We start from the raw sequence: 70,275 nt of genomic DNA, 5'->3' as shown, positions 1-70,275 counted from the left end.
ACACAACAAGGATAACAACCCTTTATTTCTCCTGCCCCTGTAACATGGAGACTGGGAATCCAACACCAGCCACAAGTGATCATTTCGGCAAGCAACCCAACCTATTTCCAACATACTGTAAATCCACATGCAGACTCCTACACGAAACCTTGCAAGAAAATCTTCCTGAGGGGTTCTGAAGCACCTGCTGCTGGAGGGAAGGAGGGAGCTGTGGGTTGGGATTGAGGGGCACAGGGAATAGGAGGGGCCTGTGGGTTGGGATTGAGGGGCACTGGGAATAGGAGGGGCCTGTGGGTTGGGACTAAGGGGCACTGGGAACGGGGGGGGCCTGTGGGTTGGGATTGAGGGGCACTGGGAATAGGAGGGGCCTGTGGGTTGGGATTGAGGGGCACTGGGAATAGGAGGGGCCTGTGGGTTGGGATTGAGGGGCACTGGGAATAGGAGGGGGCTGTGGGTTGGGACAGAGGAGAAGGGTGAAGAGGAGCAGGCTCTGGTTGGGAGTGAGGAGCAGTGAGCATAGGAGGGACTGAGGGTTGGGACTGAGGGGCACTGGGAAAAGAGGGGACATGGGTTTGGGCTGAAGAGCATCTTCATTTCCGGATCCAGCAGGACAGGGGAAGGCAGCAGGTGATTCTAATCGCTTAGGGATATTCTGTGTGTGTGTGTGTGCAGGGGAGGAACATGCTATATGCCCAGAGGCCTTTATTCCTCCAGGCTGCAAGGACGGAGGGGCTGTCAGGAAGTTGCCCCTTCAAACCCACACAGAAAAAGGCCCTTCTGAGGAAAGGCAAAATCCTGCAGAGAAAAAGTAACATCAAAGAGGACATGAGAAAGACAGTTTAAGATCTTCATGAGTAGTTTATCACCTGACCATGGATTTGAACTGTGGATCCCCAGATTAAAAGTCTGATACTTTACCAACTAAGCTAGTCAGGCTCATGAAGCACAGGAGCAACTTGGTGCAGAGGAGAAACTAGTCAAGAAAACAAGAGCAAGAAACAATAGGGGAAACCTGCTGCTCTCTCTGGCCCGGTCAACACTACGAGTTTATATCAAAACGTCTGTTAGTCTATAAGGTGCCACAAGACTCTTTGCTGTTTCTACCAACTGAGCTAGCCAGGCTCACATAGGAAAAGTGCAAGTTGGTGCAGAGGTGAAGCTAGCCAAGAAAATTCTTGGGTGAGTTCCCAAAGCCTGAAGGGTCAAAAATATTGTCACGGGTGGTTCAGGGTATATGTCCCCCCCCCCCCCGCAAAAAAAGCAAACGGAAAAAAATTGTTTCTCGCCTTTCTTCAATGTCACCGTATGTCTACTGGATGCTGCTGGCAGACACGGTGCAGCAGCGCTACACAGCAGCATCCCCTTTCTTTCCCTTCCTGAGGGCAGATGGTATGTGAGGACTGATATCTGTCATCGTCGTCCCGTGAGTGCTCCTGGTTGGCCTTAGTGAGGTCGGCCAGGGGTGCCTGGGCAAAAATGGGAATGACTCCCAGGTCATTCTCTTCTTTAAGCTTTGTCTAATGGAGATTCAGTCCTGCCTGGAATATCATAGCAGGTGGAGGCTGCCCTCCCCTTCCTGCCTTTGAATTCTACTTGCAGAGGCAATAAAGTCAGTGTTGTTTCAAATTCATGTACTCTTTATTACTTCATCACACAAATGGGGGGATAACTGCCACAGTAGCCCAGGAGAGATGGGGGAGGAGGGAAGCAATGGGTGGGGTTGTTGCAGGGGCACCCCCTAGAATGGCATGCAGCTCATCATTTCTGCTGGATGTCTGGGGCTCTGACCTGGAGCCACCATTTGCCTGTCTGGGTCTTTAATTGGCTTGCCTGATAGTCTAGACAGGACTGACTTTCCATTAGACAAAACTTAAAGAAGGGAATGACCTGGGGAGTCACTCCCATTTTTGTCCATGCACCCCCAGCTGATCTCACTGAGGCTGGCCAAGAGCACCCATGACAGCAGCTGATAGTACAGTATAACTTATAACTGTCATTGTCAATTAGCAAAGCAGCAGACAGTACAGTATGGCTAACAACCATCTTTGCTAACTTGCAAAAGGTAAGGGGATGCTGCTGTGTAGCACTGCAGTACCGTGTCTGTCAGCACCATCCAGTAGGCATACAGTGACAGTGAAAAAAAGGCTGAACGGGCTCCATGGTTGCCATGCTATGGCGTCTGCCCAGGCAATCCAGGGAAAAGGGCGCGAAATGATTATCTGCCGTTGATTTCATGGAGGGAGGATTGAGTGACGACATTTACTCAGAATCACCCACGACACTGTTTTTGCCCCATCATGCACTGGTATCTCAACCCAGAATTCCAATGGGTGGGGGAGACTGCAGGAATTATGGGATAGCTATGGGATAGCTACCCACAGTGCAACGCTCTGGAAATCGATACTAGCCTCAGTACATGGGCGCACACCGCCAAATTAATGTGCTTAGTGTGGCCGCATTCACTTGACTGTTTCCAAAAACCGGTTTCTGTAAAATCGGAATAATCCCATCGTGTAGACATACCCTGACACAGCTTTAGAACCCTCTACCCACTATACGGCCAAGAGACAGCAACTCTCAGATCCTGTGTGGATTGTCTGATGGGCTTGGGGCCAAGAGCAAACTGCGTACCCCCTGCCAGAGCAGGAGAAGTAAAAATAGGGGCTTCCCAAAAAAAGGGAAGGGAAGAAGAGAGAAGCAAGTGCAAAAGGAAAAGAACATGCAGACACAGAACCCTACCTAAATTCTGAAATAGATTACAAGAAAAAAAGAGAGAGAGAGCAGCATAAAGAAAATTTAAAAAACTTTCAGTAAGAACTGAATTAGAAACCTTTAAAACACCAGTTTTCACACTACCTTTACTTTTCTTCCAAATTCTACTAAAAGAAATTAAGACTTGCCACTAAACAACAGCTTTAAACAAGCTCAGATAACAGAAAAGAAAACCAAAACATTTATTTTTAAATTTGTTTTATAAGGACTAACCACTCAGTCTGTGTTCTCTTCTTCTCAACTTCCTAAAAGGAAAGCAAGAACAGTCATCAATAGCAGACAGCAGGTGCATTAAAGCAACACTGTCCACTCACTTCATGCTCAGAAAAGAACACTTTAACTTCTCATCGTGGTTAGCAAGGTCAGACACTTTCAACCACAATTCTCTAGTTACAAACTATAGAAATGATCCCTGAAAGTATAGTCTTAATAAAGCTGTGCTCGGCTACACACCCAGGCTAATGTGCACAAGCTTTCTTCCCATGGTGAATGTTTTCATACAGCGGGTTTCACCCCCAGCGAACTAAAGGACACAAGTCTAAAGCCAGGTCCCCATGTCATAAGCACAATCGAGGCAGCTTTAGCGCACTGGCCATTAGAAGATGTTTATGTCTCTATTTACAGAAACACGCCTCCTGATCAGGGGCGGCTCTACGTTTTTGGCCGCCCCAAGCAGTCATGCGCGGGAGGCGCCCCGGAGCCGCGGGAGCAGCGGACCTCCCGCGGGCATGACTGCAGAGGGACCGCTGGTCCCGCGTGGCTCGGCTGGACCTCCCGCGGCTGCGGACGGTTGGCTGGTCCAGCGGCTCCGCTTGAGCTGCCGCAGTCATGCCTGCGGGAGGTCCAGCTGAGCTGCGGGACGAGCGCCCCCTCCGCAGTCATGCCTGCGGCAGGTCCGGTCGTCCCGGGGCTCCGGTGGACCTCCCGCAGGCCCAGCCTGCCGCCCACCCCCGGCCGCAGGGGACGCCCCCTAGATTTTGCCGCCCTAGGCACCAGCTTGTTTTGCTGGTGCCTAGAGCCGCCCCTGCTCCTGATTAGCATGCGGAGCTCCTACCGACCAATCAAACCCTCCTGCTGTTACTGCCCGAACCGGCCCCGCCTCTCACAGGCTCTGCTCTGCCACGTGCCGCTGCCGCGCCCGTTTCCCGCAGGCGGAGCCCGGCCCGGCGCAGCTCTGCCCGCCCGGGGTTGCCGCTGGTTCTCTCCGGTTCCCGGCGCTAGAGACTTCGCGAGTCACGTGACCGGGGGCAGGCGCCGCCTCTGGCTGCTTCGAGACTGGAGCATCCCGGGAGGGGGGAACCAGATGGGTCATTAGTGCCCAGCAGCAGCAGCCCCCGCCCCCTCCACCTCCTCTCGCTCCCCCAGCGCCTCCTGCCCGCTGACAGGGGGGGAGGGAGAGGAGCTGAATGCGAGAGTGGGGCACTGGGGAAAGGGGGGGGGGCAGGGCCTGGGAGGAGCCCGAGGGGGGCAGCCCCCCAGCATAGTGGAAACTCGGCGCCCCTACATCGTACTAGTGCAACCGCAACCGTTTACATGCTGCAAAGCGGAGGCCGAGCAGCGGGATTTGGTTCAATTGCTGCTCTCAGCACAATTCCCCAGCGCCCTGCACAGTGTATCCAGGAGACAGCAAGTCTCGAGTTTTGCAAGTCTATCGCCACGATTCCCCCCTTGAAACAGCAGCACCCAGAATTCATAGCGATCTAAATATCCATAACTGTTAGTGAGCCCAGCCAAATAGTCTGGAGTGGAAGCTAGAGAGAGCTGGCATCGGAGTCAGGTGCTGGACACGTTCGTCTCCCTGGAGAGTGATCGGTAACCATCTGTAGAGGTGTAACAGGCATTTAACTAGTCTCTTTCTCCTGAAAAGCGGGACAAGGCAAAGGCTTAAAGCTGCCTGTAGGAGAATTTTCAAAGCCATACAAGTGATCTGGGCACTCAATTCCCACTGATTTCTAAACTGGTTTTCAAAATCCCCCACCACAAACAAATTAAAAAAAGGCTGATGAACAAACCCCTCACAACAACGCCTAGAAAAACGAAGTATTCTATAGATTGAGAAACAAAACCAGCTGTTATAAACTTCCCAAAGCATAATTTAAAAAGTCATATTTCAAAGCTTTTTCATTCATTCATTTAATACAAACCCCGCCCCCAGTCTATGCTGTCTCCCTCCCGCTTCTCCAGCGGGAAGAAGCAGCGGGCATCAGCGCCAGACAGCAGCTGCATTCAAGCAATCCCGCCTATTCGGTGCCGGATTGGAAGAAAACATGGTAAAAATCGTCCTCCAACAATCCCTTTGGCAAGCACGTCTCTAGCTAAGCGCCAGCCATTTCTCCTGCAAAGACACCCTCCCTGCTGCCAATCCCCGGCTACCCTGATTAACGTCGTAATGACTCGTTTTTTAAAACAAGCGGTCACGAAAGAAAATGGATCAAACAGCCTTTTTGTCAACAGGTGGGCACGTTCTTCACAGAAGTGGGGGGAGCACACTTTGTAGTTTGTACAGGTCGAGTTTATTGCCCGCCCTAGAGGCTCCCAGCACCCCTCAATTCCCTCCCACAAGAAGGGATGTGCCTATGTGCACATCCCTCTCCCATCCCACTCTTTTTAGGGGCTCCCTGAAATTCCCCCAACCTCAGACCTTACCAGAGAATCTCTGCACCCTTATTCTCCCCATACCAAGTTCCCCACACTTCTTCCCACACCAAAGGCTCTGTTCACACGCCCATTCCCACCAGGGGCGGCTCTAGGCACCAGCAAAACAAGCTGGTGCCTAGGGCGGCAAAATCTAGGGGGCGGCAAAAGGCTGGGGCCCCAGCTCATCCTGCCGCTGTGAGCTGAGGAGCGACCCGTCCCCTGCAGTGGGGGGGGGGGCAGCAGGCCGGGCCGGCGGACCTGCCGCAGTCATGCCTGCGGGAGGTCCACCGGAGCCCCGGGACGACTGGACCTGCCGCAGGCATGACTGCAGAGGGGGCGCTCGTCCCGCGGCTCGGCTGGACCTCCCGCAGACCAGGACTCGCATTGACCAGATTTATGCTTAGCTTTTGTGTCTTTAGCATGTTGCTTCTCAGATTCTTTCTTGGCCTGACTTGTTACACTTTGACACTTAACAGGCCAGAGTTTGTGCACCTTCCTATTATCCTCACTAGGATCTGATTTCCAAATTTTGAGGAATGACTTTTTGCCTCTAACAGCCTCCATTACTCCTGGCGCTCACGTCCGTGAACCCGAATACTCTCTCAGTCCTCAAAGAGAGACCTGGAGAAGGAGACTTGCTGAAGCAAAGCCACAGGGGTCTGTGAGGTTTCCCTGGCTCCTCACCCCTGTCCTGCCTGGCTGATGTCAACATCTCTCTGTGAGGTCACCACCTCCCCACCACCTTTGACCAATAGTCTGAGGTCCTGCAAAAAGCCTTTGTGATGTCACTGCCACACCCCTCCCTTGCTGGGCCAATGTCCTGCCCCAGGCCAGGCACTTTGGAGGTTTGAGCTACTCCCTCAAGAACAAATGGATATAAATTGGCAGTCGGGAAGTTTAGGCCTGAAATTAGACGAAGGTTTCTAACCATCAGGGGAGTGAAATTCTGGAACAGCCTACCGAGGGAAACAGTGGGGGCGAAGGACCTCTCTGGCTTTAAGATTAAGCTTGATAAGTTTATGGAGGGAATGGTTTGATAGGAGAACGTGATTTAGTCAATAGGTCAATAACGTGCAACCACTGGTAATTAGTACCAAGGGTCAATGTTGGGATATTGAAAGTCTTTTTCCAGAGTGTCTGGCTGGAGAGTCTTGCCCGCATGCTCGGGGTTCAGCTGATCGCCATATTTGGGGTCGGGAAGGAATTTTCCTCCAGGGTGTTGGTGTCATTAAGCATAACCCTAGGTAACTCAGGAGGGTAGAAAACCACAGTGTTAATGAAGCCTTTCTGTACTAGGCCTGAATTGAACCAAAGTTATTTTATGCTTGTCTAAGATTCCCTTCATGTTAAATTCTAGTCGAACTCACAAGTCAGAATTAAGAATGGAATGTGTAACTGCTTCTTATCAGTGCAACACTGGCACCAGGAGATAATAAAAGGGGGCCACTCATCTCTGGTTTAGAAGGAGGAGGGGAGGGGAGGCAAAGCAATAAATCCAGAAGTAAACCAACCTAACAGCCTTGAAAAGTTACTAACAAGATGAATTGTTTGCTGTCAAGGATGATTTAATTGCTAACTATACAATATGTCTACTATATAGGAGGGGAGTAAAGGAGGGAGGAGAATAGTGGGCGGTAACAAAAATGTCTAACTAAAATCATGTATAAGAAGGAAAACACAGCTTGCACCTGTGTGCAGGATTTGAGATTGCAATGTCTCCCTTGCACCTTATTTGGGCTCAAATAAACTTTTTCTGCATTCTCCACCTTGGTGTGTCTATTGGAGCGAGGTACACCGGGCAACGAACCACTGTTTGCTGCCTCAGGCCTTTTGGGCCGGCAACAAGGGTAGATTGGCAGAGACCCTGGAGGTTTTTCGCCTTCCTCCGCAGCATGGGGCAGGGGTCGCTTGCTGGAGGTTTATTTGCTACTTGAAGTCTTTAAATCAGGATTTGGGGACTTCAACAGCTGAGTCAAGGGAGAGAATTATTTCAGGAGTGGGTGGGTCAGCTTTTGTGGCCTGCATCTTGCGGGAGGTCAGACTAGATGATCATAATGGTCCCTTCTGATCTTAAGTTCTATGATTCTATGATTCCCTGTGGATCACCCCATTCAAGGAGCGTTCGTTCTAGGCAGCAAGCTGGTAGTTTTGGATCATCTGCAAATTTTGTCAACTCACTGTTTAGCAGGTTGTTTATGAATATGTTGACTAGTACTGGTCCCAATACAGACACCACTAGTTACCTGTTTCCATCCTGAAAACTGACCATTTATTCCTACCCTTTGTTTCTTGTCTTTTAACCATTTATTGATCCATGTGAGGACCTTCCGGAGGTGAAAGTAAGCCGGTATGTTCCAGTGTGGGGTACCGGCAAGAGCTGATACGCTGTGGCGGCCGGAGCCCCTGGCCCTTTAAATCACCTCCCGAGCCCCCCTGCCGGAGCCCCAGGGAGCAAATCACTGCCGTGGATGCTGCTCTCTCTCGCTCTGCCAACACAGAGCAGGGGCGGCAGAAGCTTCCTTACAGTGGGGGGGGCACCGTTGTCTGAACTGTGGCACCCCCATGACACCCCTTCCCTAAGGACCCCCACTCACACCACCTCTCCCCCTGAGGCCACACCCACAGAACGCCTCTTCCCCAAGACTGCACCCTCCCCCCCATCATTTGTCCTAACAGCCAGTAAAGAGTGGTGGGGACATGGCCCTATAACCCCCCTGTTCCAGCACCCCTGACACCGAGCTAAGCAGGCAGCAGTGTGTGTGTGTGTGCGTGTGACAGAGAGTGCTGTGCTGAGCTGAGCCAGTGAGAGAAGGGGGCTGATGTCGGGGCTGTCCCCTGCCTCAGGACTGGTCGCTTCCAGCAGCTGTCTGAACTTAGAGACAGTGTGTGACACACTCACTCTTCCGCAACGCACACACTGTCTCCCCCCCCCCACACACACACATGCTCTCTACCCTATCACACACATTGCAGTTGAAAAGCAGCTGGCAATCTAGTAGGATGCCCATTGAACAATGGGATAGAAACCTGCATCAAGTGATGCTGTACCAGCCCGTGAGGCATTGCAAACCCTTCCCAAAGCACCCTGCAGCCAGTTGCACAGTGGGATAGCTACCCACAGTGCACTGCTCTCTGTGGCAATCCAAGAGATGCTAGCATGGATGTGCTCTGGTGACACAGGGGAATAGGGTGGACATGCAACAGCTGCTCAATTAAAACACTTTAACTTAAGCCACATTATTCTTTCATGTAGACATAACTTAAGAGTGAGACAAGACCCAGCTCCATTGAAACTAAAGAACCACAACTTCCTGCGTAGCTGGCAGGATTTGAACCTGCGCAGGGAGACCCCCATGGATTTCTAGTGCATCGCCTTAACCACTCCGCCACAACTACTTGCTTGGTATGGGGCTTTCACTGCACTCTAGTTCTGTTCTCACTGAGTGATCAAGTCCAGTTGTTTCCTCAGACCAGCTTCCACAACACACACACTGCTGTGCCCTTGTGTAAGTGTGTCCATGGCTGAATTGCAAGAATTCCTTCTCCTTTCCCTTCTGGCTGGAGCACGAGGAGAGTGTGTTTGTAGTTAATGATGTTGCTGTAGATTTTTGTCCATATCCTGCCTCGATCATTCAGACAGTCCCTTTCCCATCATATCCCCAGTACATCAGTGATTGCGATAGCAGGGGGCAGGTTTTTTCTGGGGCACTGAGCTTTGCCAGGGGGTTGATGGCTCCTTTCTTTCCTCACCCTGGAGTAAACTCGCTTTTTATTCCATCCTTGATGTTTCAAGGAATAACAAGAGATGATCAAAGAAAGAGGTGGACAGGGCAGGTCTCAGGGGAGGGGCAGAGAGGTGTGGGCGATGGATAGGGTAGGTCTCAGGGGAGGGGCAGAGAGGGGGGGGCAGCAGGCAGACCTTGGGGTATGGGGTGGAGAGGCGCGAGGAGGCCTTGCGGGAGGAGAGGAGCGAGCGACCAGCAGGCCTCAGCCAAAGAGCAGGGGTGGGAAGTGGCCAAATGGGAGTGAGGGTGGAGCACAGGGGGGGCCTCGGAGGGAGGAGAACGAGGGAAGGGGGTGGAGGGGGGGCCGCCCACAGGATTCAGGGGGCCTGGGGCAAAACAATTTCAGGGGCCCCTTCCATAAAAAAAGTTGCAATACTATAGAATCCTGTATTCTCCTGGGGGCCCTGGGGCAAATTGACCACCCCACCCCACCCCACCCCACCCCCCTCTGGGCAGCCCTGCCTTCAGCCTCTCCCTGTAAGTCCCCTGCTTGCTAGACTCTCTCCAATTTGTTTCTGTAGTGTGTGTGTGTGTATATGTGGGGAACTGGACGCAATGCTCCAGATGTGGCCTCCCCAGTGCTGACTAGAGGGGAATAATCACTTCCCTCCATCTGCTGGCAATGCTCCTACTAATCCAGCCCAATATGACCAGTTACCCATATTGAATGCAGACACAGCAATATCTGATACATTGGTTCCTGTCCATTCAGGAGGTTATTTCCCACCTATTCATAAATAATGAAGCTGCTCTAAGCGGAGGGGAGAGAGCTGTCCCGTCTGTGCAGTTAACCCATCTCCCCGAGAGGTGGTAACTATGTCAGCGGGGGGAAGTTATGTTGGTGGGTGTGCAAGCTGTGGTGTCTACATGTGTATATAAAGTTTAATCAAACCCCATTTTTTAAACCCCTGTGGTCTGGGAACAGAAAAGGAACTCTCTGAGGCAGAGCCCGTCCTTCAAAATCCTTAAGATCACAGACTTGCCTATGCAAATGTGAGGGGGGTATAGCTCAGTGGTAGAGTGTTTGACTGCAGATCAAGTGGTCCTTGGCTCAAATCCAAGAGCCCCCTTACAAGCCTGTTTCTTCAATAAAAATAAATAATTCCATTTCTAGTATGCTCAGGAGCTCTACTATATAGGGATTCCTGAAATGAATGGACACACTTACTGTTTTCCTGTGCAAATGCATAAACACCTAGCAAACATGTCCCCAGCAGAAATCACTTTCAATCCTCTAAGTGTCTAGTTTATGTTTTCATCAATGAAACAAAGGCCCATGAAGACACATTTGCAGGTCCTTGGCCTCCATGGGCTACAATGTGCAGAAGGACAAGAACCACATCCACGTGGGAGGCATGGACTAGTCTGTATTACATTTGGTAAGTAAGTTGCCATTGGGACTGAAAACTAGTCATGTCAGTGAAGCCCTTTCACTCCGCGCTGCCTCTGCCCGGGGGCCCACCTCCCCCAGCCCAGATCCCAGGCGGGATTCGAATCCCAACGGCCGCAGCGCGCGCCCGGGGACTGGGGGAGGGGGGCAGCGAAGCCTCGGGGCGAGGGAACCGGGGCCTCCCCCACGCGCCGAGTCTCTGTCCCGCGCTCTCTCCGCCAATCAGGGAGCGGGGAGGGGCGCGGCGAAGAGACGAGCTACGGCCCCTCCTCCAATAGAGGCCGCGTGTGTGAGAGGAAGAACTACGCTTCCCAGAGTGCACCGGGAGGGGGCGCGTTGCCTGAGCAACCGGCGCGTCACTTCCGCTCTGAGACGAGCCAGGAACTACAACTCCCAGCCTGCCCCGGGGCGCCTCCGTCCTCTCCAGCCCAGGTGAGGGCGGGTCCCTGGGTCAACCTGACACCTCCCCCCCCAACTCAACTCCTCATCCCCGCCCCGGCCCCGCCCCCGCCGTCTCCTAACACGAACTCGCGTGTCCCGGGGTCCAGGCCCAGCCCTGCCCCCCCCCGTATTAAACTGCCCCGCAGCTGGTCGGGGTGGAGCTGGGGCGGGAGCGCGGGGGGTGTCGAAGTCTGTCTGGCTCTGTCCGGGGACTGGATCCCTGTGTCCGCCCCGCGGGGATGTTCCCGGCGCCCCTTGTAACCTCCCCACCCTCCCGGCAGGGACAGCGTCACCCCCGGAGAGACCTGAATGAGTCCTTCCCAGCCCCCCGCTGTGCCCGCCCCCAAAGCCCTGCCCGGTCACTGCCCACCCCCGTGTGGGGGCACCAGCACTGTGCCGGGTCGGGATGGGAAATTGTCCAAGATGGACCAGGAGAGACGTGTGTGTCCCTGCTGCCCCCTGCTGGTGGGGCTGAGCCCTGCTCTGTATGTGTGTGTATGTGTGTGTGTGACACTGTTTGTATCCAGTAGGAAATGGCTTTGCAGCAAGTGACACTGACACACACACACACACACACACACACACAGACTCACAAAGGGACTCACACAATCCCAAGAACACTCACACACAACACACCCAGAGGGACATGCTAGCCCAACCCCCAAAGAGAGAAACAATCACACCCCCAGCCGCACTCACAATCACCCCCCCACACCACAATATTCACAATCGTGCTCAGAGACACAACTGCACACAATTCACTCCCACTGCTCACAACACAAGGACCTCCTGCCCCACACAGCATGTGCCAAGGCCTGTGGAACTCACTGCCACTGGACAGCTACCCATGAGAATGATCCCCTCATGCTGGATCATCTGCTTGGCCCCCCACTCCCTTTCAGGGCGCGCTGTGTGGCATGGCTGGGGATTGTGCAATGGCCCAGCACCAGGCAACGCAGAACAGACACCACACACCCTGCCCCACCTCACCTGAGCTGCTCTCCAGGTGCATTGGAGCCCAGCACCCCACACCTTGGCATTCCTGCCCCACAGGGGATGAGCTGCAGCCTCTGCCACACTTCACAGAGGGGAAAAGAGTCAGGCCAGCCAGCCCTTGTAAGATGGGGAAATCACCACCGGGGTCGACGGTATGGGGGCTGTGACATACAGAGAAACGGTTGTCGCGCCGGCAGAAGGCAACAGAGCATGCGCATGCACACACAATTGCAAACATACACGAACACATGCATTAATCCAGCCACACACACACACACAATTGCTAATATACACAAACACCCGCACAAATCCAGCCAACACCAACACAAGCCTGGGAGCCAGGGGAGCATTTTCCTTTTTTATTTCTGTATTTCCAATGACATTTGTTTGTGATTTCATTTTGCTTTGTATAACTGTGTTTTCTCCTGGATTTGATATTTAACAAAAAAAAGAATACGGCCTCAGGGCACCAGATGGAGGAGCAGGCGGGGCTAGGACTGCTAAGAGAGCGAGAGTAGCAGGTTTTCTGTATAGTTTCCTGCCCTCATTTTTCTTGTCTAGTTTCTCTTCTGTTTGAAATTTGCTTTTTGTAGACTGTGAGCCTAGCTAGCTCAGTTGGCAGCACATCAGCCTTATAATTTGAGGGTCCAGGGTTCAAGTCCCTGGTGAAGCAAAGAAACACTTTCCCCCTGTGACATCCCTGAAGAGTTTTAGAAGGACTCTCCTTGACTTTAGTTTTTCCTTTTCAGGACATGGCCTTTCCCAGGAAGGGCCCTTTACTGCCTGGGACTGAAGGTGCTACTGCCTCACCTGTCCACTGGCCTCACAGTCTGGAGGAAGAAAGGCCTCTGGGCCTGCAGCAAAGTGCTGGGTGCTGACTTCTTGAGCAAATGCAGGGCTGGCCAGAGAGGCATGTTCCCACTGAGTCCTCCCTGCCAGAAAAAATTGTCCCCACAGACAGGGGCGGCTCCAGGCCCCAGCACACCAAGCACATGCTTCGGACAGCAAGCCGCAGGGGGTGCTCTGCCGGTCGCCATGAGGGTGGCAGGCAGGCTGCTTTCGGCGGCATGCCTGCGAAGGGTCGGCTGGTCCTGCGACTTCGGCAGACCTCCCGCAGGCAAGCCGCCAAAGGCAACCTGCCTGCCATGCTTGGGGCGGCAAAATGCCGAGAGCCGCCCCTGCCCACAGAGTCCTCCCTGCTGGAAGTCTACAGTAATTAACAGGTGCTGTGCTGGTCCCATGATGTAAGGGCCAGCACTCGGGACTTTGAATCCTGCAATCTGAGTTGAAGTCTCAGTGGAATCTGAGAACAATTCCTGTGCCATAAACCCTGCTGGGTCTTCCAAGGCTCTGTCTTGCTTTCTCAAAGGCCATGAAAGCCACTACAAAAGGGTTTTTCCTCCTGCTGATAATAGCTCACCTTAACTGATCACTCTCGTTATAGTGTGTATGGCAACACCCAATTTTTCATGTTCTCTCTGTGTGTGGGATCCTCACTGTGCAGCAGGAGGCGGAGGGAAGCTGGTTGTCAGGGGTCAGGGCTGCACCCTGCCATGCTGAGCCGGTGTCTGTGCTAAGCTCGGCATCAATCAGGTGATTCTGGGAAGTTCGGGGTCCCCGGGCTCCCACAGGAGGGTGAAGCAGGTCACCCCTGGAGCAGGTTAAAGCTGCAGGGTGACAGTGGGGTTGCTGCCCCTGTGAACAGCTGCTGTAGCACCGCCTGGGCAGGACAGGGAGAGCCAGATATACCCCCCCCCCCGAGCCTGTATCGAGGGATGGGAGCACTCACACCCTGGGGACCCACCCACCAGAGATCTGCTGTGGGGGAGAGTGGCACCCACACACCCAGGATGTTGTAGGGGGGGGGACAAGGGCATCCACACTCCGGGATCCTCTGCAGAGGGACGTACACCCACACATCCAGGATTCTGTATGGGGGGCAGAGGTACCCGGACACCTGGGAAGGGGGATGGGGGGCACCAAAACATCCGGGATCTTACCTGGCAGGACAGCGGCGCCTGCAGCTCGACATGAGACGGGGGCGGGGGGAGCAGGAGCATTTCCCAGTTCCAGGCTGTCCCCGTCTGGCCAAGGCACAGAGCTCACAAGCAGAGTTTAAAGCTCCAGCTGCCAGGCTGCAAAACAAGCCGGGCTCTGTGGCTGGTGCCTGTGATCCCAGCTCCTGAGAAGGCTGAGGCTGGTGGATCACTTGAGCTCAGGAGTTCTGGGCTGTAGGAGGCTGTGCCGATCAGGTGTCCGCACTAAGTTCAGCATCAATATAGTGATCCCGGGGAAGCTTGGGGTCCCCAGGTTGCCTAAGGAGGGGTGAACCGGCCCAGGTCTGAAACAGAGCAGGTCAAAACTCCTGTGCTGATCAGTAGTGGGGTTGTGCCTGTGAGTAGCCCCTGCAGTGTAGCCTGGGCAAGACAGTGAGACACGGTCTCTTTTTATACAGACACCCCCCGCAGAGCCTGGCTGGGGGGATGGGAGCACCCACATGCTGGGGATTCTGACTTGGGGGGAGGGACCCCCCCTGCACACGGATCTTGAAAAGAGGAACAGCGACACCCACACACCACAGAGGCTGTATGGGGGCAGGGGAACCACACACGGGAGCTAGTTCATGGGGTGGGGGACACACCCATATGCTCCATTGCACCATTCTTAATGAGAAGAACGGGGGCATCCGCACAACACGGATCCTTAACGAGCTGGGGAGACACCCACACACTCCACTATTAACCAGGAGGGACAGGGGCACCAGACACCCCCGGTAGTGTGGAGAACACCCACATCAAATGGATCCCTCATGGGGGGTAAGACAGAGGGTATTATAATGGGGCCCAGCGCACCCACACACCGGGGATTGTTAAGGGTTGAAGGGACAGGGAAACCCACACACACTGAGATCACGTCCTTGGAGGAACGGAAACCCTCCACAGAAGGACCTGGTCTGTTCCATGATGGCAGCCCAGCCTGGGTGAGTCAAAGTCTCCTTTTATACAGGCACATCCCAGAGATCCTGACTAGGGGGAGAGAGACACCCACCCCCAGAGATCCTTAATGGTCTAGGGTGCACCCACACACCAGGGATTTTTATGGGTGGGAAGAATGGAGACAGCCAGACACACTGAGATCACTTCCTCCCAGGAGCCGGGCCAGACAGGGAGACACAGTCCCCCTTTACATATCTGCCATACAACCTTCCTCCCACTCCCTCCACACAATGTTCTTATCTGGAGGTGAAGCCAGGGAAACCACATGGAGGATTCTTATCTGGGGAACTGGGGAGACCCACTTACCACCAGAGATTCTTAAGGGCAGGAGGAACAGGGACTCCCACTTCTGTAGCATGGGGGTGGGTTGCCTGCTGGGATCATCTGGGCATATTTCACCTCGTCAGCTCCCTGCCATTGCCTTGGGGGCCCCTTGTTCGCTGCCTCTGGCACCCAGTTTAGCCTCCGTCCTGAGGGCTGAAACGCTTTGATCTATCTAAGGTCTGTGGGATCAATACGTGTCATGGTGTAATTCTGTGTTATTCAGGGGTCAGACTAGCTGAGCTAATGGCCCCTTCTGCCCTTAAACACCCTGAAAACATTTACCTGGTTCCTCCTTGCGCCTGACAGACACCACGGTGAGGGGCCCGATAGAAGATCCCGCACACAGCGCTCTGGCTCTTACTTTACTTGGGGACATCAGCGCTTTCCTAGCAAAGCTGCTGCTAAAGCGCTGGATTTGGGGAACGGTTCGGCTCCGATTCAGAGATCTGCCTGCGGGGTGTGAACCTGCCACGAGGAGTGGGAAACGCTACCAGCAACGGGAGGCGTTGGCTGAGCTCCATGCTGCCCCCGTGTAGCCAAAGATTAGAAATGAGCAGCGGAGTTTAAAGCTGGCGCTGGGAGGGACCTGAACACGCGGGGCATGAAGGCTCCTGCGTGTAACGCTTGTTGGGTGGGCAGCTGAGTGTAGCTGATTGCTGGAGTTCAGGGCTGCACCCCGGGGTGCTGAGCAGGTGTCTGTGCTCAGGTTGGCCTCGCTATGATGGTTCCTCGGAAGTTTGGGGTCACCAGTCTCCCTAAAGAGAGAGGAGCCAGGTCAGCCCACGAAAGGAGGCGGGCAAAACTCTGGTACCAATAGACAGTGGGACTGCCCCTGTGAAGAGCCACTGCAGCCCCGCCAGGGAGAGCCGGTCTCTATTTATGCAGCCCCCCCCCACTCACCCATTCCTCAGGACAAGGGTTGTGCTCAAAGATATGTGCCCCGTGTTTTTACCTCTGTGTGAAGTGTGCAGTGCAAATAACCCTCAGCGCAAAAGGTAAGTTCAAGGCTCCACTTCCACCGGCTCAGGCAAGATGGTGCAGAGGGGCCCCTGGGTGGCTGTGGGCCTGGGGAGGATGGCTTTTGATTTTTCGGCCTGACCGCTACGGGCAGCCAGGCCAAAAGTCAGATGGCCGGCTCTCCCGGACACCCAAATGGACCCGACGCCGGATCATGCTCCCCAGCCCAAGCCACAGAGGAAGGCTTAATCCTCGGCACCCCAACCTAGAGGAGAGGCTTCACACTCCGCCGGCGCAGGGTGACCTTTGGGACTTCCCTGGACACCATCCTCCCACCGCCCACAGCCAGACCCCCCAAGCCCACACTCGAGACCACACCTCCGACAGGAAGGAGCAGGAGGACCACTCCGCCCAGGGACACCACCACTCAAAGTCAGCTTCACTTGCTTCCTCTTCTACCCCTTTCCTCCCAAGTTATGCGCGCCTCACGGGAGCCGGCCCTGGGAAGACGCAGGCACGGCACTCTGACTGGCGCAAGCCAAACGCCCACACCGAGAGTTTAGCACGGGCTCTTGAGTCACTGGAGGAACCCCATGCAGACGCACTGACGGAGCTAAGCTTTACGGCCAAGGGCCCTACCTGTGCAGAAAGCCAACTTGCTTGTGAAAAAGACGCCTCTTTAGGCTCCCCTTCCAAACTTCCAAATGCCTCCAAATGGGAAAACACACACACTGAAACACCCAAACAGTCCTAAGGCTGGGGCCAGGTGAAAAAGAAAAGCAAGGAAAAGATTTCTAAATGGCCACCCTGCAAGAGTCATACAGCTCCGCAAGTGAAACCCGTGGGAGGGACATTACACAGAAAAGGGGAATGGAAAGCTGCCCAAATTGAGATGCTGTGGAAAGCTACAGCCCCATCGCTACTCCTACTCTGCACACTTCTTGCAACAGCTGATGAACGGCCAGGTGCTTTTCGCATCCAAGCCCACACCAGGGAAAGACCTTGAGAAGCTTCCCGTGGCTTGCCTGGTTCAGCTGGTCAGAGTGTGGCACTCGTGGAGGCAAGATTGTGCAGAGGAGCCCCTGGGTGGCTGTGGGCCTGGGGAGGATGGCTTTTGATTTTTCGGCCTGACCACTACGGGCAGCCAGGCCAAAAGTCAGATGGCCGGCTCTCCCGTCCACCACGCTCATCAGGAGCCCTTAGTCGACAGGCTCGGAGAATGCGGGCAGCGCCCCCCACTACCTCCCGCATGCAAAGCGAGCGCTCTGCCGCTTGAGCTAATTCCCCGCAGCTGGCCTGACTCTCAGGCACCGGGCAAAAAAAGGCAAGGGCTCTGTGGCCTTAAGCTGGACACAGCCTGAAATGGGGGGGAGGGGGGCTTGCTACCCAGAGCTGGGGAAGGGGGTCCGAGTCCCAGCCACGCTCCTCGGCACAAACACCAACGCTCCCTCCCTGGAGTGTGTCTGGGCTGAGAGTTAGCCCCTGAAACAAGCACCAAGCTTCAGAAGACAACACAGGGATAGATCACTTGACGATGGCCTGCTCTGGCCATTGACTCTGAAGCGCCTGGCATTGGTTACTGTCAGAAGACGTGATAGTGGCCTAGATGGACCATCGGTCTCACCCAGGAGGGCCGTTCTTATCTTCACCACTTTCCTCTAACCCAAGCAAAGCCAGAAGCAGGCCCAGCTCAGCAACTCTAGCAGACTCCCTGGCCTCTGGCCCAGCATACAGCAAAACGACCCTGCCTCCGCCAGGATAGACAGCCACCGACTCCCTCTTCCAGACCAACGCAGCCATTCCCCGCTTTGGCTGTCTCCAAGCTGTCTGCGTGCTCTGCTCTGCTCCACGGCTGCCATGCTGCCTGAGATCAGGAGGCTGCGAGGTCTCACGGTCTCAGCTGAGCTGGTATCGCGTGCCACCCCGCCCATCTCCTCATTCCCTTCATGGACCCCTGGGATGTGAGTAATTCTGTATTTGAGTGGCTCTCCCTCCCGGCCAATGAGCTTGGCGTAGACTAGCAGGGAGGGAGGAGGAAAGGGATTGTGCTCCAGTGAGAGCTCAGAAAGAAAGGTGCAGGTCCCCCACTAGAGCCCAGCCCAGCAGAGCAAAGCAGAGCAGAGCAGGCTGGAGAATGTGTGTATGGGTCTGACTACTTCTCCCATGCTCTTCCATTTGAGCTAACTTCCCCCAGCTGTCGCCAGCCTCCCAGTCAGCGCAAGGGGGAGAAGGGCCGGGGTGGAAGAGCTTTGTGGTCCGCAAGGGCTGGCCTTTTGGGAGGCCAAGCGGGGAGAGGGATGGAGGCCACTGGAGAAGCTGAGCTGGCTGACTGTCCATGGCTTCTAAAAGAAGGGCAAGAGAAGGTCCCCGCGGCTGCCTTGCCGCTGGAGAATGCGGGCATTGATCCCACTGCCTCTCGCATGCGAAGCGAGCGCTCTACCACTTGAGCTAATTCCCCTACCTTGGCAAGTGAAGTCTCGATCCATCCATTCGATAACGGAGGCCACATCATTCCCCGCGCCAGCCGGTGACTCCTTCCAAAAGGGTCAGGCAAGAGAGGGCACCCCGTAGGCTGGCTAGCTCAGCTGGTTAGAGTGTGGTGCTAATAACGCCAAGGTCATGGGTTCAAGCCCTATGCTGGCCACTTGGGGTGCAGGAGGGAGAGGGTGGCTTCTGGTCTTTTGGCTGACTGCTAGGGGTGGCAGAGGCCAAAACCAGGTGGGCCGGGAGCAGGCAAGAGCCCTGCTGGGCGCGGGCGCAGGCGCCGGGCAGGAGGAGGCTCCGGACACCTCCTTGGGCTCTCCTCCCCGGGCTCCTTGCTCCACCTGCTGCCTGAAAGGAACTTGGGCCCGGGGAGGAGACTGGTGAGCCCAGCCGGCTGCCTTCCAGGCTCATAGGAGGCCAGGCTTGAGCTGCCCGGCCCGCGAAGCCAAAATCGCAGGCCTGCCGGCTCACCCCCATTTCCACACAGGGTTGACCTGATGGCCCGAATTCTTGCCGGCTGCCAGCTCCACCCAAATGGACCCGACGCCGGATCATGCTCCCCAGCCCAAGCCACAGAGGAAGGCTTAATCCTCGGCACCCCAACCTAGAGGAGAGGCTTCACACTCCGCCGGCGCAGGGTGACCTTTGGGACTTCCCTGGACACCATCCTCCCACCGCCCACAGCCAGACCCCCCAAGCCCACACTCGAGCCCACACCTCCGACAGGAAGGAGCAGGAGGACCACTCCGCCCAGGGACACCACCACTCAAAGTCAGCTTCACTTGCTTCCTCTTCTACCCCTTTCCTCCCAAGTTATGCGCGCCTCACGGGAGCCGGCCCTGGGAAGACGCAGGCACGGCACTCTGACTGGCGCAAGCCAAACGCCCACACCGAGAGTTTAGCACGGGCTCTTGAGGCACTGGAGGAACCCCATGCAGACGCACTGACGGAGCTAAGCTTTACGGCCAAGGGCCCTACCTGTGCAGAAAGCCAACTTGCTTGTGAAAAAGACGCCTCTTTAGGCTCCCCTTCCAAACTTCCAAATGCCTCCAAATGGGAAAACACACACACTGAAATACCCAAACAGTCCTAAGGCTGGGGCCAGGTGAAAAAGAAAAGCAAGGAAAAGATTTCTAAATGGCCACCCTGCCAGAGTCGTACAGCTCCGCAAGTGAAACCCGTGGGAGGGACATTACACAGAAAAGGGAATGGAAAGCTGCCCAAATTGAGATGCTGTGGAAAGCTACAGCCCCATCGCTACTCCTACTCTGCACACTTCTTGCAACAGCTGATGAACGTCCTGGTGATTTTCGCATCCAAGCCCACACCAGGTATAGACCTTTAGATGCTTCCCGTGGCTTGCCTGGTTCAGCTGGTCAGAGTGTGGCACTCGTGGAGGCAAGATGGTGCAGAGGAGCCCCTGGGTGGCTGTGGGCCTGGGGAGGATGGCTTTTGATTTTTCGGCCTGACCACTACGGGCAGCCAGGCCAAAGTCAGATGGCCGGCTCTCCGTCCACCACGCTCATCAGGAGCCCTTAGTCGACAGGCTCGGAGAATGCGGGCATCGCCCCACTACCTCCCGCATGCAAAGCGAGCGCCTGCCGCTTGAGCTAATTCCCGCAGCTGGCCTGACTCTCCGGCACCCGGCAAAAAACGGCACGGGCCCGGTGGCCTTACGCTGCCCACAGCCGGAATGGGGGGGGTGGGGGGCTTGCTACCCAGAGCTGGGGAAGGGGGTCCGAGTCCCAGCCACGCTCCTCGGCACAAACACCAACGCTCCCTCCCTGGAGTGTGTCTGGGCTGAGAGTTAGCCCCTGAAACAAGCACCAAGCTTCAGAAGACAACACAGGGATAGATCACTTGACGATTGCCTGCTCTGGCCATTGACTCTGAAGCGCCTGGCATTGGTTACTGTCAGAAGACGTGATAGTGGCCTAGATGGACCATCGGTCTCACCCAGGAGGGCCGTTCTTATCTTCACCACTTTCCTCTAACCCAAGCAAAGCCAGAAGCAGGCCCAGCTCAGCAACTCTAGCAGACTCCCTGGCCTCTGGCCCAGCATACAGCAAAACGACCCTGCCTCCGCCACGATAGACAGCCACCGACTCCCTCTTCCAGACCAACGCAGCCCTTCCCCGCTTTGGCTGTCTCCAAGCTGTCTGCGTGCTCTGCTCTGCTCCATGGCTGCCATGCTGCCTGAGATCAGGAGGCTGCGATGTCTCACGGTCTCAGCTGAGCTGGTATCGCGTGCCACCCTGCCCATCTCCTCATTCCCTTCATGGACCCCTGGGATGTGAGTAATTCTGTATTTGAGTGGCTCTCCCTCCCGGCCAATGAGCTTGGTGTAGACTAGCAGGGAGGGAGGAGGAAAGGGATTGTGCTCCAGTGAGAGCTCAGAAAGAAAGGTGCAGGTCCCCCACTAGAGCCCAGCACAGCAGAGCAGAGCAGGCTGGAGAACGTGTGTGTGGGTCTGACTACTTCTCCCATGCGCTACCATTTGAGCTAACTTCCCCCAGCTGTCTCCAGCCTCCCAGTCAGCGCAAGGGGGAGAAGGGCCGGGGAGGAAGAGCTTTGTGCTCCGCAAGGGCTGGCTTTTTGGGAGGCCAAGCGGGGAGAGGGATGGAGGCCACTGGAGGAGCTGAGCTGGCTGACTGGCCATGGCTTCTAAAAGAAGGGCAAGAGAAGGTCCTGTGGCTGCCTTGCCGCTGGAGAATGCGGGCATTGATCCCGCTGCCTCTTGCATGCGAAGCAAGCGCTCTACCACTTGAGCTAATTCCCCTACCTTGGGGGGGGGTGCTGTCTTGATCCATCCATTCGATAACGGAGGCCACATCGTTTCCCGCGCCAGCCGGTGACTCCTTCCAAAAGGGTCAGGCAAGGGCAGGCTTCCTGTAGGCCTGCTAGCTCAGCTGGTTAGAGCGTGGTGCTAATAACGCCAAGGTCATGGGTTCAAGCCCTATGCTGGCCACTGTGGGAGGGAGAGGGTGACTTCTGCTCTTTTGGCTGACTGCTAGGGGTGGCAGAGGCCAAAACCAGGTGGGCCGGGAGCAGGCAAGAGCCCTCCTGGGCGCCGGGCAGGACGAGGCTCCGGACACCTCCTTGGTCTCCCCTCCCTGTGCTCCTCGCTCCACCTGCTGCCTGAAAGGAACTTGGGCCCACGGAGGAGACGGGTGAGCCCGGCCGGCTGCCTTCCAGGCTCATAGGAGGCCAGGCTTGAGATGCCCGCCCGCGAAGCCAAAATCGCAGGCCTGCCGGCTCGCCCCCATTGTCCACAGAGGGTTGACCTGATGGCCCGAATTCTTGCCGGCCGCCAGCTCCACCGAAATGTACCCGACGCCAGATCACGCTCCCCAGCCCAAGCCACAGAGGAAGGCTTATTACTCGGCACCCCAACCTAGGGGAGAGGCTTCACACTCCGCTGGCGCAGGGTGACCTTTGGGACTTCCCTGGACAGCATCCTCCCACCGCCCACAGCCAGACCCCCCAAGCCCACACTCGAGCCCACCCCTCCGACCGGAAGGAGCAGGAGGACCACTCCGCCCAGGGGCACCACCACTCGAAGTCAGCTTCACTTGCTTTCTCTACTACCCCTTTCCTCCCAAGTTATGCGCGCCTCACGGGAGCCGGCCCTGGGAAGACGCAGGCACGGCACTCTGACTGGCGCAAGCCAAACGCCCACACCGAGAGTTTAGCACGGGCTCTTGGGGCACTGGAGGAACCCCATGCAGACACACTGACGGAGCTAAGCTTTACGGCCAAGGGCCCTGTCATGGTCTCACCCCCACTTGGAACTGTTGGGCTCCAATGTGGGGACCTGACTTGGTTTCCCTTTAAACTAAAATCCTAGTTTAGATCTAGTAAGCTGCCACCACTCAATCAGGAAATGTGGATTGAGACACAGTCCTTCCCCAAAATCCTAGGGGATTCCAAGATCCCCAAATCCATGGAGTTTTTACACCCAGGAGAAATAAACCATTCCCCCTGCTTCCTCCCCCCTCCCTTTTCCTAGGAGAGCTACCGGGATCTAACTACAGAGGGATACCTCCCCCTTCTCCTTCCCTGAGAATCCACCCAAGGAAAGACCAAACAAGTCCTTAATAGAAAAGAATTTATTAAAAAATAAAAAGAAAGTAACTTGTCTCTGTAATCCAAGATAGAACAATACAGGGTCTAAACTTATTAATCTCTGGAGAGAATTCCCCCTCCCTCCTTTCTTAGTAAAAGCAATATCAGCAAACAGAAATAAAGAATTTCCTTTAGCAAACACACAATTGCAAATGTAGAAAACAACTCAAAAGACTAATTTGCCTTTCTAATTAATACTCACTATTAATTAGTAGAAATTACTCCAGGAGAACTTGGAGACATGACTGTTCTTTCTTAGATCCAAAAAAGCACTCTAACAAAGAACACAGACAAAGGCTTCCCTCCACAGAGATTTGAAAACATCTTGTCTCTGATTGGTCCTCTGGTCAGGTGGTCATCAGGTACTGCATGTTAACCCCTTACAGGTAAAAGAGACCTTAACCCTTAACTATCTGTTTATTCCAACTTGCTTGTGAAAAAGACGCCTCTTTCGGCTCCCCTTCCAAACTTCCAAATGCCTCCAAATGGAAAAAACACACACACTGAAACACCAAAATTGTTTGGGGGGAGGGATAGCTCAGTGGTTTGACCCTTGGCCTGCTAAATTCACAGTTGTGAGTTCAATCCTTGAGGGGGCCACTTAGGGATCTGCAGCAGAAATTGGCCCTGCTAGTGAAGGCAGGGGGCTGGACTCAACTCATTGACTTTTTCAAGGTCCCTTCCAGCTCTAGGACTTTGGTCTACCTCCAATTATTACCTATCCTACATAAAAGAATCATGTTGTCATACATACTGGCCCCATCATGTGGCCATTGCCTTTCCCTCCTCTCTGATAAAAGTTTTAGTATTTTGCACAGAAACTTTCTTTCCTCAGGAGAGACCTGGGAACCAGGGCTATCAGCCAGGCAAACATTTCTAAGAGGAGGCATCATCTGTCAAAAATTGATCTCCCTTCCTCAGTTCAGTGAGAGCCTGAAATGTTACTTATCCCGGCAGAGCCGGAGGATTGAAAGCAGCTACATCAAGCCCCTGTGTAGCTCACAGGAATGAACACTAACACTCCCTTGTATCTGAAGTGATGTTTAGTTTTACCCTTGGAAAACTACAAGACTAAAGGGAGAGAAGGTAGTGCCAGATATAAGGAGTGAAACACGAAACAATCATCATAGTTATCCCATAGTGACTGCAAAATCTTTCTATATACTTCTTATTATCATCAGTGTATTATTTTCTCTGGCATCTAGACATTGACTAGACCTTGACCAAGAAATTTGGATCTTTATAAAATAATCAACTACCCCTCGTTAAGGTAATGGACTTGAGACCCACTCGGATGTCTCCACGCAGGTTCAAGTACTAACAACAGTGGCTGCCTTACAGCCATAGCTTTTAATCAGGGCAATACATTGATACAAATTCCTGTTAAATAATTTCTCAGCCGGAGTCTATCACCCACATTTCTTAAGGCACTGGGCCACCATGTGGATGTTTCATTTCCCTCCGAAATTTCACACAGAGACACAATTTCCTTTGCACAGATCCATGAACAGCAAAACCTCCCTGTGTCTCTGGTCTGAGCCAGGGCATTCAATTCCAGTGAACCCTTCTCTCCTGCAATGGCGATAGTCAGACAGAAGGGACGTGGCCACCTTCACCTCTGACAGTGAGATATTGGCTCAACTCTTTCTTTCTGCTGCTGTTGTTAGTCCATGAAACATCAGGGATGGAATGCAAGGCTGAGCTCACACACCAATCCCCTGAAACATTTCAGTGCCCAGAGAAATCCTGCCCCCGGCTATTTGAATGATATGGTGGAAATTCGAATAGGAAAGGGACTGTCTGAATTGTCAGTGTGGGGAATGAACAACAATCTACAGCAATCTCTTTAACACAAACACACTCTCATCATGCTCCAGCTGGAAGGGAAATGGGCAGGAACACTTGCTGTTCAGCCATGGACACACTTACACTAATGCAGCCGTGAGTGTGCTGGGGAAGCTGGTCTGAGCAATTTGAAGTGACAAGTCTGTGAGAACAGAAGCATTGTGTAATGCCACAGCACTGTGTCAAATAGTTGTGGCTGAATGGTTAAGACGGTGGACTAGAAATCCATTGGGTGGGTCTTCCCCCCCCCCCAGCAGGTTTGAATCCTGCCAACGACAGATGCTTTAATGTGTTGTCTTAGTGCCTGAGCATTCATGGAGCCAGATCTGGCTTAAAATACTGCTGTAGCACTGTGGAGAAGACAGTTGCTACAATGAAGGGAGGGGTTTTCCATCCCTCTAATAGCTCTGTTGACACAACAATCATAGAATCGCAGGGTTGGAAGGGACCTCAGGAGGTCATCTAGTCCAACCCCCTGCTCAAAACCCAACTAAATCATCCCAGCCAGGGCTTTGTCAAGCCTGACCTTAAAAACCTCTAAGGAAGGAGATTCCACTACCTCCCTAGGTAACCCATTCCAGTTCTTCACCACCCTCCTAGTGAAAAAGTTTTTCCTAATATCCAACCTAAACCTCCCCCTCTGCAACTTGAGACCATTACCCCTTGTTCTGTCATCTTCTACCACTGAGAACAGTCTAGATCCATCCTCTTTGGAACCCCCTTTCAGGTAGTTGAAAACAGCTATCAAATCCCCCCTCATTCTTCTCTTCTGCAGACTAAATAATCCCAGTTCCCTCAGCCTCTCCTCATAAGTCATGTGCTCCAGCCCCCTAATCATTTTTCAGAGGGGAGCCGTGTTAGTCTGGTTCTGTAGAAGCAGCAAAGAGTCCTGTGGCACCTTATAGACTAACAGACGTTTTGCAGCATGAGCTTTCGTGGGTGAATACCCACTTCTTCGGATGCAAGCAGTGGAAATTTCCAGGGGCAGGTGTGTATATATAAGCAAGCAAGAAGCAAGCTAGAGATAACGAGGTTAGATCAATCAGGGAGGATGGGGCCCTGTTCCAGCAGCTGAGGTGTGAAAACCAAGGGAGGAGAAACTGGTTCTGTAATTGGCAAGCCATTCACAGTCTTTGTTTAGTCCTAAACTGATGGTGTTAAATTTGCAGATGAACTGGAGCTCAGCAGTTTCTCTTTGGAGTCTGGTCCTAAAGTTTTTTTGCTGTAAGATGGCCACCTTAAAATCTGCTATTGTGTGGCCAGGGAGGTTGAAGTGTTCTCCTACAGGTTTTTGTATATTGCCATTCCTAATGTCTGATTTGTGTCCATTTATCCTTTTCCTTAGAGACTGCCCAGTTTGGCCGATGTACATAGCAGAGGGGCATTGCTGGCATATGATGGCATATATTACATTGGTGGACGTGCAGGTCAATGAACCGGTGATGGTGTGGCTGATCTGGTTAGGTCCTGTGATGGTGTTGCTGGTGTAGATATGTGGGCAGAGTTGGCATCGAGGTTTGTTGCATGGGTTGGTTCCTGAGCTAGAGTTACTATGGTGCGGTGTGCAGTTGTTGGTGAGAATATGCTTCAGGTTGGCAGGTTGTCTGTGGGCGAGGACTGGCCTGCCACCCAAGGCCTGTGAAAGTGTGGGATCATTGTCCAAGATGGGTTGTAGATCCCTGATGATGCGTTGGAGGGGTTTGAGCTGGGGACTGTATGTGATGGCCAGTGGAGTCCTGTTGGTTTCTTTCTTGGGTTTGTCTTGCAGTAGGAGGTTTCTGGGTATACATCTGGCTCTGTTGATCTGTTTCCTTATTTCCTCGTGTGGGTACTGTAGTCTTGAGAATGCTTGGTGGAGATTTTCTAGGTGTTGGTCTCTGTCTGTCATTTTTGTTGCCCTCCGCTGGACTCTCTACAATTTATCCACATCCTTCTTGTAGTGTGGGGCCCAAAACTGGACACAGTACTCCAGATGAGGCCTCACCAGTGCTGAGTAGAGGGGAATGATCACATCCCTTGATCTGCTGGAAATGCCCCTACTTATACAACCCAAAATGCCATTAGCCTTCTTGGCAACAAGGGCACACTATTGACTCATATTCAGCTTTTCGTCCACCGTAACCCCTAGGTCCTTTTCTGCAGAACTGCTGCCCAGCCATTCGGTCCCTAGTCTGTAGCAGTGCATGGGATTCTTCCGTCCTAAGTGCAGGACTCTGCACTTGTCCTTGTTGAACCTCATCATATTTCTTTTGGCCCAATCCTCTAATTTGTCTAGGTCCCTCTGTATCCTATCCCTACCCTCCAGCGTATCAACCACTCCTCCCAGTTTAGTGTCATCTGCAAACTTGTTACGGGTGCAGTCCACACCATCCTCCAGATCGTTAATGAAGATATTGAATAAAACCGGCCCCAGCACCGACCCTTGGGGCACTCCACTTGATACCGGCTGCCAACTAGACATGGAACCATTGATCACTACCCGTTGAGCCCGACCATCTAGCCAGTTTTCTATCCACCTTACCGTCCATTCATCCAGCCCAGACTTCTTTAACTTGCTGGCAAGAATACTGTGGGAGACTGTATCAAAAGCTTTGCTAAAGTCCAGAAATAGTACATCCACTGCTTTCCCCTCATCCACAGAGCTGGTTATCTTGTCATAGAAGGCAATTAGGTTAGTCAGGCATGACTTGCCCTTGGTGAATCCATGCTGACTGTTCCTGATCACTTTCCCCTCCTTTAAGTGGTTCAGGATTGATTCCTTGAGGACCTGTTCCATGATTTTTCCAGGGACTGAGGTGAGACTGACTGGCCTGTAGTTCCCTGGATCTTCCTTCTTCCCTTTTTTAAAGATGGGCACTACATTAGCTTTTTTCCAGTCATCCGGGACCTCCCCCGATAGCCATGATTTTTCAAAGATAATGGCCAATGGCTCTGCAATCTCATCGGCCAACTCCTTTAGCACCCTCGGATGCAGCGCATCCAGCCCCATGGACTTGTGCTCGTCCAGCTTTCCTAAATAGCCCCGAACTACTTCTTTCTCCACAGAGAGCTGGTCACCTCCTCCCCATACCGTGCTGCAGAGTGCAGCTGTCTGGGAGCTGACCTTGTCTGTGAAGACAGAGGCAAAAAAAGCATTGAGTACACTAGCTTTCTCCACATCCTCTGTCACTAGGTTCCCTCCCTCATTCAGCAAGGGGCCCACACTTTCCTTAACTTTCTTCCTGTTGCTAACATACCTAAAGAAACCCTTCTTGTTACTCCTAACATCTCCGGCTAGCTGCAACTCCAAGTGTGATTTGGCCTTCCTGATTTCACACCTGCATGCCTGAACAATACTTTTATACTCCTCCCTGGTTATTTGTCCAATCTTCCACTTCTTGTAAGCTGTTTTTTTTGTGTTTAAGAAGAGCAAGGATTTCACTGTTAAGCCAAGCTGGTCGCCTGCCATATTTACTTTTCTTCCTACACATCGGGATGGTTTGTTCCTGCAACCTCAATAAGGTTTCTTTGAAATACAGCCAGCTTTCCTCGACTCCTTTCCCCGTCATGTTATTCTCCCAGGGGACCTTGCCCATCAGTTCCCTGAGGGAGTCAAAGTCTGCTTTTCTGAAGTCCAGGGTCTCTGTTCTACTGCTTTCCCTTTTTCCTTGTGTCAGGATCCTGAACTCGACCATCTCATGGTCACTGCCTCCCAGGTTCCCATCCACTATTGCTTCCTCTACTATTTCTTCCCTGTTTGTGAGCAGCAGGTCAAGAAGAGCTTTTCCCCTAGTTGGTTCCTCCAGCACTTGCACCAGGAAATTGTCCCCTACACTTTCCAGAAACTTCCTAGATTGTCTGTGCACTGCTGTATTGCTCTCCCAGCAGATATCGGGGTGATTAAAGTCACCCATGAGAACCAGGGCCTGTGATCTAGCAACTTCTGTTAGTTGCTGGAAGAAAGCCTCGTCCACCTCATCCCCCTGGTCCGGTGGTCTGTAGCAGACTCCCACCACGACATTACCCTTGTTGTTCATACTTCTAAATTTAATCCAGAGACACTCAGGTTTTTCTGCAGTTTCATACTGGAGCTCTGAGCAGTCATACTGCTCTCTTACGTACAACGCATCTCCCCCACCTTTTCTGCCCTGCCTGTCCTTCCTGAACAGTTTATATCCATCCATGACAGTACTCCAGTCATGTGAGTTATCCCACCAAGTCTCTGTTATTCCAATTACATCATAATTCCCTGACTGTGCCAGGACTTCTAATTCTCCCTGCTTGTTCCCCAGGCTTCTTGCATTTGTGTATAGGCACTTAAGATAACCCGCTGATTGTCCCGCTTTCTCGGTCTGAGACAGGAGTCCTCCCGTCTTGCAGTCTCCTGCTTGTGCTTCCTCCTGGTATCCCACTTCCCCACTTACCTCGGGGCTTTGGTCTCCTTCCCCCGGTGAACCTAGTTTAAAGCCCTCCTCACTAGGTTAGCCAGCCTGCTTGCAAAGATGCTCTTCCCTCTCTTCGTGAGGTGGAGCCCATCTCTGCCTAGCAATCCTTCTTCTTGGAAGACCATCCCATTGTCAAAGAATCCAAACCCTTCTCTCCAACGCCATCTGAGTAGCCATTCATTGATTTCCACAATTCGACGGTCTCTACCCTGGCCATTTCCTGCCACAGGGAGGATAGACGAGAACACCACTTGCGCCTCAAACTCCTTTATCCTTCTTCCCAGAGCCACGTAGTGTGCAGTGATACGCTCAAGGTCATTCTTGGCAGTATCATTGGTGCCCACGTGGAGAAGCAGGAAGGGGTAGCGATCCGAGGGCTTGATGAGTCTCGGCAGTCTCTCTGTCACATCGTGAATCCTAGCCCCTGGCAAGCAGCAGACCTCTCGGTTTTCCCGGTCAGGGCGGCAGATAGATGACTCAGTCCCCCTGAGGAGAGAGTCTTTCCTTTCATTTAGCACTATATAACCACAGCTTAGGTCAGCTTAATTATACTGGATCCGGGGGTTTTCACACCCTGAAAGAGGTACTTGTTAGAGGGTTTATCCCAGCACCCTCCCATTCCCTGGTCCTTCTTGCGTAACCAGAGCGCAGCAATGCATGAAGCTCAAAAGTGCAAATAATTCAATGTTTATTGGGGTAAACTTCCAGCAAGCAATGATTCCAATTTCCTTCCTCAGTATCCCCCTTCCCAGCTCTGACACCACAAAGGCTTGTCTGTGTCCCTGTTCCCCTTCCCTGTTCCTATTCCCCCCCTTAGCAAAACATAATTCCAATTCCCCTACCCCCCATTCCCATTCCCCCCCTTACTTCCTGATTGACTGCAGACTATATAGTAAAACTGGACTTTGGCTTAGCTATACCCTAACCACTCATTTTACTGAAATGTAACTAACCAATCCTAACATAGTGTAACATGATTATCTAACCAATTATACCCCACCACCTTAATTGGTTTACACCCAACAATTTAATTATACAGCAGACAGAAACAGTCACAGCACCAGACAGAGATTATACAGACAAGCAATAGGAAAGTGGGGACTACAGTGACAGAACAACAAAGAAATGGGGATTTCACACCCCAGCTGTTGGTAAGTGAGTTGTTCCCAGACAGGATGCTATCATGGTAGAGGTTGTGGGTGCTGGTTGCTTAACTGTCTGGCCCCCAGGGCAGGATTTTGAGGTTCACCATTACTGTCTCAGAATGCCAGCACCCATCTTTTGTTCACTTAAAATGTGAGCAGGGACATTACAACACCGCAGAACTCATGGAGCTCCAGGAAACGTGTAACTTTAGGTCCGGGTGAGTGTGTCTAAAAATCAGCTGTGCTGTAGAAGGTCTCTAGGAGTTGAAAGAGATGTGCCATCTTGACCACCCTAAAGAGTTAATCAACTATTAATGAAAACTAGGGTTCATAAGTCATATTCTTTGTGGTATCAGGATGGTGGACTGGTCTAAAGTGCTAGTTATAAGACTCTTTTTTTTCCAATCCCTTGGGTGTTCTGGTCTCTGCATGGACATGTGGTTTCACATCCCACTCCTGACATTTTACCATTTAATTCTATCTGGAGAAAATAGCCTCACTTCAATCTCCTTTGCAACAATAGAACACCATTTGCTTAGCTTTGCTATTCCAGTAGTTGTGAGAGAAGCTCCAAACCAGGGGGAAACAGGGCCTGTTCTCTCGACTGATCACTTTTTGTCTTTCTTCATTCCAAGCCATTTTCTCAGATACATCCGTATTTCCCACACTTTTATGAAACTTTAGGGTTATCATTTCATTGCCACACAACTGTACTTATGAAGTAAAGTGAAACACAACATTTTTTGGATATTCTTGCAGAAGAGTTTTGCTTTCTGACCTGGAACTGAACAGGGGCTACCCAAGGGGGACAATGCTGCTCCCTTTTCTTGGCTCATCCAAAAAACATACGTTCGTGGTGCCCTTTGTTTCCCTGTTCTTCAAACACCTGTCAGGGGTGGCCTAGGGAGATTTGGTCCTGACTCTCAGGTTCCCTCGCAACCCTACCTTTCTATATGATTCTGTGGTGTGGGTTTGTGCTGTGTTGTTGTTCCACGCTGAGCTGTTTTGCCCAGTGTCACTTTGCACTCTGACACATTGTTTCGTGTTGTATGGTTTTTGCACTGCCTTGTGTTGTGTCGGTTTGAGCTGATCTCTTTTGCAGTGTGTCATTTTGCCCTATGACGCGTTCATTTGCATGGTGCTGAATTGTCGGGCTTTGCACTCCTACGTATTGTCACTTTGTGCTGTGGAATGTCAGTTCATGCTGAATTGTTAGATGTTAGATTGGGGTGTTTCCACTTTTGTTGTTGTTTATATTATATTGCGATGGCATCGAATTACAGAGCTGTACGGCTGCAAGGGCCCTGGAGAGGTCATGAAATCCAGCCCTGTCTGCTGAGGCAGGGCCAAGCAGAGACGATGCGTCAGGGCCATGTGGGGTCAAGTGCCCACAGCAGCCGGCCCAGGCAGGGAGCAGAAGGAGGGAACCAGAGCCAGAGCAGGTTGTCTATGGGACCAAGTATATGTAGAGTATCCTTGACAGAGGTTTGTTCAACCTGTTCTTAAAAACCTCTGAGGACAGAGACTCCACAGACGCCTTTGGGAGCCTATTCCAGAGCTTAACTACACTCAGAGTTAGAAAGCTGTTCCCAACATCTAACGTGAATCTCCCTGGCTGCAGATTAAGCCCATTACTTCTTGTCCTACCGTCAGTGGACATGGAGAACAATGGATCATCGTCCTATTTATAAAGACCAAACTTTTCTCTCTGAAGTCATCTGTTAAATGGTTATTATCCCCTCTTCTTGCCTGGGGTAGAATGGAAGAGGAGAAATTCCTCTCTTAACGGAGGGTGCAAATGTCAGTTTGGTCTCTCTTCATGTTTTACTGAAGCTCAGAGAGAGGAGGAAACATGACCTGCCGAAGAGCATAGAGAGTTTGTTTCATTTTGGTCTGTCACTATTAGCAGAAGAGTGACACCTAAGGGCTGTCGCTACCACCCACCATGGGGCTTGGATTTATGATGGTGGGATTAAGAGCATCATGCTCCACCAACTGAGCTAGCTAGATTTAAAGTCAGTCAACTGCCCAGTTGCAGTGTAGAAGGAGCTTGAGGGTGTTTATTTGTGAGCTGAGGTTCCCTGTCTGACATTTGCCTTCTTTCCTGGTTCATTATGTCTCCAGCGAGCAAACCGGAGCTGTCACAAGGCTGGTTAGATGCTGCTTTCTAGACCAGAGAGCTGGGGTTGATTTAACATGCTGCCGCCATCAGCTGGTCAGAATAACCAGGGTGGGAGGGTGGAATTTAGGAATCTCCCACCAAGGGGAGGTGCTGTTGGACTCATCTAGTGGGGGAGAGTCTGAGTCTGAGTTCCCCACACGCCACACACACATTTTCACAGGGAATCAGGTCCCCTGTGGAAAAACTCAAAAGAAGCCCAGGCCCAGGAGTGTCAGAGAAGGGAATCGCTGTTTGCCTTAAGAGGTGGGTGAGGGAAACCTGCAGGTCCTTAGATCCCTCCAGCGCCTGATAGAACCATTTGTGGGGAAGGTCTGGGGAAGCCGAGGAGGACAAGGAGACGGGAAAAGGGCTTGCAGCTGTTGTGCAATCCCCATGCTCCCAGCAGAAGGGTCCGGGGGGCTCAGCACTCAGAACTCACAAGATGGCAAAGCTCAGAGCCCTATTACACAGAGTCAGAATGTGATCAGCTCACACCCAGGGGGAGCAACACCCCTCCCTTGGTCTCTGTGCCAGAGCTCCTATCAGCTCAGTCCTTCCCGCAAGAGCCGGCTGCTGAGAGGGTTGTGATGGGGTAAATGAAGGCAGAGGAGGATTGTTCCTCATGGGGTTTTTTTTTTTGTGTCTCTGTGATCCTGCTGGAGGAAGCATCATTTGAGTTTGTTTCAGTGACTTGGGTTGGGCTGAGGTTGTGACCCTGAGCACAGGGGTTCTCTGCTCTTAGCCCCTCAGGGAGTGGACAGTGGAACAGTTTCAGAAAGTGGGTAGAAAGTACCCTAAGAAAGTGTAGCATAAGTGAGAAGAACAGCACCATCATCACCTCCCTGGTGGTCTAGTGGTTAGGATTTGGCACTCTCATTGCCACGGCCTGGGTTCAATTCCCAGCCAGGGAAAAGTGGCTTTACCAGCAAAGCTTCAATTATTCTTCACTTGCAATGTAAACAAATCCATGTTATTTTCCAGATTCCCCCATCTTCCCAGTGTCTCCATGGCAGGGCTGGCTCCAGGCACCAGCGCAGCAAGCAGGTCCCTGGGCTGGTCAATGGAAAGGGGAGGCTTCAGCGGCAATTCGGCCCTCTCAGAGGGAAGGAATTGCCACCAAAAGTGGCAGAGGTAGAGCTGCCATTGATTGCAGCTTTTTTATTTTTTTTTCCGCTTGGGGTGCCAAAAACGCTGGAACTGGCTGTGCTCCATGAAAGACAATTTGTTAAATCCCAGATGAGTGGAGTTCTATCAGTTCTCAGCCTGAGTCCTTAGGTCTTAATCCTGAGGCTATTGTCCCATCATGGGGCCATTTCCCGCCTCTCTTTCATACAGAAGCACAATTTTCCTTGCACAGACACAGGAACAGCAAGATCTTTCTCTGTCCCTTGTGCAAAGCAGGGGGCCAAATTCCATGGAAACAATGGACAAGCAGGGGGCCCTGGGCACATCCAGCCCTGGCCGTGAGATGTTCCCTCCCCTCTTTCTTTATGCCCCTGTTGTTATTTCATGGATTGTCTGGGATGGGGGAAGAGCTGAGTTCACTCCAGGTGGAGGGGGAAAGAACCGTGAAAGTCTCAGGACCCAACTCCTGCTACCAGGATCACCGAGGTGCTGGGAATCTGCATGGGAAAGGGACTGTGTGAATTGTCAAGGTGGGGAATGAATAACAATCTACAACTAGATCCACCTCATTAATCACTGACACAGGCTAATCCTGCCGCCGATAGAAGGGAAACTGGGAGAAATTCTTTGCTGCTCAGCCATGGAAACAGTGACCCAATTGCACCACAGTGAATGTGCTGGGGAAAGCTGGACTTCACAGGCAGGTGGAAAGAGCAGATCCTAGAAACAGCTAGAGCTCCCCACAGCACTTCTGCCACCAGGGTCAGGTGTTGAGCGACTCACTGTGCCCCCTCCCCTCCCATTACCTTCCAGCAGGGGGTGGCAGCACCCTCCACCCAATGCAGGGGAGAGGCCTGATTGGATCTCTGCACCCTGAGCCCAGGGCACCCACTCTCTCTGCCCCACACATCGAATCTGGCCCTGCTGCAAAGTGACCCTAAGAACCAGCAATCTCCAGGACAGCAGGTTTGGCCCTCACAGCAGGGAATGTGTCCCCCAGGCTGCTCTTAGGCCACTGGGTGCTCTGGAAACAAGAGGGCTCTGAGTGTAACCCAGGGGTCAGCAATCTTTCAGAAGTGCTGTGCCGAGTCTTCATTTATTCACTCTAATTCAAGGTTCCGCATGCCAGTAATACATTTTAATGTTTTTAGAAGGTCTCTTTCTATAAGCCTTAATATATAACCAACTATTGTTGTATGTAAAGTAAATAAGGTTTTTTAAAATGTTTCAGAAGCTTCATTTAAAATTAAATTAAAATGCAGAGCCCCCAAGACTGGTGGCCAGGACCTGGGCATTGTGAGTGCCACTGAAAATCAGCTCGTGTGCCACCTTTGGCACACGTGCCATAGGTTGCCTACCCCTGGTGTAACCCATAGCAAGCAAAGACTATCTGGGGATGTAGCTCAGTGGTAGAGCACATGCTTTGCATGTATGAGGCCCTGGGTTCAATCCCCAGCATCTCCAGGTTCTTTTCACCCTGCTGCTTTGCTCATGCCCAGCTGGGATGTCTCCCTGCAGGAATTTCAATCCTGCTCAGTGAGGGGCAAGTGCCAATTGCATGGAAGGTCGGGGGGGGGGGGGTTCTGCTCCTAAGTCACCTCAGTACATGTAAGATTCCCACCTGCTGTGCTGCTTGGGACAAGGGTAGATGAGAAGGGTGAATCCTCCAGCACTGGAGGGAAAGGTCCCATCTGCACAGACTGAGAGGCCAGGAAACAGAGGGGCAGTCAGTGCTCAGAGAGGAGGGAGGTCAGTGATTTACACCCAGCAGGGGACACTGTCTTTTTGAGGCGAGTGCAGCTTGCTTGGGATGGTGCTGACGATGGATAGAAAAAAGGCTGGAGTCAATGACAGACGAGACCACAGAAGGGGAAGGGGAATGGCAGCCCCACAGAAGGTCCTGGGTGCTCAGATGCCCCAGTTATTGCACCCTGGCCTGTCATAGAGAGAGAAAAGACCCAGCGGGACCCAGCCCCCCTACAGTGATCCCATGGACAAGAACCTGGTTGGGAGTGGGGTGAAGGTTCCCTCTGGGGAAAGGGGAGCTGAAATCCCTCAGTGTCCTGGAGTTTAAGCAATGGAAGCTTCAAACCCTGCACGGGTGTGGGCTAAGGTGCATCAGCAGAAGGTTGGGCTGGACAGGGGCGGCAGGTTTGTATAATTTTTGGTGGTGCCCAGAATGGGACCAAGTCCTGCCCCACCCCACCGCCACACAGGGCCAGCTTTAGGCCGATTCTCCCGATTCCCCTGAATTGGGCCCCATGCCTAAGAGGGCCCCGTGCCCAAGCCCCGGTACCGTGTACCAGCAAGAGTCAGTTCGCCGCACTGGGGTGGCCCGGCTTCCCCAGGGGGCAATTTAAAGGGCCTGGGGCTCCCAGCAGGGGCTGGGGTAGGGTTGCGGGGCTCCGGGGGCTATTTAAAAATCCAGGGTTCCCATTGGTTCTACTGCCCTGGCCCTTTAAATAGCCCCCAGAGCCCCCCCGCTTCCCCAGGGCTCCCTCAGCTATTTACAGGGCCGGGGTGGTAGAAGCAGGGGAGCCCTGGGCCATGTAAATAGCCCCCAAGCCCCAGGCTGCTGATGCTACCCCGGTGCTGACGGATGGAGGAGGGGGCACTTACTGTACAGGGTGGGCTGTACCCTCTGTACCCGCAACCCCTGCCTGCAGCCAGCCCCACACCCCCTGCCCTGCCTGCACCTGCCCCTGCCTCCAGCCAGCCCCACACCCCCTGCCCTGCCTGCACCAGCCCCTGCCTCCAGCCAGCCCTGCACCCCCTGCCCACAGTCAGCCCATCTCCAGCCAGCCCTGCACCCCCTGCCCTGCCTGCACCAGCCCCTGCCTCCAGCCAGCCCATCTCCAGCCAGCCCTGCACCCCCTGCCCTGCCCGCAGCCAGCCCCTATCTCCAGCCAGCCCTGCACCCCCTGCCCTGCCTGCAGCCAGCCCCTGTCTCCAGCCAGCCCTGCACCCCCTGCCCTGCCCGCAGCCAGCCCCTGTCTCCAGCCAGCCCTGCACCCCCTGCTCACAGCCAGCCCCTGCTCACACCCTGCCTGCACCAGCCCCGCACCCCCTGCAGCCAGCCCCGCACCCCGTGCCCTGTCTCCAGCCAACCCCTGTCGTACCCCCTGCGGCCCTGCCTGAAGCCAGCCAGCTCCCCACACCCCCCTGCCCGCACCAGCCCTACACCACCGGCCCCGCACCCTCTGCCCTGCCTGCAGCCAGCCCCACACCCCCTGCCCTGTCTCCAGCCAACCCCTGCTGCACCCCTCTGCCTGAAGCCAGCCAGTCCCGCACTCCTCTGTCTCCAGCCCTGCCAAACCCTGCCGCACGCCCCTGCGGCCCTTCCTGAAGCCTGCCAGCCCCACACACCCCGTCTCCAGCCAGTCCCGCACCCCTTGCCCTGCCTGCAGCCAGACCCTACCTCCAGTAAGCCCCTGCCCTGCCTCCAGCCAGCCCCATGTCCACTGGTGCCTGCAGTTCCCAGGGCAGTAACCCTGCACACTTGCTTCAATGATGGGGGCAGGGAGCAGCTGGGACCCACACATGTGCACACCCTAGGGTGACCAGACAGCAAGTGTGAAAAATCGGGATGGGGTGGGGGGTAATAGGATCCTATATAAGAAAAAGACCCGAAAATTGGGACTGTCCCTATAAAATCGGGACATCTGGTCACCCTAGCACACCCCCAGGGAGTGGCGGGGACCCACACATGTGAAATGGAGCTCATTTCTGGTTCAGGCCCATCTTTTTATAAAAGAACTTTAGGTACGGTTAACATATATCTGTATTTTCCCGGACATGTCAGGCTTTTTGGTTTTTAAATCACTGTCTGTGAGGAATTTTTAAAATTAAAAAATTTAAAAATTCCTCCTGGGAAAATACGGACGCATGGTAACGCTATTGGTACAAAAAATACATACTGTGGCACATCCCTTAAATCAGAACTTTTTATAGGGAACCGGTTCCTAAGAAATGAAAGTCTTATACATTTTTAGTTATCCCTGCCGGGGTCCCGCCGAAAATGACTGCCCAGAGTTCGAGAACTGTCCCTGTTCTCATTGGACAGATGGGGAGAAGCCTGAAGTACAAAGAAGGGAAGTGACCTTCCCAAGGGCCTTACACAGCAAGCTGGTGGCAGAGCCAGAAAGAGAAGCCAACAGTCCTGACTCCTGTTCTAATGGACAAAAAAAACCCAGAGAAAGGGATAGAGCCCAGGAATCGAGATGGTGGGGAAATTTCATTGAAACCATTTCTGTCAGAAAATCCCCTTCAGACTAAACCAGTTTGTTTCTCGAAATCAAAACAAGTGAGATGAAAGTTCTTTGCAAAAATATTTTGTTGCAAAACAAAAGCATCTCCTGTTTGTCACAGTGTGTTAAATTGTCTCGTCGCACACAAAGAGGAGACACTTAGATCTCAAACATTATATAAGATGCTTCAGTCTGAGCTAAGTAATTGCTGCTCTTAACAATTTCAAAATAAAAAAATACAAATCAAATAGACTATTTCAGCGATTCTATTATGTCATAATCTGCTCTGAGTAAATGTCATAGGACACCGCATATTATGCACTACTCCTAGTGACACTCTCCAATGGATCCCCATCCACCGTGAGGTAGGTAGGAGCGGATCATTATTATCCCTACTTGAAAGAGGAAGAAGCTAAGGCTGAGAAAGGAGAATTGACTTGTCTTAAGTCACACAGCCAGCCAGTGGCAGAGTTGGGAATAGGACCCACGAGCCCTGATTTTCAAACTAACCATCGGATCTTGAATTTCAGACACTGAATGACCTGAATAAAGTGCTCTCAGATGAGCTCCAGACCAACAACAGTGCACAATAAATATTCAGCAAGTATTTGAGGAGAACTGCAATGTTAGAGAGAATCATGAACTGCTCAGAGACAATTAATGCAGAGGAGCAGCAAAATTCATCAAACATATAACTGGTTATGACTTATTTCCTTGGTCTTAAAAGAGAACAACAAGGACCTGAGTCTCCTCCCTGTCAATAATCCCCTGCTCAGCCAATCAGGGTAGAGACTGAGGACGGCAGGCTGAGGGTTCTCGCTCAAAGGATGGCCCAGGTCACCGGTGGGGATCACTGCCCAAGCACTATTTCAGCCCCACATTTTCGGGTGGACCTCCCACAGTGGGAGCTGCAGAGCACTCCCCTGAGACACATACGCACACCCCTCCTGGTGTTGGGAGGGGAACAGGAGAAAGGACAAAAGAAGCAAGAGACAAAGAGAAAGGAGGAAGGGATGGATGGATGGAGGAAAAGGTGAAACCAAAAGGACAAACCCTAATGACCCCAGTGATTCTAAGGGACAAAATCCCAGGTGCGCAATAAAATTCTGCCTCCTTAAGCTCGTGTTTTCCATGCCTAGAATTCAATGGTCACCAGATGGATCAGACTGAACAGGTTTCAAACCTCGAGGAGGCTCTTACCTTCTAAACAGGGACGGCTGTTTTCTAGTAAAATCAGGAAAAGGGAAGGAGAAAACTCGAAAGAGGTTCCTCCTGGCGCTCACGTACGTGAACCCGAATACTCTCTCAGTCCTCAAAGAGAGACCTGGAGAAGGAGACTTGCTGAAGCAAAGCCACAGGGGTCTCTGAGGTTTCCCTGGCCCCTCGCCCCTCTCCTGCCTGGCTGATGTCAGCATCTCTCTGTGAGGTCACCACCTCCCCCCCACCTTTGACCAATAGTCTGAGGTCCTGCAAAAAGCCTTTGTGATGTCACTGCCACACCCCTCCCTTGCTGTGCTAATGTCCTGCCCCTGGCCAGGCACTTTGGAGGTTTGAGCTACTCCCTGTGGATCACCCCACTCAAGGAGCGTTCGTTCTCGGAAGCAAGCCGGCTAGACAGGAAAACATCGGACACAGTTCCCAATGCTACACTCAGTTGCTCAGAAATTAGTCGACTTTATGGCCAGAAGAGACCATTAGAGCATCTAATCTGACCCCCTGCATATCACAGGCCTCCTGTATGACACAATAGCTACTTTTGGGGCAAACACATTCCAGAAAGGCATCTAGTCTCCATTAAATGACATCAGGAGATGGCAAATCCAACACTTTCCTTGGTAGCTTGTTCCTGTGGTGAATCATCCTCGCTGTTGAATATTTGTGTCATTTCTAATATGAATTTGTCTCTTTTCACCTTCCAGCCGTTGGGTCTTGTTATGCCTTTCTCTGCTAGATTAAAAAGCCCTTTAATACACAATCTTTTGTCTCCATTAAGGCCCTTCAACACTTCAATGAAGTCACCTTTCAATCTTCTTTTGATAAGCTAAACAGGTTGAGCTCGTTCAATAGCTCACTAAAAAGCATTTTTCTCCAGCCTTCAGAACACTTTGTGGCTCTTTGGTCATCAGACTCCTGAACTGCAGCTGGATGTGGCTCTTGTTCTTCTGCACAACATAGCTCCTGGAGAAGAGGGATCTGCAAATGTACATTCGTATGATACCTTTGTTTAATTGATGAAAACATAAATTGACACTTTGAGGACTGAAACTGATTTCAGCTGATGGACAGCTTTGCTAGGTTTTTATGCATTTGGACAGCGAAATGTTGAGTGTTTACATTGATATCAAGCACTCCTGTATAGAGGAGCCCCTGAACATAATGGAGAATGGAAATGAAAATGTTTTCCTTTTTTTTAAAAAAAGAAAGAGGGTTATAAGAGAACATGTGGGTTTGAACTGAGAACTGCTTAAACTGCAGTCAAGCACTTTAACACTGAGCAATATCCCCATGACAACAGGGCTATGGAATCATGATGTCCAGCACTTTGAAGGACAGACCCTGCTTCATTGAGGTCCTTTGCCATTCCCAGACCACAGGTGGTTTTAAAAATGGGGTTTGATTAAACTTCTTAAATGTGGCAAACACCACAGCTTGCACACCCACCGATATAGCTTCTCCCACTGACATAGCTGCCACCTCTTGGGAAGTGGATTAACTGCACCCCCAGGAAAACTCTCTCCCATCAGCATAGAGCAGTGGTTCTCAAACTGTGAGTCAGGACCCCAAAGTGGGTCATAACCCTGTTTTAATGGGGTCGCCAGGGCCGGCATTAGACTTGTTGGTGCCTGGGGCTGAAACCAAAAGTCTGAATCCCACCACCCAGGGCTGAATCTCTCAAGCTCTGGTTTTGCCCTCCCCTAACTGGGGCAGGGCTCAGGCTTTGTCTCCTCTGCCTGTGCTCAGTGTAGAGGGGCTTGGTGTGTCTTTCTAGGGTCATGTAGTAAGGTTTTTTGTTTTTGTTTTTTTGCAAAAAGGGGTTGTAGTGAAAGGAAGTTTGAGAAACCCTGGCATAGAGCCTCTGAATATGTCTAGACTTGGCTCCCTGTGGCAGATCAGACACTGAAAGTACAGCCATGGAGACAACACACACTAGCCTTGCCTAGCAGGCAAGAATCAAACCTCCATAGAAAGATGCCTATTGCTTTCTAACCCATCTCCCTAAGCCCTCAGCCACCACCACTTAACAAAGGGGCTTTTCTACACTGTGGTTCTGGTCTCACTGAAGGGTCATTTCCAATTGTTTGCTCAGACCAGCATTAGGGGAAATGGTGCCTTGGGCAAAGCTTGTACTTTGGCACTTCCCCATTCCCCCTGAATGATCCCCCTCCCCCTTTACCGCTACCTCCTGCACTCCCAACCCTTGCACCTCCTTCACCCCTAACTCCTGCCCCCTCCTGGGCCCCCTTTGCCCTTAACTCCCTGGGCCACCAGCCATTGCCCCTCTCCTGCAGCCCCTTCACATGGCTCCAGTGCTGGGGGCCCCGCACTTGTTCTCCCTTTCCCTGGGCTTTGGCATCACTAGCCCCTGCTTAGCGAGTAGGGTTCAGTGGTTCCCAAAATGTGGGGCATGACTCCTAGGGGGACACAGAGGAACATTCATGGAGTCAATGAAATCAATTGAGCTTCTTCAGTCTCTCGCTGCAGACATTTCCCTTGTTTTTAAAGGCAAAAATCCTGATCTTTCCAATGGGAGCTGCTGCTTCAATGTTCAGTTTGGGGAGGGATTTGGCTGCACTCAGATCTGCCCGCGGGTTACAATCTGCGATCCGAAAGGTCGAACGCAAACAGCGTTTAGATGGGACTGTTAGTGCCGCCCCCGTGTGGCCAAAGATCAGAACTGACCAGCAGAGTTTACAGCTGGAGCCTGGGACACTCCTGAACAAACTGGGCCCAAAGCCTCTCGCGTGGGACCCTCGCTGTGCAGCAGGAGGCGGAGGGAAGCGGATTGTCAGGGCTCAGGGCAGCACCCTGCCATGCTGAGCCGGTGTCTGTGCTAAGCTCGGCATCAATCAGGTGATTCTGGGCAGTTCGGGGTCCCCGGGCTCCCACAGGAGGGTGAAGCAGGTCACCCCTGGAGCAGGTTAAAGCTGCAGGTTGACAGTGGGGCTGCTGCCCCTGTGAACAGCTGCTGTAGCACCGCCTGGGCAGGACAGGGAGAGCCAGTTATACCCTCCCCCCCAGCCTGTATCGGGGGATGGGAGCACTCACACCCTGGGGACCCACCCACCAGAGATCTACGGGGGGGCGGGAGAGTGGCACCCACACACCCAGGATGTTGTAGGGGGGGACAAGGGCATCCACACTCCGGGATCCTCTGCAGAGGGACGGACACCCACACATCCAGGATTCTGTATGGGGGGGGAGAGGTACCCGGACAGCTGGGCGGGGAAAGGGGGCACCAAAACATCCGGGATCTTACCTGGCAGGACAGCGGCGCCTGCAGATCGACATGAGACGGGGGCGGGGGGAGCAGAAGCATTTCCCAGTTCCAGGCTGTCCCCATCTGGCCAAGGCACAGAGCTCACAAGCAGAGTTTAAAGGTCCAGCTGCCAAACTGCAAAGCAAGCCGGGCTCTGTGGCTGGTGCCTGTGATCCCAGCTCCTGGGGAGGCTGAGGCTGGTGGATCGCTTGAGCTCAGGAGTTCTGGGCTGCAGGGGGCTGTGCCGATCAGGTGTCCACACTAAGTTCAGCATCAATATGGTGATCCTGGGGAAGCTTGGGGTCTCCAGGTTGCCTAAGGAGGGGTGAACCGGCCCAGGTCGGAAACGGAGCAGGTCAAAACTCCTGTGCTGATCAGTAGTGGGATCGCACCTGTGAATAGCCCCTGCAGCGTAGCCTGGGCAAGACAGTGAGACACAGTCTCTTTTTAGACACCCCTACCCCGCAGAGCCTGGAGTGGGGGATGGGAGCACCCACACGCTGGGGAATCTGACTGGTGGGTTAGGGACGCACCCAAGCAACACGGATCTTGAAAAGAGGAACAGCGACACCCACACACCACAGAGCCTGGATGGGGGCAGGGGAACACGGGAGCTAGTTCATGGGGTGAGGGACACACCCATATGCTCCGTTGCACCATTCTTAATGAGAAGAACAGGGGCATCCACACAACACGGATCCTTAACGAGCTGGGGGACACCCACACACTCCACTATTAACCAGGAGGGACAGGGGCACCAGACACCCCCAGTAGCATGGAGAACCCCCACATCCACCAGATCCCTCATGGGGGGTAAGACAGAGGGGATTATAATGGGGCCCAGCGCACCCACGCACCAGGGATTGTTAAGGGTTGAAGGGACAGGGACACCCACACACACTGACATCACATCCTTGGAGGAACGCAAACCCTCCACAGAAAGACCTGGTCTTTTCCATGATGGCAGCCCAGCCTGGGTGAGTCAAAGTTTCTTTTTATACAGGCACGCCCCAGAGATCCTGACTAGGGGGAGAGAGACACCCACCCACCAGAGATCCTTAATGGTCTAGGGTGCACCCACACACCAGGGATTCTTATGGGTGGGAGGAATGGAGACAGCCAGACACACTGAGATCACTTCCTCCAAGGAGCCTGGGCCAGACAGGGAGACACAGTCCCCCTTTACATATGTAAGGGGACTGTTGCCCCCTTACTAACATTCAGTGGGGGTGTTTTGGTTGCTAGCTCCCAGCACTAAAAGGGGAGTGATCGATGGCAAATCAGGACCCTGAGACTGACAGTCCCCAGGAACAATGGCAAGAGGCCAATGCTCCAGGTCAGCCTGATTGACAGGGCAGGCCGGCTAATCAGGAAGACAGAAGGCTAGGGTGGGTCCCGTCCTCCGTGTGTGAGCAGGAATGTGCCGGAGTCAGACGGAGTGGGGCCGAGCAAAGGAGAAAGCAGGGGCCCAAGCTGAGCTGGAGAGCAGAGCCGGGCCAGATCCAGAGGGGCCAGAGGCACAGCCCAGAGAGAGCAGATCCTGTGCTGGGAGCGGAGCTGCAGCCAGAGGCGCAGCACAGAGAGAGCAGATCCTGTGCTGGGAGCAGAGCTGCAGCCAGAGAGCCACAGGCACCGCCCAGGGAGAGCAGATCCTGTGCTGGGAGCAGAGCTGCAGCCAGAGAGCCAGAGTGTGGTGAGCAACTGGGGCCAGCCAAGGGGGGACCTTGGGCAAAGGGCCCAGCACAAAAAGACACCCCCAGCCAAGGGTCCATGCAGGCCAGGCTGGGAGGGGGACCTTAACCTGCCGGGGGGCTGGCACTGGAAAGAAGAATCCCACCACCCAAAGCCCGGAGGTGTGTGGTCACCACCATTTCAAGTGTCCCACCCACAGCATCCCTGCAGCACAGCCAGGGCCTGAGAAGGAGGCCTGGGGCCTACAAGGAACAGATTGCAAAGGGCCTTGATGTCCAGAGACATTGTTTGTAATGTTCCCTGCCACAGAGCAGGGTGATGTGTTTCCCTGTAACCATTCCCATTTATTCTTATTCTTTTCTTCAAATTGATTGTTAAGTAAACAACTTGTATTTGCTTTAAATTGTCTGGAATAATCAGTGGGTCAGGGAGGTGCCCAGTGCAGAGAGGGTACCCCGGAGTGGGGACACCTTAGCCCCTGTCCTAGGTGGCCACAGCAGGGTTGGGGGTTGAGCCCCCCAGGAATCCTGGGCCCAGTCTTGTTGGGGCTACGAGAACTCTGCCAAACAGGAGAGCCCTCAAGGGCAGGGAGGCCTCTGGGTAAAGGAAGAGGGAGCGAGGACTCAGATCCTTTCGCTAGCCCACTTCACCGGGGTAGCACAGAAGCCAGGAAAGTTCCCCACAATAGCGGGACCATTCCCCCGCTTACATAATTGGCGTCACTAACAGGATCCTATCCACAGGGTCCACCCCATTGGTTTACTGGTTGAGTTCTAGTAGCACTGTCCAGGCCTGTTTGAGCACTCTACCATGGCTGGAATTGAAGAACTACGAACCCAGTTTGCTGAACTTCAGCGCAAATTATCAGACCAAGCGGAGGCATTACAACAAGCTAGAACTGAACAGAGAGAAGCCTTATCGCTGGCCAAGGCAGTAATAGACCAACAGACAGCAGAAGCTAAGAAACCCCCTACTATTTATGTCCCACGGGAGTGGAAGGTCACGGAGTTTGGTGGCTTCCCAACTAGACCAGGAGACATTACGGTAGAGGAGTGGGTCAAGTCTGTGAAGGCGGCTCTGGGTGTGCTAAGAGTACCTGAAGAAGATCATGTGGACTTCATAGAGGAGCACCTCAAGGGCCAGGCCAAGGCCACAGTGAAGTTCATGGCAGTGGCACACAAGAAAGATGTGGAAAAGGTATTTGAACTCCTTCTAGAAGTGTATGGAGACAAGGTACCTGTTGGAACCCGACTAAAGGAGTTCTTTGAGAGAAAGCAGGAGCCTGGTGAAACTATCCGGGCATATGCATATGACCTCCAGGAGAGAATGAGCAAAGTGGAGCGGCGAGACCCTCAACGAGTTCCAGACCCAGATACAGCTCTGAAAGAGCAGCTGGTGTTGGGGCTTCGTGATGACTCCCTCAGACGTGAAATGAAAAGGAGGTTTAAGGAAGAGCCCAGTAAGAAGTTCTATGAACTCATGCAGGCTGCCATTATGTGATCAGAAGAAGAGGAAGTTCCTGTGGCAGAGACAGCCAAGAGTAACCCCTGTACACAAAGTGGGGGCCTAGTGAATGCAGCTGCTGGGGAAAAAGCCCTGCCCCAAACACAGCTAACATTGGAAAGCTTAAGTGAAGCTGTCCAAAAACTGGCGGTCCAACAGGGGGAGATGCTGAAAGTGATGACTGAAGTGATGAAAGAGAAAAACCCCACCAATATGCCAAGACATCCAAGGGCCCCAGGACCCCGAAGAAGAGCCCCACTGAAGGATGAGCTGGGAAGATACATTTGTTACACTTGTGACAGGCCAGGACATACTAGCAGAGAATGTTCACTGAGAAGGAGAACAGAGTCCCAGGCACTCGAAACCAATGGGGCACCAGGAGCGAGTGGTCCATCTAGAGTAGAAGGCCAAGCAGTGGCAGAAGGATTCCTAGGCCTGTCCTTGGTGGAAAATCCCTCTGCATACAGTGAGAGGAACGTGGTCAGTGCCAGCATATCTAGCGACTTCTGTAAGCGAGCATTTGGAGACTGTCTAACTGCTGAAGTATATATAGCAGGGGTGAAGACCAGATGTTTGGTAGATACTGGCTCCGAAGTCACCACCATTACAGAGTCGCATTTTAAAAAATATTTGAAGGACAAGGACCTGACCATGCACAGCACACGGTTTGTACGTCTAACAGCTGTTAATGGACTGGCAATCCCAGTGGCGGGGTGCCTTGAAGCAGACATAGAGTATATGGGCCAAACGCTGCCAGGAAAATGCATCTTCATCCTGAAAGACAAAGCGTCAAAAGGGAGCCATATGGGAGAAGAAGTTCCAGGGATTCTAGGAATGAACATCATCAGTGAGCTGAAGGAGCTACTCTTACCAGGAGAAGGAACCAGGAGGATGAACTGTCACGAGCACTATACGAAGAATGCTGTGCGGAGTAGAGTATTGGCTCGAGCGGAGAGGCAGAGTCATTCCCTGGGCCCCAGGAGGCATATTGAAAATGTTAAAGTGGGCAGAAAACAGAAGACCATTATTCCTCCGTGGAAAGGGAAGATCCTTGATGAACACCGCTGTGTACCAGAAAATGAGCTGCAGATGATGAGGGAGAAGGGAGGACGAGTTACCTTTCTTCCAGAAAGATGTGATGGGAGACTGCCAGTTCCTGTTCACGTGGCACGCCAAGGGCTGATTCCTGCACATGTGGCTAACATAAGGGCGTTGCCAGAGAAACATCAAGAAATCTTTTCTAAGGATGAGGTGACCAATTATGATGACCAAGTCAAAGGTCACCATGACAGGCTGAAAATAGCCTGTGAAGTTGCTCTCAATACAACTAAAGACACTGCCCAAAGTAGGAAAAGGACTTATGATCGCAAGTCCAGTGGGGCTCTCATCAGGCCCGGTGACCGTGTACTAGTTCGTAACCATAGACACCGGGGGCGAAATAAAATACAGGACAAGTGGGAGTCAAAGCCCCACATTGTAGTTGCTCACACCAATCCCGAGCTACCAGTTTACACCATTCGGCCTGAACGAGGAGGTCCTGAGAGAGTAGTACACAGGGACCAGTTGAAACATTGCACTCTTAGTCCAGACAGGGACCATAGGAGGCGTAGATCAGTACACTCTGAGGAGGCTGAAACCAGTTGGGAAATGGTTCTAGTCCCACAAACCAAATACAGAGGGGGACAGAGTGGGGCAAACCCAAACCCTAACGAGAATGGCCAGATCCCTCAAACTGACCCAGTATTACCCGAGGATAGGGAAACAGAAAATATGGGTAATGAACCACCAGTTTTAAGGAGGTCCCAGAGGGCTAATAAAGGTGTACTTCCTGTTAGACTTAGAGATACTTATTTTATTGGTTCTATGTAGTGTGTTGATAAATATTGTTATGTATAGTATTAAGAAGTAGATGTGGAGTGTTAACTATGTTAAATGTTCTTTTCGTAATTGTTAATGGGTTTTTAATATAATATAATGTGGATATATGTTGTTGTTATGGGGCCTGGATGTACCGGTGTAACTATTGTGGCTGTGGCAGAATTTTAGCAGGGGGGAATGTAAGGGGACTGTTGCCCCCTTACTAACATTCAGTGGGGGTGTTTTGGCTGCTAGCTCCCAGCACTAAAAGGGGAGGGATTGATGGCAAATCAGGACCCTGAGACTGACAGTCCCCAGGAACAATGGCAAGAGGCCAATGCTCCAGGTCAGCCTGATTGACAGGGCAGGCCGGCTAATCAGGGAGACAGAAGGCCAGTGTGGGTCCCGTCCTCCGTGTGTGAGCAGGAATGTGCCGGAGTCAGACGGAGTGGGGCCGAGCTAAGGAGGAAGCAGGGGCCCAAGCTGAGCTGGAGAACAGAGCCAGGCCAGATCCAGAGGGGCCAGAGCTGCAGCCAGAGAGCCAGAGGCACAGCCCAGAGAGAGCAGATCCTGTGCTGGGAGCGGAGCTGCAGCCAGAGAGCCAGAGGCACATCCCAGGGAGAGCAGATCCTGTGCTGGGAGCGGAGCTGCAGCCAGAGAGCCAGAGGCACATCCCAGGGAGAGCAGATCCTGTGCTGGGAGCAGAGCTGCAGCCAGAGAGCCAGAGTGTGGTGAGCAACTGGGGCCAGCCAAGGGGGGGAACCTTGGTAAAAGGGCCCAGCGCAGAAAGACACTCCAGCCAAGGGTCCATGCAGGCCAGGCTGGGAGGGGGACCTTAACCTGCCGGGGGGCTGGCACTGGAAAGAAGGATCCCACCACCCAAAGCCCGGAGGTGTGTGGTCACCACCATTTCAAGTGTCCCACCCACAGCATCCCTGCAGCACAGCCAGGGCCTGAGAAGGAGGCCTGGGGCCTACAAGGAACAGACTGCAAAGTGCTTTGATGTCCAGAGACATTGTTTGTAATGTTCCCTGCCACAGAGCAGGGTGATGTGTTTCCCTGTAACCGTTCCCATTTATTCTTATTCTTTTCTTTAAATTGATTGTTAAGTAAACAACTTGTATTTGCTTTAAATTGTATGGAATAATCAGTGGGTCAGGGAGGTGCCCAGTGCAGAGAGGGTACCCCGGAGTGGGGACACCTTAGCCCCTGTCCTAGGTGGCCACAGCAGGGTTGGGGGTTGAGCCCCCCAGGAATCCTGGGCCCAGTCTTGTTGGGGCTACGAGAACTCTGCCAAACAGGAGAGTCCTCAAGGGCAGGGAGGCCTCTGGGTAAAGGAAGTGGGAGCGAGGACTCAGATCCTTTCGCTAGCCCACTTCACCGGGGTACACAGAAGCCAGGAAAGTTCCCCACAATAGCGGGACCATTCCCCCGCTTACATCGGCAAGGGGAAGAAAAAGAAGCTCTCCTCCAAGCAAGGTTCAGAAGGGGGACGTAAGGATGACTTCCTGAGCACCGGCTCCAGTCCTCTGCTCTACCAGCTGACCTATCGAAGGGCTGCCACCACTCTCTCTGTTTCCCCATTGGTGTGTGCCAGGGCAAGCACCAGCTAAATAGATAGAGTTTCTGTGGTGTCGTGGTTATCACATTTGCCTCACGCACAAGGTCCCTGGTGCAGAAATATGCTGGCTTCCTTTTCTCAGATCCCCTTGCTGTTCAGGAAGGCACTTCTCCTTCTCCTATTGGCCTGTCCCTGGAATAACTCCAACCCCTGCACTACAGAGGGTGCTGACGTCAGTGGAGAAATCACCTTGGCATCAGTCTGGAGAACCTAGAGGAGTGTGGCGTGTCACCTTTTGGAGGCTTGTGGCTTGGCCTCCTCTGCCCGTGGAGGTTGGCCTATAGATTGATGGCTTTAGAGGTGGGGGCTGGGCTGACTGTGAGCAACTGGGATCCAGGAAGCCCCCACCTGCCCTTCTGAGGGCTGAACCCATGGAGATGCAGTTGGCTTCTGGGAGATAGACCCCGGTGCCTGCCTGTTGGCATCCCAGGGATGGCTACTTGCAGGCCAGGAGAAGTGGGGTCCTGGGTGGAAGGAAAAGAAGCAATGGTGAGGCGGAGTGGGCTCCTTTCTGGCCGAGATGGTGGGCTGTCTGGAGTTGCCTGCAAGCCATAAGTGGACTTGGTGCAGTGAAAACCGCTGCTCCATTCTGGCCGACCTGGGGGCACCACTGACAACTTGGGAGTGGAGGTGGGGGGCTGGCTGTGAGCAAATGGGATCCAGGATGCCCCAGCCTGCCCCTCCAGGAGCCGAGTCTTCTTCTTCTCTCCTGCCATGGGGAGCCCAGCCTTAAGCCTGCCCAGCACGTGCTGCAGCTCAAGAATTAAGCCTTCCTGTGTGGCCTGTGCTGGAGCTGACCCTGGACCCCTGTGGGGTACTGCTGGGGGAAATCACAACTGCAAATAATTCTGGCCACAAGATCAACCCCTTGGGTCGAATGGGGAAAGCTGGAGGCCTGGTGACTTAGTCCGCGGGGCCAGCAGGTCAAGCCGTTTTCCCGCATGTGGGGGAGGCAGCCGCTGTGGTTGACCCTTCCTGCGGTATGATCCAGGGGTGCCAGGCTGCAGAGCTGGGGGGAATTGGCGGGAGGCTCTTTATCTATCATTAGTTTTGTGAGTGGCTGGGAGAAGCATTCATGTAACTCAGTTGGATGTGTCCCTACCTGTGGATGTCTGTGTAAGTGCAATATGTGCCAGAGATTCGCAGCCTGTCACAGCATCACCGTGTGAGAGGGAATCCAGGCAGTGGGACACAGGGCTCAGGGGTCCCACTGTTCAGGTTGCGACCCGTAGATCCCATCACAGACTTTCAACAGCCACAGCGGATGTTCACTGAGACAGAGAGCGAGATGCCAAATAGTGATCTCCAGGGCCTGCAGACATCGAACGATGAGGAATTCTGCACACAGAGAGGACCCTGCTAGTGGAAAATGCCTTTGGAAAAGCCCCTTCTGTCACCAGCTGTGATCGTACAGTGCTCAGTGCTCTGCGTAGTGGCCCCAAGAGCCATGGATGCAAGTTGAGTTACAATGACCTTTTCCTTGTCTCCATGCTTCTTAGGTGCCTCCTTCAGACACTTGTCAGAAAAAACGACCAGTTTCTTTTGGAAGCATTTGCACTGCAAGGCAGAGGCATCTTCTCTGCTTCCTCGAAAGATTGACCAAAAGGTTGGAGGAGCAGACACATTTGGCAAGGCACCACTGGGTGCTGCATCCCTAACCTCCACTTTACCTGTCAGGTGCCTTGGCCAGCTTAGCCACGATGCTGCTCTCTGGGACTTTTCTCCCGGCTGCTCCATTTCTCATCCCTGACAATCAAAAGGATGGTGACATGGCCTCTGTGTGTGGACATCCCCAGCGAATCACAAGGACGTGTGGCGCAGGCTCTTGTGTTGCAGCAATTGCAGTTGAAGCAACCGCCATGCCAATGCCAGTCACAGCAGCCTTTTCATCAGCTCCAGGCTTGTGATTTGATTCTTTCCAATGCTTCTCTCCAAAGAAGCCTTTTCCTTAGCAAGCAATTACTTGGATACCAAGGGAGGTCTCTTCTGTTTCCTAAGACGACACAGGAAAATGTGAGCAGAGGAGACAAAAGCCATGCAACAAGGCACCACTGGGAGTTGAACCCAGGATCTCCTGTTTACTAGACAGGTGCTTTAAGCCAGCTAAGCCATGGTGCCTGCCTCAAGAAGGTATTTACAACTGTTCCATTTGATGGCCCAGGACAACACCTGCACATTCCAAAGTACAGACGTTCCCCATTTCCCTCAAGACTTGCAGACCTTGAGGTGCCTGGCTCTCCGTGCACAGAAAGCCACAGCTGAGTTGACAGAGGGCTTCTAACATGTGCTTCTTCCACCAGCCACTGTGATCATATCGTGGTTAGTGATCTGTGTTTCAGTCGCAGCAACCTCGGCTCAGTTCTGAGTCATGGTAACCTTTCCTTCAGCTCTAGACTTCTCATTTGCCGCTTTCCAAGTGTGGTGGGGTGGATGCCCCAAACAAGCAGGAGAAAGATTAAGGCAGCCTTGCAGAGGCTGCACAGAACTCAGCCAGTCAGGAAAGGGCTTATTGGGAGAGCCAATCAGGAGAAGGCTTGCTGGAGCAGCCCATATTTAAAGGGCTGCTCAGCACAGCAAGAGTCAGTCCGTCCTTGGAGTTTGAGGAGGGAGGATTGGCTGCCCTGAAGGGAGGGCACCATGGTCAGAGTAGTGCTGGGTGGGTAAGGGGAGCGTGAGTGACCTCCTGGCCGACTGCTGCCAGACTGAGGCCCTGATACAAAGGCGGAGGAAGGTGCTAGGTCTGTGGGGAAGTGGTCCAGGGAAACAGATGGCGGGGGTTGGAGGTGCACCCCTTTTGCCTCAGTCACCACTGATACAGGTGGCTACACCCTGGACTGCAGCTGGACACTGAGGCAAGTGTCTGGGCAGAGGACAACTGCCCCCTGGAAGGGGGGAGACAACTGAGTGGGGCACAGCCAGAGGGCTGTGTCCATAAGAGGACATTGAAGTCTTGAGAGCGACATGGGTCCTAATGATAGAACAGATGGCAGCCAGATGCCACTGGATGAAGGCGCACCGGGGGAACAGAGCTAATTGCCAGGATGGCCAACAGGAGGCACTGCAGTGGTGAGACATGCCCCATGGCACCAAGACTTAGCCGCAAGGAAGACTCTCTCTATTTTGAACCACCACTTAGAAGGATTCTGCTGACAGGTCTTTTCTTTTTATGAAAAGAGATACAAAAAAGGAGCCAAAAGAGACATTAGGTTCAGCAAGGAAGAACTGTCAGGCCAAGCCAGGATTTCCTGGTTACTAGGAAGGCTCTTCAGCCAGCTCTTCCCAAAGACCACTATCCAGAGGCCTTTTAACAGTCACTGCAGATGTTCACCACAAAAGAGACAAAGAGATGCCAAAATAGAGCTCTCCACTGCCTGCAGCCATCAAGCAACCAGGAGTTCTGTGCACAGAGAGGCCCCTGGTGGTGGAAAAAGGCTTTGGTAGAGACTCTTCTGACCCCAGCCGTGGTCATATAGTGTTTAGCGCTCTGTGTTGTGGCTTCAGCATCCACAGATGCAAGTTCAGTTGGGGATGTTTTCTTGTCTCCACATTCGTCTAATGGCTCCTTTCAACACTTGTCACCAAAAAGACCTGCTTCTTTTGCAAGCAATGTACAGCTAGGCAAAGGCAGTCTTCTCCATTTCCTCAAAAGATCACCAAGCTGCGGGGAAAGGAGACACATTCAGCCAGGCACCACTGGGTGCTGGATGCTGAATCTCCTCTTTATTCAGCAGATGTCTGTGAAGGACATAAATCTACACCCTGTAGAGGTCAAGAATAGGAGTTTATTACACACAGCGCTGGCGGAGTGTCACCTGTCTTATTAAGCTCAGAGACACTGCCAATCAATTGATTACAATAGAATATATAGGTTTTCCATGGGCGGGGGAAAGTGACAGGGTAGGCAGTTCCACACCCCGGGATAGATTTTGCACCAAGACAAGATAAGACAGTAGCCAATGGTGAACAGGTTACATAATGTCTCCACCCATGGTCTCAAGTTAGCAAGTTAACATTTAATGAATACTTTGATAAAATGTTAGTAGTATAAAATATATATGTTGAATTCTGATTTGAGGTCCACAGGAATGGAGCAACTCTTTTGATTGTCCACCAGGTACATTCCTAGGGGTTAAAGCAAAGAAACAGTGAAAGTATATGGCAATAAAGATTGTTTTCTGTGTGTCTAAAGGCAGGCATTGGTCCCTGGGAGGGGAGGTGGAAGGATGCCATATCTTATACTGACATGTGCCAACTTCTCATAAACTCAAGGTTGGATCTGTGGGAAGAACGTCTCCCTACAGAAGAGACTAACACAATAAGAACAGGGATTCTTTATTCAATCTGCAACTCTGAATAAGACACAATTCTTTAGTTCTTAGCTCCAACACCTGGCAATTTGCTGACCAGGCCTATCTTAGCAAGCAAGTCTTTCTGTTTACCCAGCTTTCTCTTAGCTGATCACTATTTGCTAGGCCTCTGGTCCCTTGACCATATTCTGGACTTTGGCTCTGGAAAAGAGCTGGCATAATCCATAGACCAGGTTGTTATATAAAATGCACATGGATTTTAACCCTTCATACCCAGTAATGGCAAAGCTCTTGGTTCAGATTTGTAGCAGTGAGGGGATAAACTGCAGGTTCAAATCAAGTCTCTGGAGTCCATCCACAGCTGGGATGGGTCATTCAGTCCTTATAGAGAGCTTCACTTTGTAGCAAAGTCCCTCCAGGGGTATTAAGCAGGATTGAAAACAAGATGGAGACGAGGCATCAGCCTTTTATAGTCTCTTGCCATGTGGTCTTTGCTTTCTTTGTCCCAAGGACACTCTATCCAGCACGTGGCATAGAAAAACCTTAGAGTTCTGTCCACAGGCAGGTCCCTGCAGACCTTGCTGAGTCACAAGGCGTATCTGCCTTCTCTCCATGGGTCGATTGTAGAGATGATGGTCCTGAATGGGCCATCAAGCAGGCTAGGCAGAACTGACACCAACTTGTATGGCTGGGGTGTTCCCCGGAAGCAAAGCACAAGTTTGAAATACGGGCAGCATAGAGCCAATATTCATAACGTCAACTACAAAAATGATACACCTATAGAGATAGCATCATTATAATCAGCCAATCAGAACCTCTCCATACACCCCTTAGACCAGGGGTCCCCAACCTTTTTAGGTCGAGGGACCGGTTTCGTTTGCCGGACCCTCCGCAGGCGTGCCTGCGGGAGATCCAGCTGAGCCGCGGGTATGAGCGCTCCCTCCGCAGTCGTGCCTGCGGGAGGTCCGCTGCTCCCGGGGCTCAGCTGGAGCTTCCGCAGGCACGCCTGCGGGAGGTCCACCGGCTCCAGTGGCGTGCCGGCCGAAGCGCCCCCGGAGCCCCGGGCGCACCGGGCCGCCCGCCGGCACGACTGCGGAGGGAGCGCTCGTCCCGCGGCTCAGCTGGACCTCCCGCAGGCATGCCTGTGGAAGCTCCACTGGGTCGGATCGCGGCCCGGTTTCTAAGAGGCCGCGGACCGGGGGTTGGGGACCCCTGCCTTAGACAACAACCTTTCTACCATATTGGCTGCAAATATAGAACAGTGGTCGCAACAGTGATCTATAGAGTTACAGATTATGTTAATAACATCACAGGAGATGACACAGCATCTGTGAGACTGATATTGGAATACTGCCTCCAGTTTTGGTGTCCTCATTTGAAAAAGATGTTGTGAAATTGGAGCTGGGGCAGCAAAGAGCCACCAAATGTTCTGAGGGCTGGAGAAAAATGCCTTCTAGTGAGCTATTGAAAGACCTCAACCTGTTTAGCTTATCAAAAGAAGATTGAAAGGTGACTTCACTGAAGTGTTGAAGGGCCTTAATGGAGCGAAAAGATTGGCTATGAAAGGGCTCTTTAATCGAGCAGAGAAAGGCATAACAAGACCCAATCGCTGGAAGGTGAAAAGAGACAAATTCATATTACAACTAAGGCACAAAAATTCAACAGCGCGGATAATTCACCGCAGGATCAAGCTACCAAGGAAAGTGGTGGATTCTCCGTCTCTTGATGTCATTTAATAAAGACTAGATGCCTTTCTGGAATGTGTTTGCCCTAAAAGTAGCTCTTGTGTCATACAGGAGGCCTGTGATATGCAGGGGGTCAGATTAGATGCTCTAATGGTCTCTTCTGGCCATCAAGTTGACTAATTTCTGAAAAACTGAGTGTAGCACTGGGAGCAGCATCTGATGTTTTCCTGTGTAGCCAGCTTGCTCCTTGAATGAACCCTCCTTGAGTGGGTTGATCCACAGGGAGTAGCTCAAACCTCCAAAGTGCCTGGCCAGGGGCAGGACATTAGCACAGCAAGGGAGGGGTGTGGCAGTGACATCACAAAGGCCTTTTGCAGGACCTCAGACTATTGGTCAAAGGTGGTGGGGAGGTGGTGACCTCACAGAGAGATGCTGACATCAGCCAGGCAGGACGGGGCGAGGGGCCAGGGAAACCTCAGAGACCCCTGTGGCTTTGCTTCAGCAAGTCTCCTTCTCCAGGTCTCTCTTTGAGGACTGAGAGAGTATTCGGGTTCACGGACGTGAGCGCCAGGAGGAACCTCTTTTGAGTTTTCTCCTTCCCTTTTCCTGATTTTACTAGAAAACAGGCATCCCTGTTTAGAAGGTAAGAGCCTCCTTGAGGGAAGGGGTGTCATGGTGGTGTCACAGTTTGGATGCCGGTGCCCCCCCCCCCACACACACACAATGTAAGGAAGTTCCCGCCACCCTGCTCTATGTTCGCAGGGCGGGAGAGAGCAGCATCCACGGCAGTGATTTGCTCCTGGCTGCCGGAGCAGAGCAGCAGGCTCAGCTGTCAGAACTTCCCAGAGTGATGAAAGGGGAGGGGCCCATGGCTCTGCAGCAGGAATGCAGGGCAGGCGAGTTCACAGAGGGCATTGTGGGATACTGGAGGAGGCCAGTTATGGTGATATAATGAACAGCAGCATCTACACTGACACTCTCACTTTAAGTTTGCTGCAAAAAGCTCTAGACCGCTCATCAAAGTTGTTTTAGTTTGTCAGCAAAACAGGGCAGTTTTGTCGCCAGACGTGGCATTGCAGTGTGTACACCAGCCACAAGCTGCCGACCGAGGGAACGTTGTGTGTTTTTCACACACCTGAGCAATATAATTCTGCTGAAACAACTTTGTAGTGCAGACCTGGCCAAAGATTGACTCACACACAGCTTGCAAGGAAAACCTCACCTGCTCCTCTGCTTTGCAGAATGCAAACACAAGTAAAGCTTGTCAAGCCCTGGTAGAGATGGCAGGGAGTCAGGTGTGGGCAGGGCCGGCTCTGGCTTTTTTGCCGCCCCAAGCAAAAAAAAATGGGGTGGGGCCACCGGAGCAACAAAACAGGGGGAAAAAAACGGCACGGGTGGAGCGGCAAAGTGGGGGTGGGGGGGATACAGCGCGGCTGGAGCGGCAAAGCGGGGGGGGGGTCACGGTGCGGCTGGAGTGGCAAAGTTGGGGGGGACAACACAAAAACGGCGGGGATGGAGCAGCAAAGCAGGGGCACTGGGGGGAAAACAACAGCGCGGCCGGCAAAGCAGGGGCAAAACAAAACAAAAAACCCCACAGGGCAGCCGGAGCCAGTGGACTCCCTGTGCTGCAGAGTGCGCACCCGGTCTAGTGGGGGGGGGGAAGGGGAGGGAGAGAGAAGGGGGGCGGCCAGTGCTTCAGCGGGACACTCACCACGTGGCCCCGACCGCCGCGCCACCTGGCACCCTCACTCCTTCTCTAGACTAACCATTCCTAATATACTGTAACATGGTTATATTCCACCACCTTCACTGGTTACACCCAAGAAAATTAATTATACAGCAGACAGAAACAATCACAGACCCAGACAGAGACCATGCAAATAAACATACAAAACAATACAGAAGGGAGGATTTCACAACTACATCTATACAGACATAAGGGTTTTCCAGCTGTGTCTATTGATAAGTGAGTTCTTGGCAGACAGGATGCTACCAAACTAAGTTTCCCTTTCTCTGGAGGTGATGGAATATCAGGACAGGATTGTATTCCTAACAGCCCAATAGCACCTTATTTCAGTGTGACTAGTTGGGAATGTGAGGATGTGACCATACACCTCCCACCTTATGGCTGCCTTTGCTGCTTAGCCGAAGAACCAGGCCTCAGACTGTCACAGTAAGAGAAGGCCATTACACAGACAGACAGTGATTTTTTATTCTTTCTTTTATATCTTTATAACTAGCTAAGTGAAAAAAATACACCTAAATTCTTAAAGTACAGGCCTTTGCAGACAGGCCTGAATATCTGTATCCTAACAGTCCTCGAGGTCAGGCAGCCTCTGGGTAAGGGACTCAGATCCTCCCGCTGGCCAATTCCACCAGGGTCCTGTATAAACCAGGCAAGTTCCCCACAATAGCCAGACCAGATGCCCCCTTTACGCTTGTGCTCTGTCCTCATTGCTTCTCTGTCTCTCTTCCCCTCATCTCTGCTGTTCCCCCTCTGGGCTTTCTCTGCACCTGGCCCCACAGCACTTCCTGGCAGCCACAGACTGTGCTATCTGCACCCGCAGATGTGGCCTTTCTCCTGATTGCTAAGGAAAGGAACCTTTCCAGGAAATGGTCATGGTTTCTGGGAATCCCTGTGTGGCTGTGAACAGAGTTTGGCTCCTGGCACACAAGGCAACTTAAAAGCTGAGCACCCAGACAGGGGCTTGAACCCTGGACCCTCAGATTAAGAGCCTGATGCTCTTCCAGCTGAGCTACCAGGGCTTGTTAGGAGATAGCTTCACCATTCACCACAAGAGTGATTATCCCAGTGTGCAGGCAAGAGTGAGCAGGCAGGCAAAAGAGAGGCAAAAAAAGTCCCAGGAACCCCTCGTCTTTTTCTTCACAGCCACTGCCTGTCAGCAGGATTCCTCCTCCTCCTCAGGGAGACTAAATCTCTGTGCCTAGACAGCCGGTCCATCCGCTGCACCTCAATCCCCCATGCCCGAGCCTCCCTGCCAAAGCCCTGCACCTGGCCCCATACAATTAAGTCTCACGTGTCGCTGGGAACTTAACTTCTTGTGCCCAGAGCGTCTCGGCCCCCTCAGCAGATGACCTGAGAAACACAGTGTCCGGCTTTTCCAAAGCAGTGTTTAGACCCCCTCATCATGTGGCCTAAAGGATAAGGCATCTCCCTGTGGATCGGATGATTTAGGATTTGAGTCCCCTCGTGGTTGTGCTCACTTTGTGCTGCAAGTCCTGCTCCCTTCAGGGCTGGAACCTCTTCTTGGCTGCTCAGGCCAGTGCTCTGGCTTCAGCTAGAGCCCCGGGAAGCAGTTGGGGGGTGGGTGTCACAAAGGCTGGGACATGAGCCCCAGGTGCTTCCAGTCTCGCCTTTGCCCTTCCTGACTTGCCAAAGAAAATGGGCGGCTCCACTGCCAAAGTCAGCACCATGAGTGGGAACGGTAAGAGGCCCCACCAGGGGGCTGGCCCTGCTTTCCTACCATCTTCTGGTGTTGGCCACAGAGCATCAGCAGCCGCCCTGCATGCTGGTCTGTGGGTGGCCTTCAGTGGGGTTCAGCACAGCAGGGACGTTAGACAAAAGGGCTCGTTTTCCCCCCGGAGCTTACCTAATTACACCAAGGAGGCACGGAGACAGGAAGACAAGTACCACACCCTTTATTGATCGGTCAGCTGAGCGGGTGTTCCTCTCGGCTAGTGCCAGAGAAAGAGACACACCTTTCATGGCCAAGCGGCCTACCTTTATAGCCGGTAACAAACAACTTAGCCTACGTTTGTCTACGTCATTTGGTTGACCTATAGACCCTGTACATGTATCTATTAGGGGATAATTGGGTACGCAGGATACATATATCATTTTGTGGGGGCTACAAGAGACATACAGCTGTTGAGGATACATTTGTCATTCTGAAGGGGAAACAAGATACACCCATCGACCCTTTGTGCTATATACTTTGGAAACATTCATGGGAACACAGCTGCATATACTGGGGAGCCAACATATACTTGGGGAGCCAAATAAAACTGATAAGCAAAATAGCTGACATAGGTAAATACACGGCCTTCAGTCTAATGAGTTCTGTAAGCTTTCCAACACAGTTTGGACAAGCATAGCATAACTTTGGTTCACTCAGACCTAATACAAAAAGGCTTCATTAGCACTATGATTTTCCAACAACTCCCCCCTTTGAGAATACTCACCAAACCTTTTGGCTGAGTTTTCTCACACTTTGAGGCCAAAAAGCAATGAAGCTCTGCAGAAATATTTACAACTGCTCTTTTAAGCTTAGTCACCCCCAACCCAGGAATGAATGCATGGACAAAAGAGTGGAACCTTGTTCATTTAACAACGAAGGGATCGGGGCACTGACTATAACTCAGGTAGGTATACCCAGTGGTTTAATTTCCCAGATGTCTCGGTGAATAATTTAATCCCATATGCATCCTCCCCATGGACCCGGCAGGATTCGGTATGTGGGAGCCACACCCACCCCAACCGGTCCATATGCTTGGAAGGAGCACTGTAAATGTACACACTTCCACCCAGAAAGTGTCCAAGTATGTCTTCATGACCACAGATCAGATGGTACTCCTGATATGTCTGTAAGGGCAGTGGGTCAAGTCTGGTGCTCAAGATCACTTCAAATGGCCATCAGCTGGTCATCGAGGAAATCCTGAAATTTTAAACATACTAGATCCCACTGCAATGCCTTCCCAGCCTCAGTGATATTCAATACCATCTCTGTCAGTAACTTCTGGGTTATAGAACTAAGGGTGGAAATGACATGTAACTCACCAACTTCAGCCTATACTTGGGTTAGCTGAACTTCAGAAATAAGGCTAGTGGCCCTTTTTAGTCGGCCCAATTTCTTATTATGTTCTTGGCCTTTAAGAATATTCCAAATGGCTGTTACACTGTTAGCCCCAGCCCACAGGGATCTGCCCAATTTCTTCTTTTTCCAGAGGAAATAACCCAGGCTTTTTGTTGTGCTAATCTAATGGCAGCCCCTTGTGAGCAATCTGGGTATGTAAAAGTGATCTGAAAACTGGATAAAGACAATATCATTTAAAATCCAATTAGGGAGGGCAAGACATACTAAAGGATTTATCCAAAACACAGGGCGCAGCCTGTAGAATAAACCCCAACATTCAATTAATACCACATTCCCAAGCAGGGGTCCCACAAGTTTGTTCCTGCCAGTGTATAAGTCTTTGATTCTTTACCAGGGTCAGTTCTCAATGTCCTTTTTAGTCAGGAATTCCTGGACTTTGGCAGTGTCAGTGGAGTGAGTGTTTCTTCTAGAAAAGTTCAAAGGCACAGTAGGTCTGTCAGTGGACAAGGGAGAGGTTAGCTAGCACGTCACCTTGTCCTTTTTCCCCGCTGTCCAGAAGCACAGTTGAACTAGAAGAAAGAATAGGCTAATTATAAGTAGGAGAATTCTCCTGATGTAGAGGGGTCTTTTTGCAGTGAGAATCATGGGTCCAAGCAGTCAGTCTTTGGCACTTCACAGCGGTGTTGGTAATCAGCAGGACTCACTAAGGGCCTTTCCCGCATGGAGCCAAAGCAGTCTTTCGTTGGTGGACCTGTACATTGATCCGGTCTCCAGGTTCCATGGAGTAGCGGGGCTGCTAGGGTCTTCGGATAGTGTTTCTTTACCTGTGAGAAAAGAAACCTAACACATTGCATTAGTGTCTGTGCAGATTTTACATCTGCTTGGGTATATTCAAGCCCCCCTTTTCTGGTTGTTAGCCAAGTGTCCTTGAACGAAGTCAGTGTATTTTTTTTTTTTTTGGACTGAGCTTGCTAATTAAAGTTTTTCTCAGTTAACTCGTTCTTTTTCCTTTTCCCCTTTTTGGCTTCTTTTTTTTTTTAACCTACAAAGGAAACTTTTACTTTTTTACTTATACACCTTTTGTTAACAATGAACACATACACATTGCTGTTATACAGTACATTAGTCTTATTATTTAATGTATGCCACATATACCCTTCTACTAACATAACCTTATTAGAGAGCTTTGGAACAACAAGCCAGGACAAGCACACCCACTTTGATGAGTTCATTTAATACAACCTCTAGTTCAATAGCTTCCCACCATCCCCAGCCCTCTGGCTAGAAGTTTGAGGTAGCCAGAAGGATGCCATGCACAATATGGGGAGTGGGTTAACTTTTCATGTCCTCGCTTCCAAAGACTGTTAGTATGCAAATTTTAACAACAATTTTCAATTAAAAGATTTGGCCAATGTAGTTTCTTTCTCTTACTTAAGAAAATATATTAGACTTTAATAGATCACATTTTTCTGATGTATCCAAACACTTTGTATTTTAAGTTGAACAAAACAAATATCTGCATTTCAATTCAAGCCTTCTGCTTTATTTCAAACCAGACCATCCCATGAAAATATTAATCACAACAATTTGGCTACAAGACAAACACCACAAGACAGAACATAGAACACAAAACTTAATTTTTACTCTGCCAGTAAATCACGATACGTTGAATGCTGTTCAGCTGGCATTAGTTTTCTTTGATTATCTGAAAGACCAAAACAGAGGTCTACCCCTTCTGGGCAGTCAATTATTGCTTAAAATATACAAATACCCTTGTTGATTTCAGGCAAAACAAGGGAATTACCCCATATTGTCTTATATGTGTTTCATAGACAGCCCAGATTTCAGTGGCCTCTACCTTATCAGTTAGATAATTTGCATTAATACAGATGCTTTCTGGTTTGCTTTTTACTTTTAACTCCTGCTTTTAAACACTGAAAGAAAACATCACCACTTATAGTGCCTTAGAGCCTAATAAATTTTCATTTACATAGCATTGTATACATTCTTTAGCTAATTCAACAAAATTGTTCATAGCCAAATGATTGCAATCTAATAATTTCTTTGCCTGAATTTATTTACAAACATTAAAAAAAAAACACCAAGAACTTTTCTCTTTAGCATTTTTACAAAGTTCAACTACTATTCCCTCCAGCAACTACAGAGTTAACTCTTCACTCTCCTTCAAATCACTTGCTCTTTCCTTATATCACTTGCTTGGCTCCCAACAGCCACTTACCAATTCAAATCACCATTCCAAATATCCTCCTGAGTATTTGAAATCCCCATGCTTACACTCACTTACTTCTTCCTTCCACTAGACCCTCAAAAGTTTCCAACCTGTTCTCCAAGCTCTCTGTCTGTTGCCTGCCCGCCTGGGCCCGATCCTTTTTTTTTTTTTTTTTTGCGCTGAACCGTTTCTTTCATGGGCTTCTGCCCCCACCCTTTTGGTTTTTTTTCCTAAAACATTTTATTCACAAGACGACCCGAGTCCTCCCTCGTGAGGCTTGCCACCTGGGCAAAACGCATGGCCCACTGGCGTTAACTATTTAATTGCCTCTTGTAGCAAACACACTGCTGTTACGGCGTATGCTGAGCACAAATGGTTAAATTTTAACAAGTCCCTAAAGGACTGGTACTTGCTTAGCCAGGGCTTCCTTTTATAACTGGAAGTCCTGTCTCAAGGCCTGCAACTTGGCCTGGCGCAGGTTTGAGTTGCTGCCTGGTTCATGATCTATGCTCTTAATTGCTTAATTCTAGTTATCAAATACACATTTTTTTTCCTTTTCTCCAACTACTCTAATGCCCAGTCCTGCTACGACTGGGGGTAGATTCACCTGCCACCCTTCCTGGTCAACCAGGGTGGAAAGAGGAATGCTAAACCCTTCTCCAGTTCTCAGACTTACTGCAGCTGAGAATGGGCACACCTTTAATTATGCAATCCTCAACATATAACACCAACAGAACCAAATAAAACAAACATAAAACAACAAGGGTAAAACAAATAGATGGTGTAAATTCTACAGGGTTCCCCCATTCTCTATTGCTCACCAAACTGTGACAAATTTCTGTTACCAATTATCCCTCATGTCAGGTGATCAAACTGACACTTCAGGACGGTGGGGGAGGATAGAGAAAACACACCATATAACCAAATTTTAAAGCTTCATTAAAATGATAAAACAACAATGGAGAGCGTTGGGAACGCTTCCACATCACTCATAAAAAATACGAATGCCCCATACTTACACATATCCAGACTGGCCACGTCTGTATATAACATTCAGAAAAGGGGAATAGGTGGACGGGAGATTATCCTGTATACAGCTTGTTCAGAATTTCCAACATGCTTCCGCTCTTGGGAAGGCTGTTCTTTTACACCCTGGAATCTCCTGCGGTGTCTCTTTCAGAGATTCTAGTCCAGGTCAGCTACCTCTGGCTTCTCCAGTGTCACCAAGCCACACCAGCACCGGCATCCATCACAAAGTCAGACTGTTGGATCTCACCAAACAGTTAAGCTTTGCAAATGTAATCTCAGTTCTGTAACTTGTACTGCCTTTGGTTTGCTTGACCTTGAGCATAAAACAACTTTCTCTTTTTATCTCTGGGCGAAGCTGAGTTTTAAATTAACCCGTTTCTAGACAAATTGCTCACACTGTGTCAGAGGCTTTTCTTTGGTGATTAAAAGCTCCTCTGAGATATATGATCTTATCTAGATTAAAGGTACCTTTTAATGGGCATTGTTTAGATGGATCTTCACACGTATAAAGATTCCAATTCTCTAAATACCTGCAGGTTTTAGAACCATAATGTACGTACATATAATATGCTGGGGTACCCTTAGGGGGTGAGGTGGAATGTTTAGACTGTCCCTTACCCACACGGAAAAGAAGGGGGGGGGAGAGAAGATGGGTTCACACGCTCCTAGACCCGGTTACAGTTTTGGCTTCCAGCATACCAATAGAACAAGAAACAAAAGTACCCCTACCAAAAAGAAAAGCCAGCCCTGGGGCTGCTCTAAGTCCCAGTAATTGTTCAGCACGGCCCACGGACTCGTGGAGTTAATGGAATTATTCATTAGCCGTGTCTGAACCTAGGTACCTTAACCAGAAAGCTTTTACCCACACACACCTTCCTATTTGTGGGTTCCTTTACCATTAGGGGCCCAAGGTCCCAACCCTCACTCTTCGGGGGCGTTAATCCTCAAACCCAGGAGGTAACGCACTTACCACGCCCGGAGTGGCCGCGTCCGGCAGGTGGACTCCCCTCTTCTGGTACTGTCTTGCTTCCGTGTCGGCTGGAGTTCTCTGTGGAGGGGGCGTAGCCGTCCCGGCCGATTGCAGCGACCCGGAGCTTGAGCAAACCAATAGCTCAAGGTGGCCACTCTCCTGAGCTGTCCTCGGCCGCCGGTCAGCGCCCCCAACAGGGAGAGAAGTCCCGGCGTGGAGTCGCCATTTGTTAGCCAAAAGGGCTCGTTTTCCCCCCGGAGCTTACCTAATTACACCAAGGAGGCACGGAGACAGGAAGACAAGTACCACACCCTTTATTGATCGGTCAGCTGAGCGGGTGTTCCTCTCGGCTAGTGCCAGAGAAAGAGACACACCTTTCATGGCCAAGCGGCCTACCTTTATAGCCGGTAACAAACAACTTAGCCTACGTTTGTCTACGTCATTTGGTTGACCTATAGACCCTGTACATGTATCTATTAGGGGATAATTGGGTACGCAGGATACATATATCATTTTGTGGGGGCTACAAGAGACATACAGCTGTTGAGGATACATTTGTCATTCTGAAGGGGACACAAGATACATCCGTTGACCCTTTGTACTAGATACTTTGGATGCATACATGTGAACGCAGCTGCATACACTTGGGGAGCCAACATATACTTGGGGAGCCAAACAAAACTGATAAGCGAAATAGCTGACTTAGGTAGATACACGGCCTTCAGTCTAATGAGTTCTGTAAGCTTTCCAACACAGTTTGGACAAGCATAACATAACTTTGGTTTACTCAGGCCTAATACGGAAAGGCTTCATTAGCACTATGATTTTCCAACAGGGAGCAGGCTGGCCCTGTGGCTGTCTGCTGGCCACACATAGACATGGTCCTCCCCTCCTCTTGCCCTGACCTCCGCTGCTTTTAAGCCTTCCCTCGGAGCTGTCAGCACCAGCCGCCTCTGCTCTAGGTGCCCAGAGGAGGAGAAGTGCTGGGCTCCCACCTGCCCAGCCCTGCTTCCTTCAAGCACAGTGGCAAGTGCCAGACTTGTGGGCACCAGGTGAAGCCGTGAGAATCCCAACCCTCAGGTGTCAGTTCTAGAGCCCTGACCCATCCAGCAGGAGGGGAAAAAACGGCGCTTGCAGAGCTGGAGACAGGGAAGTGGAGCAGTGTGAGCTCCAGAGCTTTACCACAAGGTCCCACTGAGATTTGAACTCAGATCGCAGGATTCAGAGTCCTGAGTGCTTCCCATTACACCATGGGACCAGCTTATGCTACCTTCTCTGGCCATCAGTGACCCTCATGGGGCCGGCTCATGTAAGGGACTGTTGGCCCCTTACTAAAGCTTAGTGGGGGTTTTGGTTGGCTAGTTCCCAGTCCCAGTAGAAGGGGAAAGGGCCAATGGGAAATCAGGCCCCTGAGACTGACAGTCCCCTGGGCAATGGGGAGAGGCCAAAGCTCCAAGTTAGCCACACTGACAGGCCAGGCAGTGTAATGAGGGAGTCACCAGGCCAGGGGGTCCCGTCCTCCGTGGGAGCTGGAACTGCCTGGGCCAGAGTGGGGCAGAGCTAAGAAGAGAGCAGGAGCCCGAGAAGAGCCGGGGAGCAGAGCTGTGCAGGTGTAGTGCCAGAAACTGCTCCCTGTAGGACTTTGCTACCTGCAGCAGTTACTGAGACCTGAGGTTGTTCTTATTTGCTGACTTGTCCTAATTGGCTAAAACTTGACAGTGGTGGGGGATGGAAGCATAAAGGCTTCATCCTCCAAACGACCCTGCCTGGTGTACATCTGTATCTATTACCTCTTAACACAGGATTGTAAACAACAGAGTGAGGTCATTTAAACATCATTTATTTTGCAGCTTCATTTACTGTGCTAACAATGTAGCATCCTGACACTGATACTTCTGCCCATGTGACCTGTGGGTTGGATTCATTTTAGTGGGACGCGAGACATGTGGAGGATAATTTAAACTCTTAATTTCCTTAGGGTTTCCCTTTAATATACTTCTATGCTGGTGCAATTTCTGACCATTGCACGTCTATTATATTTATTACAATAGCCCAAGTAAGTCACACAAGTGACATAGTCTAGGGGCTTGGCTACACTTGCAAGTTAGAGCGCATTAAAGCAGCCCCGGGTGCCCTAACTCCTGAGGTGTCCACACTGGCAAGGCACATGGAGCACCTGGGCTCTGTATGTGGAGCGCTCCCGGTAATCCACCTCCATGAGAAGCATAAAGCTTGCTGAGCCCTGCTGAAACGCCCGGGCATCAGTGTGGACGACGTGTTGCATCACTGCACTGTGTTTGGCCTCAGGAAATGTCCCATAATCCCCTGAAGTCAAGTGCCCACTCTGGTCATTGTTTTGAAATCGGCTGCAGGCATGCGGATGTCCCCTTTCAAAGCTCCGTTTCTGACAGCCAGCTGCTTATCTGCTCCGGGACAAAGCAACCATTAGTGTGGAATGCTGCTGCTGTTGTGAGTGTGTATGAGGGGAGGTGGGGGTCTGCTGCTGTCCGAACACACAAGACAGCATGCTGACAGACTCTCAGCCCCCCAAACACACTGTCACTCCCCCCCACGTACACACAACACACTCCCTGTCACACTCCAACCCCGTCCCCCATTTGAAAAGCACATTGCAGCCACTTGCACACTGGGATAGCTAACACACTGCACTGCTCTCTGTGGCATTGCCAGAGCTGCTAATGTGGCCACTCCAGTGCGCTTGCAGCTTTCAGTGTGAACAGACGGCAGCGGTTTCCCTGCTGTGGTTTAACTCCCAGCGCTCTACCTCTGAAAGTGTAGCCAAGCCCTAAATTTCCCAAACCAACCGAACTCAGTAAATGCCCTCCACCACCACATGCAGGGAGTAGGGGCACCGTGGAGCACACGCTGCACTTACTGGCTCAGCCTTGTGCATGCTGGGGTGGCCACCTCCCCATTGATGAGACCTGGTCCCACCATTTCCGCGGAGCTCCAGTCTGCCCTGCTGCCATCCCTGTCTGTGTTGTCTTCTCTAGCAGTTGACTGGAAGGTGAGCATTGGCTGCATGCCATGTAGCCGTGTTGTCTCAAAAGCAGGAGGAATGGTGCCTTCATAGCCCACCCAATATTCCATAACATAGTTAAGGAAAATATTTCTCAATGAATTCTCAGTAAAAGATCAGAAGCAGCCAGTGTCCGCATCAGTCTACGAGCATTGGTATTTTCTTGAAATTTGTCAGACCAACCTAACTAACACCTAACACACATTTAAAGTTCTTCTTTTCACACTGTTGCTCATTCTCAGGTTCTGCTTTGTCTCCAGACAGATCCATTCTCTTTCAGGACAGCCTTGCTCTTTCTGTCTGTTTCACTCACTGAGGTGTCGGAGTAAACGCTCCCCTTCCTTCTATTCTCAGACAAACACTAGTATTAAGTGTTTGCTACTGATGGGTCTAGAAAGCATTTGTCAAGTGGAAGATGCTGTTTCTGGGGGATTGCTCCCAAGCTCCAGTACTTTGTGTTCAAATGTCTCCCAGCTTCCTTGGGGAAAATAACACCATGTTTCTTTGCAATATACAAGAAGAAAGGAATTTTTTACCCCAGATGGGACTTGAACCCACAATCTCTGGCTTAGGAAGCCAATGCCTTGTCCATTAGGCCACTGGGGCCCTGAAGAGAGGGCTGGAAATTCCCTCTCAGGATTGCACATTCCTCACATTCATTCAGAAGCCAAATACCCATTTAATGGCCTTACAGAAACGTCTGCATCCCCTGGCAGCGAGGCACCTGGGCAGGTCGCTGACAGAGCTGAGCACCATCTTTCTGCCAGCCATCTTTAGAGAAGAACCCCACCCTAGAGTCACCCCTCCCTCCTTCAGCACCTCCACGGCTGTGGCTCTGAGCAACAGTAGGATGCTTAGGGGGAGAATCTGGGGCTGGAAGGGGGGTAAGGTTGGCCTGTAAGGAGTAACCAGGTGGGGCAGACCCAGGGGGAGGCTGTGGGCTGCTGGTCAGTTGTTGGGATCCGAACTCTAGATCAAAGCTGCACAGTGACCTGACACCTAGGGTTACAGGGCTGACATAGTGACCCCCTTACTGGCCTCGGTGACCCCCAAACCCTTGTTACTAAGGGCATTGAGGAGTCTCTGTCCCTTAATAACTTCTGGGAGCTCCCAGCAGGCTGCGGGCGTCAGCCGCCTCCTGCCTCACAGGTTAGACTCTTGGCACTGTGCCAGCCGCCCCCTCGCTTGCAGGCCCAGTGTAAGAAGCAGGAGGCCTGGTGCTGGCAGAAGAGGGTTTTGATTAATCGACCTCTGTGTGATGGGCACAGGACGCTTCCACTCAGTAGCACAGCTGGGGGGGAGCAGGGGAAGCAGCTAAGGGCGCCGGGTTCCTCCGGTGGGGGTGTGGAGCAGCCGTTCGTTTTCCTGTTCGCACTCCTCTGTGGTGTGAAAATCGGGGAGGGGAGGCAGAAGCCCCACTTCCCTCCCAAAATGACACCAGTGGGGGAAGCCAGGACAACAGGGTGGGGCGGCAAGTGGTGGCCAGACTCTCACCGCCAGGGTCTAGTCTAGCTCAGGGTCCAGCTCAACTTCCTCCCCGCGCCACTGGCCCCCAGTCCCCTTCCACCACCAGGTCAGCCCGGGCACTAGGGCAGGAACGGGGTGAGGCAGCAAGTCAAGCTGAGCAAGGCAGGCAAAAGCGAGTCTTGTCTTCATGGGCCGCTCACAATGACGTCCTTTTTGTGTGCAACTGCTGCAAAAACCTCCCGGGCAGAGAAGCAATAGGCCAAAAAGTCCCTACACAGCTGTTGAAGTAGCTCAGTTGGGAAAGCATTAGACTGAAGATCTAAAGGTCTCTGGTTCAATCCCAGGGTTTGGCAGGTCTTTTCTTCCCTCCTTGTGCAGTGGTGGCTTGTTCTCTGGGAACACAGTTGTGTCTGCACCCAAGATGAGCAGGGCTGCCCTAGAGAACTTAGGGGGTCTGGAACAAAGCAATTTTGGGGGCCCCTTCCATTAAAAAAAAGGTGCAATACTGTATTCTCCTGGGGCCTGGGGCAAATTGCCCCACTTGCCTCCCCTCTGGGTGGCACTGAAGGTGAGTCTCTGATCTTGGGCTCTGCAGTAGGAAAACATAGAATGGGCTTCTGCCCCTAGTTGGCCCACCTGACCTTTAACAAGGAGAGATGGGAGCTGCCTTTCCCAATATGGCAGGAAGAGAGTGAGGCAGGGGGACCCTCAGGAATGGTGCCACAGGGGGTGCTGGGCAGTGACAGGCAGGGATTGGGGATGGAAGCTCCTCTGTGCAGCTGAGTGAGGGCAGTACCAGGGAAGGGTCGTCTGTGAAAGTGGGAAGGTGGAAGGGATTTGGGGGCCCAGGAGGTGGCACTTGATGTTCATTGCCTTGGAGCAGCTGGACTTGGCCATGGTGGGTGTTCAGGAAATGCACATTAACAACTCTAGGGTAGCTTGATGGGCAGAGGGTGATTGGAGGAAGGGCCTCCTGGCCAGGGAAGAATGATGGGGCTGGAGTCTTGTTCTTCACGTTGGCGGTGCGAGTACAGAAGGGGCTGGAGCTCCAACCAGGGAGGGCATTACTGGTGGACTTTGTGCTCTGTGGCACTGGTTACTGCTATATTAGTGTGTATGGTCCCCAGTTAAGGCATGAGAAGGAAGATCAAAGGCTCCCTTCCTCTGGACTGCATGATGTTTGGTGTTGGGGGGGATTTTAATTGTGTCAGCCGGCCTGAGGCCCGCTGGTCCCGTTTTTCCAACCTTCAGAAGAAACATTTTTACAATGAGCACTACCTGGCGCAGGTCTGTAGTGAGGTCGGCTTAGAGGAGCTCACTCCAGCCACAGAGGGGGTTCACCTTTCTGCGGGGACAGACCAGGACTCGCACTGACCGGATTTATGCTCAGCTTTTGTGTCTTTAGCGTGTTGCTTCTCAGATTCTTTCTTGGCCTGACTTGTTACACTTTGACACTTAACAGGCCAGAGTTTGTGCACCTTCCTATTATCCTCACTAGGATCTGATTTCCAAATTTTGAGGAATGACTTTTTGCCTCTAACAGCCTCCATTACTCTGCCATGAACCTAGAGTGGCGTTCTGCTGGTCCTCCTATTGTCGTTTCTGATTTAGGGCAAACGTTTCATCTGAGCCTCTAATTGCGGCGGTTTTAAACAGTCTGCATGCTGCTTGCAGGCACCTAACACTTGTGACAGCAGCTCCTTTTAAT

The 70,275-nt window shown here is 51.9% G+C and overlaps 11 non-coding genes across 11 annotated transcripts; 4 read left to right on the top strand and 7 right to left on the bottom strand.

The window, feature by feature from the left end:
- Positions 1-2,983: 2,983 nt before the first annotated feature.
- Positions 2,984-3,200, bottom strand: LOC120376546. Its single transcript, XR_005587404.1, has one exon. It is a non-coding gene; the product is annotated as a small nucleolar RNA U3 (small nucleolar RNA).
- A 15,483-nt stretch (positions 3,201-18,683) lies between these two features.
- TRNAA-CGC lies at positions 18,684-18,756 on the bottom strand. The gene has a single exon. It is a non-coding gene; the product is annotated as a tRNA-Ala (tRNA).
- Positions 18,757-18,868: 112 nt separating this feature from the next.
- TRNAI-AAU lies at positions 18,869-18,942 on the top strand. Its single transcript has one exon. It is a non-coding gene; the product is annotated as a tRNA-Ile (tRNA).
- Positions 18,943-21,488: 2,546 nt separating this feature from the next.
- TRNAA-CGC lies at positions 21,489-21,561 on the bottom strand. The gene has a single exon. It is a non-coding gene; the product is annotated as a tRNA-Ala (tRNA).
- A 115-nt stretch (positions 21,562-21,676) lies between these two features.
- Positions 21,677-21,750, top strand: TRNAI-AAU. The gene has a single exon. It is a non-coding gene; the product is annotated as a tRNA-Ile (tRNA).
- An 11,571-nt stretch (positions 21,751-33,321) lies between these two features.
- Positions 33,322-33,393, top strand: TRNAE-CUC. The gene has a single exon. It is a non-coding gene; the product is annotated as a tRNA-Glu (tRNA).
- Positions 33,394-34,999: 1,606 nt separating this feature from the next.
- TRNAA-UGC lies at positions 35,000-35,071 on the top strand. The gene has a single exon. It is a non-coding gene; the product is annotated as a tRNA-Ala (tRNA).
- A 15,976-nt stretch (positions 35,072-51,047) lies between these two features.
- Positions 51,048-51,122, bottom strand: TRNAT-AGU. Its single transcript has one exon. It is a non-coding gene; the product is annotated as a tRNA-Thr (tRNA).
- A 6,567-nt stretch (positions 51,123-57,689) lies between these two features.
- TRNAK-CUU lies at positions 57,690-57,762 on the bottom strand. Its single transcript has one exon. It is a non-coding gene; the product is annotated as a tRNA-Lys (tRNA).
- Positions 57,763-65,246: 7,484 nt separating this feature from the next.
- Positions 65,247-65,318, bottom strand: TRNAQ-CUG. Its single transcript has one exon. It is a non-coding gene; the product is annotated as a tRNA-Gln (tRNA).
- A 2,315-nt stretch (positions 65,319-67,633) lies between these two features.
- On the bottom strand, positions 67,634-67,706 carry TRNAR-CCU. Its single transcript has one exon. It is a non-coding gene; the product is annotated as a tRNA-Arg (tRNA).
- Between the last annotated feature and the right edge of the window lie 2,569 nt (positions 67,707-70,275).

The sequence above is a fragment of the Mauremys reevesii genome, linkage group 12 (genome assembly GCF_016161935.1).
Source record: "Mauremys reevesii isolate NIE-2019 linkage group 12, ASM1616193v1, whole genome shotgun sequence".
In the NCBI taxonomy this organism is placed as follows: Eukaryota; Metazoa; Chordata; order Testudines; family Geoemydidae; genus Mauremys; species Mauremys reevesii.
The sequence above is the reverse complement of the archived record's forward strand: the minus strand, read 5'-3'. Positions and strand labels throughout refer to the sequence as shown.